The sequence below is a fragment of the Chenopodium album genome, chromosome 3, assembly GCF_948465745.1.
Source record: "Chenopodium album chromosome 3, dcCheAlbu1.1, whole genome shotgun sequence".
In the NCBI taxonomy this organism is placed as follows: Eukaryota; Viridiplantae; Streptophyta; class Magnoliopsida; order Caryophyllales; family Amaranthaceae; genus Chenopodium; species Chenopodium album.
The window spans coordinates 44,991,069-45,063,157 of NC_137836.1; the positions used below are offsets into that span (position 1 = coordinate 44,991,069).

At 43.1% G+C, this 72,089-nt stretch overlaps 2 protein-coding genes and 1 non-coding gene across 3 annotated transcripts; all 3 read right to left on the reverse strand.

Annotated features, from left to right (window-relative positions):
- Nucleotides 1-19,611: 19,611 nt before the first annotated feature.
- Nucleotides 19,612-19,717, reverse strand: LOC145625768 (small nucleolar RNA R71). Its single transcript, XR_014110672.1, has one exon. It is a non-coding gene; the product is annotated as a small nucleolar RNA R71 (small nucleolar RNA).
- Nucleotides 19,718-39,870: 20,153 nt separating this feature from the next.
- Nucleotides 39,871-41,829, reverse strand: LOC145625071 (uncharacterized). The gene has a single exon (XM_081678152.1). The coding sequence runs from the start codon at nt 41,827-41,829 to the stop codon at nt 39,871-39,873; it is 1,959 nt and encodes a 652-aa protein (XP_081534278.1).
- Nucleotides 41,830-43,196: 1,367 nt separating this feature from the next.
- Nucleotides 43,197-44,303, reverse strand: LOC145625072 (uncharacterized). The gene has a single exon (XM_081678154.1). The coding sequence runs from the start codon at nt 44,301-44,303 to the stop codon at nt 43,197-43,199; it is 1,107 nt and encodes a 368-aa protein (XP_081534280.1).
- Between the last annotated feature and the right edge of the window lie 27,786 nt (nt 44,304-72,089).

Here is a 72,089-nt window from a genome sequence, read left to right on the forward strand (position 1 = left end):
TACGATCTGAATAAAGTAGAGGCCTATTATTAGGGCAGGTTCAATCTCTTTTAGGTTTGATTTGTACCTTCATCCCCTAACCCTATTTGGTTCAAGACCTTATGGAGTTGACGATCTCTTGGATCGTTAAGGGGTGTAACCTTCACCCTGTGAACGATTTACAAGTTCCTAAAACTTGTTGGCGACTCTTTTGCTCTATCTTCTATCCCTTTGGACGCCACCGTACTTTAGTGTATGATCAGAGTGGGGTTCAAGCTAAGGGATTAACGCTTGAAATATTCCCTACAGTTTTTTGGCGACTCCACTGGGGAAGATTTCTATTTTAATTCCTGAATTTGTTTCGGCAATGATTTAGAATGAGTGGATGAGACTCGAAACGTTCTAAGTATTTCATGTGCGTAATTTTGATTAACATTATTGTCATATGCATAAAAAAGATTTCATTGGAAAGACCATCCGTAATGAGTTAAAAACATAGGATTTTACACGTAGGAAATTTGAGAAATATCTTTCACAACTAGGACCGAAATAACACTGCACGAAACTGGAAAATTTTATCGAGCACAGAAAGTTGCTGAGGCATGTAGGAATTAGCGTCAGTGAACGGAAGCTGGCGCCAGACATTTAACCGTAGCGCCAGACGACAGCCATGTCCCCAGGCGCTACAGCTAAATCCTGGCGCCAACCTCTGTTTGATGGCGCCAAATTCTTCCAATACCGAGCCAGAAATATGCGTTCTATTTTCGACCAGTTTTTCGTATTGTTTGCTCGATCCTACTTCCTTATTGAGTTTTTCTCACTTTTCTGAAACCCATATGTGTTCTACATATGGACATAATCCTCTGGAAATTCATGCTCCATCTACCTGATTGAACGCTCTGAGCAACAAAGGATACATCCGAGAATGTTGAATTCACCAAACCATGGAAGCGAGTTTTTCTAAAACTCGCGGTGTCCCATCCACTCGCGCCAACCCTTCACGGTTAGGCTTCCGCGCGGTGCATCCGGACAATTAACCATGGGCCCTCTATTGACTAAACCATATCCCGAACTTTAGAGAACTAGAGCCATGGTTAGGCTGCAAACTCATTGCATCATATTGTGCCTACTTGACTAATTGTGCATTATTTTTTGTGCATATATATGTTTTCTTAACCGTTTGTTTGACTTGTGTTGAGATTTAATAAATCAATGACTTAATGAACTTTGCCTAATTAATTAATTAATTTGAGTAAATAAAGTCTAATATTTTAATCCGAATTGACCTAGTACGACTTTAGGCATACCCCTGTTGATTAATAACACCGAAAACAGTTCCAGATTGAAGCTCCAGCAATGGCGCCAAAGTCTGGACTGTAGCGCTACTCTGTGGAGTGTGGCGCCTGGCGACAGTTCTATCGTCTGGCGCTACACTACAAAGAGAGGCGCCAGTCCTGTCATTTTGACGACAGTTCGGATTATTGATCGAGTCATCACCTAGTGTCTAATTAACCGGTTTACTAATTAATTCGGTTAAATTTTACTGTCAATAATACCTTGTTAAGTCATTAATTGAGTCTAGTCACATAGTCTAGCCACACGGTCATGACACGAGTCTTAACATGTCACCTACACTTACTATTCTTAGCACACACTTCGAGTATATGTCACCATGACCATGTCTTAGGTTCATGCATGAGTCGGTTTTTTTCGTCAGTTGAGTTGGGGGTACATTCTATTCCTAATTCTTTATATCCCTCAATCTACATAATTTTTCTTCACATTATATTCCAATCTTTCTTCACTTCCTCCATCCATTGCATGTTGAATAAAGTTTGAGTCAAATAATTAACAATGAATATCCCCAAATTCCTTTTCCACAGTACTTGGTCGAGGAGAGAAGGGCGATTAATCAAGGACAACACCTTTGTTCAGGTCTCTCTTTTTGATAAACTGATTCGTCAAAAGAGGAAGGCTAAAAAGATAATGGCAAGTTAAGAAGAGGCCAATGAACTTAGGAATCAATTGAATGACATGACTGAGGTGTTAAAGGCTTTAACCCTCAAAATTGATGACCCGGTGAAGCAACAACAAATGAACCTCATGCAAGAAAGTTTGAGAAAGCTATCTAGTGACTATAAATTTCAGGGCATGAGTTCACAAGGGGTCTTGCTGGACAAGGAACTTCTTTCGCATAAGTTCAACGCCACTGCCATCCCAAAATTCAAGGCGACAGATAACCCTTACTTCCATCTAAGAGCTTTTGAAACTATAATGAACATTAAGGGTATCGATAAGAAGGTTTTCCCCTCTCTGTTCTCACTATCTCTTGAGACTGTTTGCCAGCAATGGTTCTTTTCTCTCGAGAAAGAAAAAACCTCTTCTTGGGAGTCCATAGAAAACGCTTTCATAGATAGATATAAGTGCAACATCCAAGACGAAACAGACCACAGACAACTTGAGATGTTAAAACAAAAAGAAAACGAAGGGTTCACTTCTTTCTTCAACAAATGGAGGGAAACTTCTGCTAATATGGTCAAAACTCCCACTGAAAAAGAATTTGTGAGGATGTTTATCAAGAATCTCCAAGGGAAGTATTCAAAGCACTTAAAATACCAACACAACTTGAATACTTTCAAGGTTGTCTATAATATAGGCATTGACATTGAAGATGACCTTCTGAAGGATAATAGTGCGAGAGCAAAGAAGAACGACCATCCTTCTTCTTCCTCTCCCATTAATGAGGTACATGCCATGAACGCCTCTAAATCACGAATCCAAAGGTCAAAAAGGGTGTTCACTCCACTTGGTATGAGTTATGAAATAGCTTTCGAGAAGCTACAACATAAAGGACTAGTCATGCCCATAGGGCCTATCAAAGATCCAGTTCCAGAAGCCAAGCCACCCAAGTGGGATCCTAATAAGCACTGCAAATATCACCAAGGGAAGGGTCACGACACTGAGGAGTGTTGGAAACTCAAAGAAGCTATTCAAGATCTGATCGATAACAATGAAACTTCCGAAATTCTAGCCATCGAAGAAGATCAAACATCCTTCAATCCATCACTTCTATCACACCTGCAGGAGAACCCATGATCGAGACAACTTATATAACCTCTCTCGATGAAGTGGCCATGATTGAGGAGGATGAAAGTCTTTTCTTAGATAATACCAAGGAAGACTCGTTAAATCTGAAAGAGGACGTTCGAAAACTGCAAGATGTCATTGACATGCTCTTGAATGTGGTAGAAGGACTAGCAAATCGGGTGATGATCATCGAACAAAATTCTCGCCAAGGGTTTAATGAAGAACTCGATGCTCCTAAGCCACGGGCAAAACGGACCATTGAAGAATACACACCAATAGGAATTACTAACAATGAAGCTTTTGATGCCTTCGTGATCAAGGTCATATTCACTCCATTGGTCCCAGTCAAGACCCTCCATCTGAAAAACGTTTTCCCAATTGGGATCCAAATTCCTATTGTCGATACCATAGAGGTCACGGTCACACTACCGAAAAGTGTCTCGCCCTCAAGGATCGTGTTCAAGACTTCATTGATTCAAATCTCTTTCATGTTCCTCCGCGCGACAAGAAGGCCAAGAATAGTAATGATAGTAACAGTGGCTGTAAAGGGAAGAAGAACGACTATCCTTCTTCTTCCGAAAACACCTACTCTAGTAACAGTGTTGGTACTTTCGACCTTAATGAGATCTTAGCCATGGATAATCGAGGATTTAGAAAGCAACAAAAAAGGGATTTTACCCCTATTGGAATTAGCTACGATGATGCTTTCGATCGACTCCATGCCAAGGGAATCATTACTCCTATTGGACCTCTTTAAGATCCCCCACTTGAGAAGAGATTGCCTAGTTGGAATCCAAATGTGCGCTGCAAGTACCATCAAGGTAGGGGTCATGCTACTGAGAGCTGTTGGAAGCTAAAGGAGGCTATCCAACATTTGATTGATAATAACAAACTTCCCATACCTCCAGTTAACAAGAAGAGCGAGTGATGATAAAGCAAACAATACAAGACATAAGGTGAGCTTCAAACGACGAGATTTCATGACATCTTTTTTCTTTTTCTTTATTTATCCTTTCCCCAATAAGTCTAGCATAGGCACCTTTCTTCTCCCTTAGATTAATTTTGTAGATTCTTTCTTTTTCCCTTTTTAATAAAATGAGCATTTATTCTCTTACATATGATCATTTCATTATATTGCAAAAAAAAAAAAAAAGAAAAAAAAAAAAAAGAAATCCATGTCGAACTAAACACAAGGTATACCAATGATTTAAGGCACCCCTTGTAGCCACATCATATTGCCTTTCACCTTTCTAATTTACAATCCTTTCTTCATAAACCACTTTGAGCCTCGTCTAATGATAGACCTTTCATTTTCCAACCCATATCTACCTAACCTTGGGATGGGACAGTGTGCAACTTATGCAATTCTAAAAGCTTGAGTGATTTCAAAAGATCAAAATAAATAGAAAGCAATAGCAAAAAGGTAAAAAACAAAAAAAAATTAAATAAAAGTGTACAAAAGGGTAAGTGTTCCAATGTCTTTGACATGAAAATGTCTTCGATATGAACACGTCTCATATTGCGTCTCTTATCGAGTGCTCGGTACCGTGCCTGATAAACATGAATGCCAAGTGAGTGATAGACCGCATGATCGGGATTGCCCACACTCATAAAAATAAAAATAATTGCTAAAGAAAAAAAAAAGAGAGCTAAAAAAGAGAAGCAAGCCTCAAGCATAAAAATATAAAGACTCAAAAGCAAGGTTGCAAACCTTGGGGGCTTATCTAGGGTCTTGAGCCTTTATCCCTTTCTTCTATAACCTTTAGCATAACCACGTTACAACCCTTAAAAAGACCTTTTTAAGGTATACACACACTTGTGCGAGGTTCGGCTAGAGCTAAATTCGGCCTGATTCCTAACAGATACGTAGGCAACCTCACATTGAGGTGCGGCCGTAATAAAAATGCATTCATATTCACATTCACAATTGATCATATCAAGGGATCTCCTATGCTCATCCCTATTTATTTAGAGCTAGACTTGGGGCTTGATCCCTACATCATTAGCCTACCTAGCCTAAGAGCCACCATAATTTGACTCTTCTAAAAATAATATTTTCTCCACACACTTGGTACGCCAGTTAACCCCTATATGCAATTTGACATGATTAAGTAGTCGGTTTGATTACAGTCGCAATAAGTGATCGACCTGACGAAATATCGTCTCACTTAGCTTAAAGCGCCTAAGCGTTGGCTTATCACGGACATAATGGTTCACAAGCAGCAAACCGCCGACGTACTGGCATAGCGGAAGCAAAGTTCAAGCGAGCTTTAGATATCGGCAAGTGTTGGTCTTCGGAAATTTTTCTTCAGAATATTATCGCAACAAACGTTCAAGTATCGAAGCTCTTTTGTTCAGAGACGCGTGAACATATTATTCGAAGCTCTTTTGTTCAGAGACATGTGGACATATTATTTGAAGCTCTTTTGTTCAGAGACGCGTGGACATATTATTCAAGCTCTTTTGTTCAGAGACGCGAGGACATATTTTTCAAGCTCTATCGTCCAGAGACGCGTGGACATATTATCGAAGCTCTTTGCTCCAGAGACGTGTGGGCATCCTATTTTCAAGCTCTTTTGTTCAGAGACGCGTGAACATTTCCATCAAGCTCTTTTGCTCTAGAGACGCGTGGGCATATCATCAAAGCTCTTTTGTTCAGAGAAGCGTGGACATTTCTTTCAAGCTCTTTTTCTTAAAGACGCGTGGGCATCCTATTATCAAGCTCTTCAGAAGTTCATATTAAAAAAATAAAGAAGCTCTATTGTTCAGAGACGCGTGGACATATCCAAAAAAAAGAATCTCTTTGTTCAGAGGCGCATGAACATATCCAAAAGAAGCTCTTTGTTCATAGATGGGTGAACATCAAAACAGCAGGATGGCGTTCCCTAGATTGTGGAGAATTGTCAAAAAAACAACTAAGGATTGTTTCAAGCGAAGAAATCTTCGATAGTATTCCCTTGGACGTGGAATATTATCAAAGCGGGAGAGGATTGTTCCGAGCGAAGCAATCTTCGATGGTATTCCCTTGGACGTGGAATATTATCAAAGCGGAGAAGGATCGTTTCAAGCGAAGCAGTCTTCAATATTGGAAACAGTTACAAGTGTAGCGGTTTTCAAGCAGGATGGCATTCTCTTGGCAGGAGGTCATCAAAAAACCAGTAAAGCAGCAGCAAATCGGTTACTTTCAGAGACGTGTGCTCGACGGTGCAAGATACACGTTTCTTAACTCTTTTATCTGTTCAACTAACGCTAGTTTGCAGGTATCGGCGTTACAAGAGTGATTTAAAATCGCAGAACGTTCCGAATCATTCTCTGTCCCTATCGATACTTTGACTTTTGTTTTCGAAACTTGCGTTTCTCCAAACTCAGTCAAAGTGGGGGCTTCTGGAGTCACCCATTTGTGTCTCCCCAAAACCAAACCCGGTGATGAGTACCTTTCACGTCGAATCATAATTGAATTAAGTGAAAGTGTGGAAAGTTTAGTGCTGCTGATAGTTTTAATTTCTTTTCTCTTCACTCTATTTTTGAAAACTTATTTTAAGAAAACAGCCAATCCAGTTTGGTTGGTCCATGATATGGGTCCGATAGTAGTGTAGTTGGATGGGGCTTGAAAAGAGCTTTCCAACGATATATTATAAGCCCAATTCCGATGAATATTGAGGAAGTTATGGCCAATTTATTGAATTGGACCCGGTTTGAGCCTTATATGCGGCCCAATGATCTAGGGGAGGGCCTAATATAGATTTATCATTCCTAATGCAATTAGGAATGGTTTTAGTCTTCTAGATTTTTCTAGAAGGTTCTTTTAATTCCTAATTCAATCAGCATTGATAAATTGACTTTTGTTGACTTTTCAGAGTTTTAATTAAAATCAGAGAACATTTTTGAGGGAAATACGATTTTATCCTCCTGTACGGCAATTTTTATCTGATTTTAAGAAAACGCGTGAATTTCTGAATCAGCGCCAAACGCCAGCTGTAGCGCCTGGCGCTAATGTTGGCGTCTTGCGCCAATAGCCAGCGTTGGCGCTAATACAATTTTATTTGCGTCAGAACTCTGTTTTGATATTTTATCTTTTGGCTGATTTTCCCTATAAATAACGTCGTAAAAACTTCGTTTTTAATCCTCAATTTTCATCAGTTTTTCATCGACAATCATCAATTCTTATTCTTTCTATTTTTTACCAATTCATCCACAATCACCTACAATCACCGATTCCCTCTATTTTCACCAACTCTCATCAAGTTTTTCTTGATCACTCTCTCTCTTTTTCTCTCTTTCTAAACTAGCTTCTCTCAAATACAAAATTCCGCATACATTAGCACTAGACACACCTAGCCAAGTTCGAAGTTGCCTTCGCCCTAGACGTGAAAGATTTAATTTCTGAGGGTTTGGTCCCAATTCTCTCTTTCAATTATTTAATTTAATTGTTGTTTATTATTTTCCTTGAAGTTACTAACGCGTGTATTTTTTTATTAGAAAGAGGTACGAGGCATCAAAGTAAGTATTTTGATGGTTTTTATTGATGTTATGATGTAGAAATCATGTTTAGGTTGTTATTATGATATTCCAAGTATCATGTCTAGGGTAATTTTAATATCAAGTATGATTGTTATAATGCCTTTTATGTTCTTCCTAATATTTATGATTGTTAGTATCATGTTAGGGTTAAATATTTGATTTTTAATGTTTAGTGAAATGCTAGGGTTTGTTATTAATCTTGTTAGTATCATGCCTAGGATCTTGCTAATATTATGCTTTAACATTATTATGATTATGATTATCATGATTGTTATTATGATTATAATAATTATTTTTATTATTATGTTGCTTGATATTTATTTTTATTGCTTGATCACGCCTTTTATGCATGTTTAAAGGGAATTTGTACTTGTAATCACGCTTAATAAGATAGTTAATAATCTTGTTTAGGGTTAATATGATTATAATTCAAGTGATCGCCAATAATATATTTATTTGTGCATTAATATTCAACCAACATAGATAAACAGGTTTAGGGTTAATCCTATTGATTGTATGTTAGTCAAAAAGCGCACATGAATACGATCTGAATAAAGTAGAGGCCTATTATTAGGGCAGGTTTAATCTCTTTAAGGTTTGATTTGTACCTTCATCCCCGAACCCTATTTGGTTCAAAACCTTATAGAGTTGACGATCTCTTGGATCGTTAAGGGGTGTAACCTTTACCCTGTGAACGGTTTACAAGTTTCTAAAACTAATTGGCGACTCTTTTGCTCTATCTTCTTTCCCTTTGGACGCCACCGTACTTTAGTGTATGATCACAGTGGGGTTCAAGCTAAGGGATTAACGCTTGAAATATTCCCTACAGGGTGTCTTCCTACGCTTGTAAAAAAAGAAGTTATCAAAATAGGTCTTTTACTACAACATTGGTAATATAACGAAATTCATTACGCTAGAGGGTTACAAATCACCTGTAAATCTGGATATTCATGCGTTGTTGGATTATCAAGCTCCCTCGAGTCCGCATGTGTAGGAGTAGGAACCTGTAATAGTTCATCAATCATGCCACCTCAAATCTCACGTAACTCAATATTTTAAAACTTTTAATACTATTGAAACTACCTCAGGTAGCACATCTTCTCCATGTATCTCATCTCCTCCATATCTATCACCTTCTCCTTGTCCTTGTGGGTGATAACATGAGTCAACCGGTGTAATCGCGGGGAACGGAAAACCTAGTAAGTTCATCTGCTTTGCCCAAGCATTTATTTCACCTACTAACTCGTTGGGTACTTGTTCCTTAATTGATGCCACCTTGTCATCCAACTCATCCGATGAGTTAACACTTGCTCGAGATCAACCCGATTTTGTGTATTCTGGACCCATCACTTTTTTCCATCCTAGCAATGACCCTCCCAAACATACTACTCGTCGTGGATGGTATGGATTTCCCAAAGCCAAGGTGAGAGTGTCATTCTCCACACTTGGGATCAATTTTCCCTCTACTAGTTCTTGAGTGTACTCAAGCTGTAGCAAAAGGAAAAAGGATGTCAATAATACAGTTAATGGTTTGTATAGTGATTTTGATGCAAAAGCAACTTAAAATTCAACAGTTCATAGGTAACTTACAATTTTATCTGCCATTTTTTTTGGTTTTCGGTCCCGATGACCCATTTTCCAGTTTCCTTATCAAATGTATGGAGAGAACAAAAGAAATCACCGGCACGACTCACCAAAGTAGTGACCGTGGAACTAGAGGGTTCTTTCGATGGCACTAGAAGCGATTTAGGGTATAAACCCTTTTTTATCCACTCAGGTGCGGCGCCGGCCTCTGTTCGCTGGCGCGAAGTTCTTCCAATACTGAGCCAAAAATATGCGTTCTAATTTTGACCAGTTTTTAGCATTGTTTGCTCGATCCTACTTCCTGATTGAGTTTTTCTCACTTTTCTAAAACCCAAATGTGCTCTACATATGGACATAACCCTCTGGGAATTCATGCTCCATCTACTTGATTGAACGCTCTGTGCAACAAAGGGTCACTAGTAGAAAAAGTGTTATTTGTAACCGGCAAAATTGACTTTTTGTAACTGGCATTGTTGGTTGCGAATGCCACCATTACAACTAGTGAAAAGTATTCATAACCGGCTAATGTTAGTTACAAATAATGTACTATTCGTAACTGGCTTAACCTAACGCCAGTTACAAAAAGTCTGTTTTCCAAGTTAGAAAGCATACTATTTGTAACTGGCATTAAGTTACGCCGGTTACAATTAGGGTATTATTAGTAACTGGCAAATCTTAACGCCGGTTACGAATAGCATTGGAAAAATGTAAACTAATAATCCCACCTTTACTCCATCTTCCATAAACAATCCCACCTTTTGAAATTCCAGAAACAATCCCACCTTTGACGGGGGTCTTCCACTAACAATCCATAACCGGTTAAATTATTTTGGTAACCGGTTTTACTAGGTTATGAGACACGTGTGGACTTTTAGTTGGTTTATTCTATTTTTTATAATTAAAAAAATAATTAAAAAAAAAAAAAACAAAACCCCTAACCCCCGCCATTGTTATCGGGGCTAGCCCCACCCCCGCCCCTCCATATCACTGTCGCAGCCGCCTCCCTTCCTCGGCAACCCAACCTAGGCGTCCGACTTAATCTCAACTTCTCAATGATCTCTTTGTATCTTCTTCTTCTCCTTCACTAACTTGAGGAAGGTGGCTGGGGTCGAGTTTTTCGAGGCTAGGGTTTGGGTTTTCAGAGATGGGTCGGGTTTTTAGGGGCTGGGGATGGAGTTTTCAGGCTTCAAAGCCCAAAATCGACCCTTGATATTTCTTTTAAATTATTTTTGGGGATAATTTAGGGGCTGAATTGTGGGTGTGAATTGATGTTGCAGCTATTGAATTGGAGGTCCGGCGGTTGTAAGTGGGCTGCATTGGTGGCGCGTTGATGCGGCGTTGTGAGGTGGGTTAGGCGGTGGTTTACTGGCTGTTGCAGAAGCTGGTTGCTTGTTGTGATCTTCTGTTGCGAATTTGTTGTGAGAAAGGTGCGTGAGTCGTGGCTGGTGCGATGGTTGTTGGCTGCAGTAGTAGCGCGGCTGCTTTCGGTTACCGCTGGTGGTGAAGTGGGAGAAGGGCAGCAGCATGTTGTTGGTGCTAGGTGAGGTGTCAATGTGGTGAGCAGGTAGGCTGGTATGGTGAGTGAAGGAGCTGCGTGGGTGGAATGGTGGTGGACTGGTGGTCCAAGGAGAAAGACTAAGAAAAAAAATTATTAACCTGTTTAAGAGGTTGTAGGTCAAAAGGATCATTAGTTGAAGACCCCTGTCAAAGGTGGGATTGTTTCTGAAATTTCAAAAGGTGGGATTATTTATGGAAGACGGGGTAAAGGTGGGATTATTAGTTTACAATTTTCCTAAAATAAAAAAGGTTTGGGCTAAAATTAAATAATAAGTTTGGGCTGAAATTAAAACTATGCTTTTACCAAACATCAAGACTAATCCATGGACTGTTCAAAAATATGAATTTAACCAAATACGATTTTTTAAGCACTCTCGGGATTAAATACTGAACCCGACCAATAGTGGTGGTGAAAGGTTGTTCATCATCGGGTTTGGTTTTGGGGAGACATTTTTAGGTGTCTTCAGGGTGGAACACCAAAAAAAATTATCTTTCATTTTTTAGTGTAAGTTTAGAAATTCTTGATAAAATCATGGTAAATAAGTGTAATTTATGAATATATATGATCGCGGGTTAGGTAGGCCGTTAAGCTACTACCAAATTAATCATTTATAATACCTAAACCTACACTAAACTAGTTAGTGGCAAGTAAAGGGTCGAACCATTAGGGAAGCACGCTAATTCAACATCAAATATCACTAAAACTACAAATAAGCAAGAAAATGATGATTAAAATCAATAGAAAATGACGCTACCCATACGGGGGTGTCCAATATGATTAGAAAGAGGAGAATAATGGTGATTATCATGAAACATATACCAAAGAACACAAGATTCTACCTAAACAATTCATTCTCATGCAATAGTCTAGGCAAATCAATGAAAGAGGTCTACACTAATAAGGATCATTCTCATGCATCCTATTAGTTACAATCAAATCAAAAGAATAAAGAAGCACAATCCATAAAAACTCCACTTTAATAACTCATTCTCATGCAATCATTAAAATAGAGGTGATCCTAATCTAGTTCAAATCACTTTCATGCATTTAAACTAGAAAACATCAAATAGAGTGCAACAATAATCCCAAGCTAATAAAAATCATGTCTTTCATCAATATATGGCATAAGTTCAATCAAACCATCATCATTCATCCAATATCAACTCATATCTTCCACCCCCTTTCCCTAGCCAAAATTTTAGCCTAGAGAAGGGAGATTAAACACAATATCAAAACTAGAAATAAACTCAAAACAAAACATGATTAAAATCAATGAAATCAATAACAACTAGATGAAATAATTATATTAACAAGAATAAACAACAATAAAACAAATAAATAAAACTAAAGGAAAGGAGAAGAGATTACTAAAGAAAGGATTTATGAAAGATGAAAACTTGAATTTTTGCTTGATTGAAAATTAAACTTGAGCAAAGTTGAATCTTGGAAGAAAATTGAGCAATAATATATTTTCTCTCTCTAAAAATTATCTCATCTAACCCTAAGAGAGAGAAACTCTCCTCCACTAATTAAGAAAAATAAAATAAAAGAGCCTCCTTTTAATTCCCCCAAAAAATGGGTATTTTTACTTTGCTAAATAAAAGAAAAAGAAAAGAGAACCAAAAGAAAGGAAAATAAAAATAAAGAAAAGAAAAGGAAATAGAAAAAGAATTAAAATAAATAAAGAAAATAAAACCCAATCTCCTCCAAACCGTCAGCCTCCTCATCTTCTTCTATTTCAATTTGGCTGCTCTTGAATCATCATCACCACCGTTTGATCGTCTTCATCAATTATCACCAACCATTTTCATCTTCAATCATCACCGCTCATCATCATCATCAATCATTAAGCTTGAAATCAGACCGTTCGATATTAATGAGCACCTCCATTCACGTGCAAGTCACGTGAGAATTGACAAAGATAAGACCCACAACGGAGCGGCTGCGCAAGCCAAATCGGAGCGTCCGCTTCGTAAGAAAGAGCGCCCGTTCTAGTGGGTGTCGAAATTGGGGCTGATTTGGAGTGAATTTGCGGGCTTCTCATTCGGGCTTTGAGGTGGCTGACGGTGGTTCTGGTGCTGCAATTGTTGCGCGGAGAGGTGCATTGTGGTGGCAGCTCAATTGCGGCTGTGAGGGAGCAATTGGAATGCGGGTTGGTTGGTGGTTGTTGGGGGTCAATTGTGGCGGGTTGCTGCTGGTGCTGGTGAATCCGGCTGTTGCTCGGGCTTTATGGTGGCTGTGGGGTTGTGTGAGGTGGATGAAATGGGGGTCTGATGGTGTGTGTTTGTTGCTATGGCGTGTTTTTTTGTTGTTGCTGTTGGTGTTGGGTGGATGTGGTTGGGATGGTGGTGCGCTGTTGAATGTGGTTTGCGTGAGGTTGGAGTGTAGGGCAGCGTTGCTGCTGTAATTGGGATTGTTTTGGCGGTTTTGGCGGCTGTGGAGGCTGAGATTTTACCAAAAACAATGTAAAATAAAATGCTAAACTAAAATAAATAAGAAAAAGAGAAAAGCTAGAAATTTATTATGTAACAAGAACTAAAAACTTACAATATAAACATAGAAAATAAGAGAATTTACATAAATTAAGAAAATAAGCTAGAAACTATTAAAAACTACTAAAATACATAAAATAGAGATCAAATAAGGAAAATAAGAAAAAGAGAGAAATAAAGCGTAAAACTAGGGAAATTATTAGAAACTAAACCGGAAAATAAGCATAAAAATACCCTAAAAGTGACATAAAAGTCACTTATCAATATATCATTTTACTTTCCTGTTTTAGCTTACATAGCCCTTAAGGCTACTGATTTGGGGTATTTAATACCCCCAAGTGGACCAATAAGAGAGTGACACGTTTCGCTCTAGTAGACGTCCAAAAGACCCTCCAGATGCGTGACACGTGTCACTTAGATATCCCTCCCTTGAAATGGTGACCTTCAAGGCCCAAACTTCGAGGGCGCTGCAAAACGGCACTGCCCTAATCCCTAGGTCATCAAAACCTAGGGTAGGGCACACTTTCCAAGGTTCCTATAAATAGGGACGTTCCCCTCATTTATAGGGACACGTTACAATTCCAATCATTATTGAGATGTCGTTCCCAAGAAACAGACATCACCTGAGTTTGGAATCCGAGCAGATAACTTAATTTTCGCACGTTTTATTCCGAATCCATACTAACTTAATCTTCGGAGGCGGACCATCGACCGTTCGGTGCTTCGTTTGTTTTGCAGGTACAGGCGTCCTTGCTGAATCCAGTCTTGAGCTGTAACTCTCCCAAGGGACACAAAAAAACCCTGAAACATTTGGCGCCGTCTGTGGGGAGAGTACCTCTAAGATGGCTTCACAAGAGCAACCTGTGCCACCTCTAGAGACCAACCGGCCTCTAGAAGAAATAGTGGTCCAGACGGACCATGACTCAGGCGGATGATCCCTCCCAGGCGGCAGATCAGCCCCATTCACCCGCGATGAGCTCATGAAGTTCATGAGCAGCCTCAAGGGTGAAATTAAGGGTCTAATCAACAAGCGGACGACTTCTCCTACAATGGAACAATCTCCCACCAAGCCTGCTCAATCTGGAAAGCAAAAGTCGGTCCGGGACCGACAGCCGACTCCTCATACTTCTCCAAAGGAGAAGGCTCGACCTCAGTTTGACCTTTCAAGACTCCGTTTCCCAAAAACAGTGACAAGAAAAGCCATCCGAGCAACAAATCCTTGCATGATGCTCGTCAGTACATCGACCAGCTAAGGACTCGGCAGCTATCAGAGTCGGCTTCTACGTTTACTTATCACGATAGCTTTCAAAATACCTCTGTGAGGAATTCTCCTTCAGGACTGGGGACCCCAACAAGCGGCCCCCTTGTATATTCTGGGCCCCATATTATCAATTCAGCGTAGTATATGGCACAACCACTATACCGGCCGCCTGTTTTGCCCTACATCCAGCCTGCCTTCTTCGGAGGATAGGCGGCATACAGCTACTGCCTTTGGACTAGCAGCTTCTATTGGGGTTTGGTGAGTCCGACTCACCGCGGAAACAACCCCGACCCAAGGAACCACTCGTAATTAATAAAACCATAAAGCATAAATAAATAAACACAAGAAAAGGAAGAACGAATCATACCCTTGAAGCGAGCTTCGCCCTCTCAAAACGGGCTCTTACTTGAAAGCCTTGAGCACCGCAAATGCCGTGCCTCCAACGGTATCCACCCACACAGGACGAACACGACTTTTTAGGTCCGCTACCTTGGAGTTAGAAAGGTCCGACCAAAACCCAAGTGTTAATGGAGTTTAAGAATTTTTCCAAAATATGGAATGCTCTTTCTAACTCCCACTCAAGCCCTTTACTCCAAATCCCAAGGTTGGTATTTATAGAAGAAAGTATGAGTGGGAGTTTCTATCCCATCAATGTGGGATCATGAAATTCCACAAATTAATTTAAAGCTAAATTAAATTAAAATTGCAAATTAATAATAAATCTACAAGTGGCATTACCATGTGAAATGTATTGGTGAGGACCACATGGAGAGTAGGGGACCTTACTTGCTCCCCACTCAATACTCTCCTTGTGCCACATGTTCTTACCCACTTGCTCCCATATTCCTCAAGCTTCCCCATAGTGACCGGCCCTATGGCCCAGCCACGAGCCCAGCCTGAGCCCATCCCCGCACCAAGATGCGGGCTGCTGCTGTGCGCGCAAGCCACGCACTTGGTGCGGGCTTGCTGCTGAGCGTGGCTGCTAGTGCGTGCGCTGCTAGCACGCCTAGCTGCTGCACGCACCACGTGTACGCGACTGCTAGCTGCTGCTGTGCGTGGCTGCTAGCATGGTGCGCTAGCACGCACCTAGCCAGCCATGCTAGGCTCGGCTTGGTGCGCTTGCAAGCCACCTATGCTTGGACATTTTTGCCCCTAGCATTCGGATGCTCGGGGCACTCCGATGCTAGGGGTATTTTGGGAATATGGTCGATTTATTATTATTTTGCGCGTCTCGTCTTTTTATTATTTTTGACTCGACTTTCGACGACCGGTTTCGAAGCTCCAAGCTCGAATTACCGACGTCTAAATATTTAACTAATTTCTTCCGAATTAATTCGTCGAGTCGGTTCGTATATTTTTCTTGGATGTGACCCGAAGGGTTCAGTCAAGATTAAGATGTAATATTAATTATTTTAATATTACTGATCGGAAGCGGCCTCCACCCTGGCATTCCGATCACTTGACCTTACTGAATGTATTAGCTTTCTAATAATTCTGAACCCGCTATCAGAATAATACACTTGTTCGAAGGACTCCATTCCTTTCAATCTCCCACTTGTCCTTCCGGACAAGTGTGCATTTAGTGTATAGCCCCTTTCCTATGTCTCTTCATGTCTCTTCATGAACTATAGAGTAAGATTACTCGTCATCTATGTTACGTCCAGAAGTGTTTCTCGAAATCCGAGTTTGACTGTCAATAAGCAGATGATTTCTAAAATCCATCTGAGCACGGCCATGCATTTTCACAGTCTCGCTCTTTGAGAGGCCTTGTAAACAACAAGACATGTTCCCTATTGTTAGTAGGGGGACATTTCCAGTCTTGTGATGTAGCTTCTCTTACTAAGAGGACCTAGCCGCCCGATATCTGTCGTTATAATCCTCAGTTACGGCAGACGTTTGGCGGATACCAAAGTGGACTAGTACTCAAACAAGAGACCTCCCACTACTTATGGTCAATGAAAAGAGTTCCGATAGTAATAATGAGAAAAATACTTATGACGATTTTAAATCTCTTAAAGTATTCTCATAGGTCGATCCAGTATGGTTCTAAACCAATACCTGTGCAAATGATTTATATCCTCATAGCACAAGAAATGGTGCTATAAATCATACTACACACTAATCTCTAATGGTCATTAATCGTCCACAAAAAATATGACCTTGATTAGGCATAATTTTTTATTAAAATATTCAATGTTCACTTAATAGGTGTTTCTTTATCCAAGCCATTGACTTGATACCCTATTTTGAATATTTATTAAAATCGAATGGACTCATTATTTAATTCTAAACCACAATTAAATAGAGACGTAGAGAATTAAATTGCATGAAAATTTTTAATTACTCCAAAAACTGAATGGTTCATCATAGTGCTTTACATTAACATTGTCCAAAATTTAATTAAAACACTATAATATGGAAATCAAAGCCAGTTTGCGACATGCTTGATTCCCATTGCCTCAATGTGTTTGTTGTGCTTCACTTGAGACAAGGGTTTAGTAAGTGGATCGGCTACATTGTCATCCGTTCCCACTTTGCAAATTCTGATTTCACCCTCTGTCTTCCATTCTCGAATCATATGAAATCGCCTCTTGACATGTTTGACCTCCTAATGTTCTCGTGGCTCTCTAGCCTGAGCAATAGCTCCATTGTTGTCACAATGGAGGTCTATTGGACCCTTGATGGAGGGTACAATAACAAGTTCATCAATAAACTTGCGAATCCAAACTGCCTCCTTGGCTGCCTCAGACGCTGCCAAGTACTCGGCTTCAGTTGTAGAATCAGCGGTTGTGATTTGCTTTGCACTCTTCCAACTAAACGCTCCTCCATTGAGACACAATATGTATCCGGATTGTGACTTGGAGTCGTTGATGAGTGGCATTTAAGCCACTCTTATTTTATCCTTTTTCTCTAAGGATTCTCCCCTCATTTGCACTTGTTTGGCCCTTTTTCTAAGCATTTTTACTTAGTTTTTCTTCCTCTTTTCTCTCTCCTTTATCTTCCCTTTTCTTAGTCTTCTCGCTTTGTTCTTATTGTGATTTTCATGCTTATGCTTTGTAGGAACCATCGGGATTTTCAAGAGGAGGAAGCTAAGCTCAAGGGAAGCTGGAGGAAGCATGATTCAGAAGAGGTTCAGCCAAACCTCCTGAAGGTGTGGCCGAACCTGCTCAGTGGTTCGGCCGAACGTTGACGCAGGGGCAAGATGAAAATTGGCAGTTTTGCAGGAGTGGCCGAACCACAGGAGTTCGACCAGACCAGGATCAGGGAGGTTCGACCGAACCTACCCATGGTTCGGCCGAACCTACCCTGTAGTCCGGCCGAACCTACCCTGTAGTCCGGCCAAACCTTCCCATTTGTTCGGTCGGACCTCTCCTTTTATCAGCTGGCTTTGTACGGACTATATAAGTCCCATCTTAGAACGTTTTGAAGATTAGATTAACTTAGTTTTAATTTTTCTACATTTTAGCTTAATCTAGAGAGAGAAACACTATTAGTCTTCATTGGTAGAGAGAGAAAGTGTGGTTTTCTTCATTGATGAACTTGGATTTTGAAGAAGGAGTTTTGTTCAATCCTTTGTAGACCTTCATCTTCAATTAATGAGAAATCTCTTACTCTTTCTCTTTACCTTTGTTTTTGATTTTGCTTATTTGCTTTGAATTTTCTTCTTTGCTTATTAATCATGTTGATGCTTATTTATTTGATGATTGATATTGTTTTCAATATGATTTGTGAGTAGTCACCTAGCCAAGGGTGTGGGGATGGTGTAGTTGCTAATTGTTCATGCTTATAATGTTGGGGTTATGTTAATGGTGATTAAAGTCTTTGCATGCTTGATATTCTTTGGTTTTTCTTGCAAGTGTACATTGTTAGTTGATCAAAGATGAGTCTTTACTAACAAGTAACAGAAGTTGACTTAGTTGAGATTCATTACTATCGATAATTCTTTGTTTGCACCTTCTAATATATGGTTCTAAGGTGGAAACATAGAGGCTATGTTAGGAGAAACCAATTAACCCCGGAAGGCGGTTAGATTGGACCCCTTTACTTCGGTATTCATGCATGTTTAGTTTACAATTGATTTGCTACTTTGTTATTGCATGATCAAGCGTCAACTTCACCTACCCATTTCCCTTGGTGCCTAGCTATATTAATTTTAATTCATTTAGTTCTTAGTTTAACCTTCTAGTTATTCACACTTCTTATTCCAAATAGCTTAGACCCTAGGTAATGAATGCAGTGCTTAAGCATTTCTCCCTGTGGTTCGACCCCTCTATTTACCCTATACACGTATTAGGTCAGTAGAGCGTTATAAATTCATTTGATTAAGGTGTAGTCGCTCAACGACACGATTATTGCCTTGTCAAATTGGCGCCGTTGCCGGGGAGACGGTTTCCATTGCTATTTCATTGCTTGTTTGAGACTATCTCATCTTTATTTGCTAGTGTTTGCTACTTTTGTTACTTGTCAGTGCTTACGTTCTTCTTAGCTTTGTTGTATGAACAGAGGACGAACCCGCTCAAGATCTTTGATTCCAATCGATCAAGATCTAGAGAGGTCTTTGTCCCTACTTCGAAGAGAAGCAAGAGCAAGGAGTAGAAATTCCTACACTCCAACGAGAGGAGTAAGAGAATTAGAAGATACTCCACCCTCTTCACCCTCAAGTGAAGAATTAGATATCCCTAAATCATCTTCGAGTTCAGAAATCAACCCTTTCTCAACCTATAAGTTTGAGAGTAAAGAAGGTTCTAAAATGGGAGAGAATACGCCTTTGAGTCGTCTTGGGGCCCCCGAAGCTTTTAGAGCGCAAAGTGGGATCCTAACTCCTACTACTCAAGCCAACAATTTCGAGATCAAGCCTAATTTGATTGCCTTGATTGAGAGGAAACAATTCTCGGGTGGAAAGTTTGAGAGCCCTCATGAGCACCTAAAAGAGTTTGAGAAATACTATGACACAATAAAGACCAATGGAGTGACTCAAGAATATATTCGCCTCAAAAATTTTCCATTTTCTCTAATTGGGAGAGGTCTAGAATGGCTAGAGAAGGAGGTGCCCCCTAATTCTCTCACGACATGGGACCAAGTGACTACGGCTTTCTTGAGGAGGTTTTATAACCATAGGAAGACCGCCGAGGCTCAGTCTTTGATTGAAGGTTTTCGCCAAAAGAGTGGTGAGTCTCTAAGTGCGGCATGGGAACGATACAAAGAGCTTCAACGTCAATGCCCACACCATGGGATACCCAAGTATCAACTCATTCACACTTTCTATGGAGGTCTCACACCTCAAGGAAGAACAAGTCTAGACGCCGCGGCCGGTGGTCCAATCATGAACAAAGGAGAGCATGAAGTGGAGTGTATTATAGAGGAGGCCGCAAAGCACTATGATGATTGGTACGAAGGAGAAAGGGATGCTACTTCTAGCAAGGGTGTTTATGCATTGGAGCAAGCCAACGCAATCAACAACCTTTCTACCCAAATCTCCAAAATGACCAAGCAAATGGATGAATTAATGAAAGAAAGGTCCAACCCTCATGGTAATACCTCCCCTTCAACCAAGGGAGGCAATGGTATGGATACTTCCTCCCCCTCTTCTTACAATACAATGCCCCAAGGATGCATGTTTTGTTCTAATTGTGAAACCTATGATTATGATACCTCTCATTGTGTATATGCTTGTGAAGTTCAACCCCCTTCTCAAGAACATGATGGTAATATGGAAAATGTCAATGCTATGAATTTTGCTCCTAGAATGGGAAATGTAGGAAACTTGAGGCCAAACTCCAATCAAATGGGGAATTGGAATCAAGGTGGGAACCGTGGTTGGAACCAAAGTGGTGGTGGTTATGATAACCAATACCATGATGGGGGATGCCCTTCCAATTTCAATGGAAGAGCCTACTCTAACCAAATGGGGTATGGTAATCAAAACCAACAACCTAATTCCCGATACCATGACCATCAAAATCAAAATTTTGGTGACCAAGGTAACATGGGAAATAATCAACAAAGCAATGTTCCTAACCAAGGCACCGGAGGCAATAAGGGCCAATTTGTTTCTAACTATGCCCAAACTAATAGGCCTCCGGGTTTCCATCAACCCCAACTTCCTCCACCTCAACAACCTCTTCAACTTGAAGCCCCTCCAATAGATCCCGTGATGGCTAAATTAGATGCTCTTTTAAAAATGCGTGAGGAGGATCAAAAGAAACATGAAGAGGCCCAAAAACGAACCAATGCTCATATGAAAATGCTTGAGACCCAAATTGCTTAACTTGCATCTAATTCATCCCCTTCTTCATCTTCTTCTTCTTCTTCTCACATCCCAAGTCAAGGAGTCAACCCAAAACCTTTGTATGCCGTGACAACAATGAGTGGGAGGGTAGTAGGGAGTGACCCTTTAATTGAGGAAGAACCCCAAGAAGAGGTGGAGTTAGAGAATGAGGGTGAAAAACCCAATGAGCCATTGAGTGTTGAGAAGGAAAAACATGTTGAGGTGCCCAAGGAAAAAGAAGCCACCCCCTTGTTCCTAAATCGCCAACCTAGAGAAGAGAAGCTACCCTTTCCACAACGATTTGTGAGAGCTAAACTTGATGCCCAATTTGGGAAGTTTTTGGAAGTCATTAAGAATTTGCATATTTCCGTCCCTTTTGTTGATGCTATGAAGCAAATGCCCCACTATTCCGTCTACCAAAAGCTTAGTGTAGGAACCCTCTCTCCCACTAACATTACTCTCCAACTAGCGGACCGTTCCGTTAAGTTCCCCATGGGCAAAGTTGAGGACATTCCCCTTAAAGTAAGAAAGTTCACATTCCCCGTGGATTTCTATGTGCTAGAGATGGATGAGGATGAGAGGATTCCTATAATTTTGGGTAGGCCATTTCTAGCTACTTCTAGAGCTATCATCGATGTGAAGGAGGGGAAGATATCCTTGAAAATTGACAATGATTCTATTGAGTTTGATTTGAATAATGTCATGCAACAACCCTCCTCAAGTGGTGAATGCTTTAGGGTAGATGTTCTTGATACGGTTCTTGATGAATTTTCTCGCTCCCAGTTGCATGCTACTAATGATCCTCTTGAAAGTGTGTTGTTGAATGAATCAAAGATAGGTACTCACAAAGAAGACATACAATTATATGAGGATTTGCTTGAGGAAAGCAAGAAGGAGTGCAAGGGCGCGAGCATGGAAGAAGAGGCTCCTTACATTCATGACCTCTTTCATGTTGAAGAAAGAGAAGAGAGCCCCAATGGTAAGGGAGCACCAAAGGTAGACTTGAAACCTCTACCTTTGGGCTTGAGGTATTCATTTCTTGGTCACAATGAGTCTTTCCCCGTGATAGTAAATTCTAACCTAACGGAGGAGCAAACCTCCCTCTTGATCAATGTTTTGAGAAAACACAAGAAAGCTTTGGGTTATACCATTGATGATATCAAAGGTATTAGTCCATCTTTATGTATGCACAAATTTGATCTAGAGGGAGATGCCAAACCTGTTAGGCAAAAGCAAAGAAAGCTTAACCCTTCCATGCAAGAGGTTGTGCGGAAGGAAGTGGCTAAGCTTCTTGATGCGGGAATTATTTACCCAATTGCTCATAGTGATTGGGTATCTCCCGTGCAAGTTGTGCCTAAGAAAGGGGGCATGACGGTAGTGAAAAATGATTATGATAAACTAGTACCCACTAGACTTGTTTCCGGTTGGCGCATGTGTATTGACTATCGCCAACTTAACACAAGTACACGCAAAGATCATTTTCCACTACCGTTCATTGATAAAATGTTGGAAAGGCTTACAAAGCATTCCTTCTATTGTTTCCTTGATGGTTACTCGGGGTTTTTCCAAATCCTGATTGACCCCAAGGATCAAGAGAAGACGACTTTCACATGCCCCTACGGTACTTATGCGTATCGTAGGATGCCTTTCGGGCTTTGTAATGCCCCCGCAAAATTCCAACGTTGCATGATGTCCATTTTTAGTGATATGATTGAGGATGAGATAGAAGTCTTCATGGATGACTTCTCCGTTGGAGGAGCCACCTATGAAGATTTTCTATCTAATTTATCTCGTTGCTTAGAAAGGTGTGAGAGGGCTAACCTCGTGTTGAATTGGGAAAAGTGCCACTTTATGGTGGAAAGTGGGATTGTTCTTGGGCACAAAATTTCCCATGCCGGCATTGAGGTTGATAGAGCCAAGGTTGAGGTCATCGAAAAACTTCCTCCCCCCACCAACGTGAGGGAGGTGTGGTCTTTTCTTGGCCATGCCGGGTTCTACCGGCGCTTTATTAAAGATTTTTCAATGATCGCTAAGCCTCTCACATCCCTATTGCAACAAGATAAGGAGTTTGTGTTTGATGATGCTTGTCATAAGTCCTTTTGTAGGTTGAAAGAAGCCCTTTGCACCGCTCCTATTGTCCAAGGTCCGGATTGGTCTCTTTCATTTGAGCTCATGTGCGATGCAAGCGACAAGGCCATTGGATCGGTTCTTGGACAACGAAAGGATGGAAAACTTCATGTCATACATTATTTGTCTAAAACTCTCAATGATGCCCAACGAAACTACACAACTACCGAGAAGGAGTTCCTAGCGGTTATCCATTCATTCGAGAAGTTTAGAACCTACCTCATTGGTTCTAAGACAATTGTGTATACCGACCACTCGGCTCTCAAATATTTGATAGGGAAGAAGGAAGCTAAACCAAGGTTGTTGAGATGGGTTTTAGTCCTCCAAGACTTTGATTATGAGATGAGAGACAAGAAGGGAGCCGAGAATGTGGTGGCGGATCACCTCTCAAGGTTGGGCGGTGCAAGGTTTGAAAATGATGGCTTGCCAATAGAGGACGCTCTAAGAGATGATGTGCTTTATGTCCTTGAAGTGAAATCAGAGCCGTGGTATGCGGATATTGTTAATTACTTAGCTTGTAGTGCCATACCGCCGGATTTCACTTCGCAACAACGTCGAAAACTCAAGCATGAGGCCAAGAGATACATTTGGGATGATCCCATTTTATTGAAAAGAGGGGTCGATGGTTTGTTGAGGAGATGTGTCCCCAACGACGAGGTTCAAAGTGTTCTCCATATGTGCCACTCTTCTCCTTGTGGTGGGCATATGAGTGCTCAAAAGACCGCCTTAAAGGTCCTTCAATCTATGCTCTTTTGGCCTTCTCTATTCAAGGATGCGTGGATAATTGTCAAAACTTGTGATAGATGTCAGCGGATGAGGAATATTTCTAGAAGGGATGAAATGCCGCAAAACCCCATCCTTGAGCTTGAAGTTTTTGATGTGTGGGCTATAGACTTCATGGGCCCTTTCATTTCTTCACATGGGAACAAGTATATTTTTGTCGCCGTTGACTATGTGTCTAAGTGGGCGGAGGCCGTGGCTTCTCCAACGAAGGTGGTGGTCAATCTTTTCAAGAAAGTGATCTTCCCGAGATTTGGTGTTCCAAGAGCAATAATTAGTGATGGGGGATCGCATTTCAAGCACTACACCTTCGTTCGACTACTTGATAAGTATGGGGTGTCTCACAAGCGAGGGCTTGCTTACCACCCTCAAACGAGTGGTCAAGCGGAGGTCACCAATAGAGAGCTCAAGGTGATTTTGGAGAAGACGGTTGCTAGGACAAGGAAGGATTGGTCCTCCAAACTTATTGATTCACTATGGGCTTATAGGACCGCCTTCAAAACTCCAATAGGGACCACTCCCTACAAGCTTGTTTATGGGAAAAATTGTCATTTGCCCGTGGAGATGGAGCATCGAACGCATTAGGCAATCAAGCAAATCAACTTTGATCTCCATAGTGCGGGTGAGCAAAGGCTTCTAGAGCTACATGAGTTAGAGGAGTTGAGGATGAATGCCTACGATAGCGCAAGCATGTATAAGGCGCAAACTAAGGCTTGGCACGATGCTCAAATTGTTAAGAAGGAATTCGTCAAAGGCCAAAAAGTCCTCCTATTCAACTCCCGCTTGAAGCTTTTCCCGGGCAAACTTAGGTCAAGGTGGAGTGGGCCGTACATTGTCACGGAAGTGTTTCCATATGGAGCCTACGAAATCTCCCAAGATGACCACTCTCCTTTCAAAGTCAACAGTCACCGTCTCAAGCCCTATTATGAAGGATTCCCAAGTGATGAACCGATTTCTGTGACACTTCTTGATGTGCATCGTCAATTCAACCCTCCTTGATCAACTCAAAGAACGTCGAGCTAACGACGTTAACCAAAAGCGCTTCCGAGAGGCAACCCAAGTTTCTAACCCTTTTATACTTTTTCTTTTCATGTTGCTTCTATTTTTCCATCTACAACTTTGGATTGTTGGGATTTTTGAGTTTTGATTGTGCTTGGGTTTTTGATATTTTTTGCATCTGGCATGATTGTATGGTGTTTAGATGTGTGTTAAGGACTATTTTTACTTGCGTGATTCTTTTTGGGAGTTTGGCCGAACCACTTTATGTTCGGCCACTACAGCATTTTCAAGGATTTATGGCAGCATTCTGCCAAAAATAAAAATATTGCATTCTAGCAGAAGGTTCGACCGAACCCCTGGGAGGTTCGACCGAACTTTTACTGTAGTGCGGCCGAACTTTACTGGGTTCAGTCACTCCTTAATTTTTAGAACATTTCAGCAACTTTCTGCCAGAATTTGCAAATTTGAAGTTCTAGCAGAGGTTCGACCGAACCCATGGATGGTTCGACCGAACTTAAACTGTAGTGCGGCCGAACTTTCTTGGGTTCGGTCACTCCTCTCTTTTTACGATTTTGCTGGAACTTTCGGCCCGAAAGTTGATTTTTGGCAATGGTTCGACCGAACCAAAGGGGAGTTCGACCGAACTTACACTGTGGTTCGACCGAACATACCCTTGGTTCGGCCGAACCTCTCTTCAGATTTGAAAAAAAAAAAAACTGCTGCCATATGTTCTATTTTGCTGTATTTTCGTGACCACAACTCCCATTTTCGTCACCTACTTCTTTCTTCTCCTTCTCACTCTAAACCTCTATTACACCTCCCCTTACAACCTCAAATATCCATCAAAATCACTCCAATCTTCACCCTTTCTTACTTATTTTCCATCCTTTACTCAATTTCTACAATCTCCACCAAAAACTCCTCACAAAAAACCCATCTTTCCATTTTCCCCAATTTCAAGGGTTTAAGTGCTTTGGTGTTTTTGGGTTTTTACTTCCTTCCAATCAATTGTGGTATGTTTATCCTAGCTTTTGCAAGTTTATTTCTTTAATTTCTTATAGTTTTACCATGTTCTACATATTTAAGTGTGAATTATGGTATTCTTGAAATTGTTAGTAATAACTTGTTTGATTCATGTGGTTCTTTGGATTGACTTGTTGCAATTGATTGGTTGTTGATAGTATAACATGTTGTTATGATGATTATGCATGTTTGCCTTGGTTTTATTTTGATCTTAATGTCTTTGATTGTTGATTTCATACTAGGGTGTTCATGTTACCATTTTATGATTGAGAAATGCATGAGTTGGATGCTGTTGGAGATTGTTATTCATTGTTTTGGTTTGATTTTGATGGTTTGATGAAAGGATATCATGAAAATTAGGGGACATCATGCCAAATTTCACCTAGACCTTGTTAGGACTAATATAGGAATGACATAGGAATTCTTATTCAAACCTTGGTTCAAATGTATTCATGCATGCCTTGAATTGTATACTCTCATGCATACACTTTTACCTTGGCTAAGTACTTGGCTTCTTATGTCATTTCTTATCAATTTGTTCTAATGATATGCTCTTGGTGAATTTGTAGAATCAAGATGTTCGGCAAGGGAAAAGGAAAGTCAAAGAGGAAGAGGGTGGGAGAATCGTTAGGACCGCAATTCCCACCTCCTCCCGGCATCAATGATCATGGCATTATTGCTTCGGACGAGTAATTTTTGCCCATATATGAATCACTCGTCAAGCGTCCGATTAGGTCTACAAGGTTCTTTTGCCCTCAAACTTTGAGGAAGCTGTGAATATTGGATGAGGTGACAAGGTTGGCTCAAAACTTTGGATGGGGTGACTTCATTCACCTCCACGCTCACACTTACGAGCGTGTGACTTTGGAATTCCTTGCCTCTCTTCGCAAGGAAGTTTTTGAGCTGGAAGATGTCGATGAGGATCCTCAACTCATGATTCACTTCAGAATGTTCAACGAGGATCACTCTCTAACGGAAAGTGATCTAAATGAGATCTTCTTTTGGCACGCCACCGGCCTTGATCACCCGTCTGAAATGACCTCCTCCCATCGCATTCCTTACAACGAGCAAGAGTGGTGGAGGAGTATCACAAACAAGGATAGGTTCCAAACCAATACCTCAAAGGTCAACAACATCATTCATATAGCCTTGAGGTATTTTGTACGGCTTCTCCAATATGTCGTGTTCTTCAAAGCCAACCTCGGCTCCATGGTAAAAGACGAGGTTGCTTGCCTATTCTTGGCCGATAATCCTCAACGGCTCAAATTTCAATGCTCCTCCACCTTCATCCAACGGCTCTTGGATACTAGGGACAACCGTCTCGGTGATGAGATATTTATGGGTGGCATGATTACTATCATTGCTCTTTCTTTGAAGAATGGAGCATACAAAGATCAAATTGAATTGCTCCCACCCGTGCACCAAACCCGAGAAGAGCTCACCGACGAGTTCCCTCCCTATGCTCTTTCCATAAGCGCCCTCCGTCACAGTCGCTTCCTCAACTACACTAATAGCAAGCGCCGTTTCATCCTCTTGGTCGATAGGGAGATCGAATAGTGTGTCCTCCCGGACCCCGACCTCACTACGGTGGACCACTCCGCTCCTCTCAAATGGAAGATCCCTCAGCAAAATATCCCCAATGAGCTGAGGCGAACTAGAGCCCGGGGTGGAGTTCCTCAACCTCCACCGGTGCTCCATCAAGAGCAAATCATTCCCCCCCTTAGCGGGGGAGGTGAGGCATCTTCTTCTTCTTCCATTCCTCCTTTTGATTTCAATGCCCTTCGTAGTACCCTCGATGATATCCGTCGAGACAATCAAGCTTCCATTGAGCAATGGGGGTACTACGCGAGGGCAAATTATGACAATCTTGTGCAAGCGGGCATTCAAGCGCCCTATGTGAACTACCCTTACCACCCTCCTCAAGAGGGTCCGGTCAATCATTGGGGACCCTATGACCCTCAACACCCCACCCCCCCTTGCTACGCCTATTGGGAAGGTCCCATCGACCCTACCCAACGCGTTGGCACCCCCCATACGACCCCTATCGTCCGGGTGGGTGTGATCCGACTTCTGACCCGGCATCCACATCCACCCCTGCTCCTTTTGATGGTGGTTGGGGTGCCCAAGGGTGGCCCTATGAGCACTTTAACCAACCCTTTCACCCTTTCACGGACACTCCCGGGTTTGATCCTAACAACCCCCCTCAACCTAGGGGGCGAGGAGATGATAACCAGTGATGAGAGATCTTTTCCCTCCCCCCCCGATCTTCTCACTTGTCACTTTTGCTCGGGACGAGAAAACGAATAGTGTGGGGGAGGATGTCCTTTTGGTTGGTTGAAGTGTACATAGGAAGGTAGAGTGGTAGGGTAGTTGCTTGCACATAAGGAGGATAGTGAGGATAGTGGCCTTGTGGTATTGATGTGGCGTTGTGACGGTGGTGATGATGTTGGTGATGTTGTGATGGTGATGTGATGAGATGGTGATGTTGTGATGATATTGATGTGGTGATGTGATGATGATGATGATGTTTTATGATTATTTTTGCTGATTTCTGATGATTTTCTTTGATGATTCCTGAGTTTTTGTAGGTGGAGATGCTCCCGAAAAAAACAAATCCAAATTTCCTGAAAATCCAAATCCCCTTAATCCAAACTTTGTAGATAGCTTTTTATTTATTTTTTTCTTCTTTTTGTTTATTTCTTTAGTCTTTTTCTTTGTTTTCTAACCTTTTCTTGTTTTGTTGTAGTTTCTTTTGTTTGGCTCATCTTTATTGAAGCTTGAAGCGGAGATGTAGGACGTTAAGGAGCAACACTAGCTCCCTTGGTGAGATTGGATATATTACCTTGTCTTATATTTCAAGCGGCATTCGGTGAGACCTTTCCTCTCTTTCTTTTTCTTTTTCTTTGAGTGCTTAGTTTAGGTCTAGTTTAGGAAGAGTTGAATGGTTCGAGGTTGATTGATTTTGGTTCCAAGGAACCTAGGATCGTTGATGTTAATATCAACGATCACTTGTATGTCGATTGGGATTTATTTGATTTACATGCCTCGATTGTGAACCTTTTTAATTTCTTCCTCCTTTTTGTGTGTTTTTCTTGTTCTCTTTTGTGTAACAAGCATGACTATGGCAAGTTGAAATATTTTTGATGTGGATTTGCTCATTCATTTGGATTCGAGAATTTGCGTGCCTTTTTGATGACATGACTTTGAATGCTTACCTTCCTAGTTGATGAGGGTTTAAACGGTTTAAGAATGCTTAAGGTTGAATTAGACACATTATAAGCTAAGGTAGCCCGGTTTAGAACTCTTGATGACGTTTGAACCCCCTAGTTCACGGGAAAGTGGTAAGATGGTGTTGCTCTCCGTAGTGAATAGGATTCCCTTGGTTGGTATTTGCTTATTTTTTATCCCGTGTGAGCGTCATTTGTTCTAGCCTTCATCATTCTTGTGAGCGGCGCTTTGGATCCTTAACTATGCATGTCTTAATCTTTGTGTTGGTATTTAGCTCCTGAGATCGTGACCAAACAACTTTAAAGGAGGAAGAGAGCATTTCTTCTCATTTTTCTTTGTTTTCTGTGTGTTTTGTTACAAATTTTGTTTTCATTTTTACATCCACCCACTTGCTAACCAATTTGGGCCTCATTCCCCTTTCTTGATCTAGCCATATTACAAACCTATCGGCCTATGTTCTACCAACCCTTGTAGTTAGTGAAGCATTGGCTTTTGAGGTTCGAATTCGAGAGTGTTGGTTTTAGGGCAAGAAAGTTGTGAATATTGGTTCAAGTGAGATTTTGAAAGTTGTTAATGAAAGAAAATATTTGCAAAAAGTTTGTGAGGAAGGATGCAACGTACGAAGTCCAAAAGAAAAAAAAGAGGAAAAAAAAGAAAAAAAAGGGAGAATATAAAAAAAAAAAAAAAAAAAAAAAAGAAAAGTTGAAGAAAAAAAAAAGAAAAGAAAGAGAAAATGATGAGAGAAATGAGGTAATGTTGTGAAATTTTGTATTGAAGGTTGTAATTTGAATTTAGGTTCAATTCTTAGGTTGTTCTTGAGAGATGGCCACTCTTTTGCTTCACTTAGGATTTGCCACCAAAATTTTCAAATTAATTCCCAACCTTAACCCCTAGCCATGACATTACAACCCAAGTTAAGACCCTTGGACTTGGAGAAGTGCGGTCAAGAACGGTGGAGGGAGATAGATTTCAACCCTATGGAAAGAGTGTGCATAGTTGAGATGTCGGGATAACCTTATGACTCCACATAAATATTCTTTTTCCGGTTCCCTCGAGGAATCATTAGGAGCTAACTTGGGGATGATTTGAACCTAGTGGAGAGAACGCGGACCGTCTTGGTTGGAGCTAGGGCAGAGGATGAAATCATTAGTTCTCTACGCTTAGCTTAGGTTTGTCTCCTTCAACCATGAGCATCATAGAACGTGTTCCCCCTCTTTGAGTTGAGAAAAGTAAGCATTCTTTGATTCATGTCCCTATGTTAGAGTCCATTTGGAGCATTTCCCATCGTGAGCTTGATTGATTTTCTTAACCCTTGTCATATTATGCTTGTTGTGTGTGTTGTCTTTTTGTTTTAGTATTCCTTGCTTGAGGACAAGCAAAAGGCAAGTGTGGGGGATTTTGATGAGTGGCATTTATGCCACTCTTTTATCCTTTTTCTCTAAGGATTCTCCCCTCATTTGCACTTGTTTGGCCCTTTTTCTAAGCATTTTTACTTAGTTTTGCTTCCTCTTTTCTCTCTCCTTTATCTTCCCTTTTCTTAGTCTTCTCGCTTTGTTCTTATTGTGATTTTCATGCTTATGCTTTGTAGGAACCATCGGGATTTTCAAGAGGAGGAAGCTAAGCTCAAGGGAAGCTGGAGGAATCATGATTCAGAAGAGGTTCGGCCGAACCTCCTGAAGGTGTGGCCGAACCTGCTCAGTGGTTCGGCCGAACCTTGGTTCGGCCACACCTTCAGGAGGTTCGGCCGAACCTCTTCTGAATCATGCTTCCTCCAGATTCCCTTGAGCTTAGCTTCCTCCTCTTGAAAATCCCGATGGTTCCTACAAAGCATAAGCATGAAAATCACAATAAGAACAAAGCGAGAAGACTAAGAAAAGGGAAGATAAAGGAGAGAGAAAAGAGGAAGCAAAACTAAGTAAAAATGCTTAGAAAAAGGGCCAAACAAGTGCAAATGATGGGAGAATCCTTAGAGAAAAAGGATAAAAGAGTGGCATAAATGCCACTCATCAGTCGTCTCTGTCTGTCTGGAAGCTTGCGTCGGTATATCCCTCAACAACCAATTCATCTTTACCGCCATAGACCAGGAATTTATCCTTGTTCCTTTTCAGGTACTTCATAATATTCTTGGCCGCAGTCCAATGCGCCTCTCCTGGGTCTGATTGGTATCGGCTCGTAGCACTCAAGGTATACGATACATCCGGCCTAGTACATATCATGGCATACATGATCGATCCAATAAGCGAAGCATATGGAATACGACTCATCCTTTCTCGCTCATCAGGTGTCTTTGGGCACTGCTTCTTGCTTAAGGTTATGCCATGTGACATGGGTAGGTGCCCTCTCTTGGCTCCTTCCATTTGGAATCGAGCTAGTACCTTATCGATGTAAGTACTTTGACTCATTCCTATCATCCTCTTTGATCTATCCCTATAGATCTTGATGCCTAGTATGTACTGAGCCTCTCCCAAGTCTTTCATTGAAAAACATTTCCCGAGCTAAGCCTTTACAGACTCTAACAACGGAATGCTATTTCCAATGAGCAAAATGTCATCGACATATAAGACTAGGACGACGATGTCACTCCCACTGACCTTCTTGTAAACACAAGACTCATCTGGATTCTTGATAAAACCAAACTACTGATGGCTTCATAAAATCGCAGATTCCAACTTTTGCTTTCTTGCTTTAATCCATAAATGGACTTCTTAAGCTTGCATACGTTCTTAGGATTGTTCTGGTCGACAAAACCTTCAGGCTGTGTCATGTACACAGTTTCTTCCAAAATTCCATTGACGAAGGCGGTTTTGACGTCCATCTGCCATATTTCATAATTGTAATATGCAGCAATCGCTAGAAGAATTCGAACGGACTTAAGCATAGCTACTAGAGAAAAGGTTTCATCATCATCAACGCCGTGAATTTGCCTGTAACCTTTTGCTACCAGCCTTGCTTTGTAAATGAATACATTTCCATCTTTGTCGGTTTTCATCTTGAAAATCCATTTACATCCGATAGGTGTGTAACCTAAGGGAAAAACCAACCAAGTCCCATACTTGATTTTCAAACATGGAGTCCATTTCGGATTTCATGGCCTCTTGCCATTTCGTAGAGTCGGGGCTTGTCATAGCTTGCTTGTAGGTTGCCGGCTCATCTCCATCCACTACTAGGATTTCCTGATCTTCGGTTAATACAACACCGAGATATTTGTCAGGTTGAGATCTTGGCCGAGTTGACCTACGTAGGGTAATGGAATGAGCATTTGCATTGTCAGTTTGACTTTGCATATTTTGACTTTGACCAATGTCAACAGATGCTTCGTGAACACTTTGATTGTCAACTTGTCCTTGTTGCTCGTCCTCTCAAACTTCGTCGAGTTCGATTTTCCTCCCACTTGTCATTTTGGAGAGATGCTCCTTCTCCAAAAAGACACCATCACGAGCAATAAACACTTTGTTCTCGGATTTGTTGTAGGAGTAATACCCTTTGGTTTCTTTTGGATAACCCACAAAGTAAACCATGTCAGATTTCAGATGAAGTTTGTTAGAAATGATTTCTTGACATATGCTTCGCATCCCCAAATCTTGAGAAAAGACAACCTTGGAGGTTTATTTGTCCATAATTCATATGGAGTCTTTTCCACTGCCTTTGATGGAGCACGATTCATTGTAAGTGCTGCATTTAAAAGTGCATGTCCCCAGAAAGAGATTGGAAGTTCAATAAGACCCATAGTCGATCGAACCATGTCTAACACGGTTCGATTCCTCCTTTCAGATACTCCATTCCATTGAGGAGTTCCCGGAGGTGTCAACTCTGAAAGTATTCCATGTTCTTTAAGATGGTCATCGAATTCTTGGCTCAAATATTCGCCACCTCAATCCGATCGAAGCGCTTTGATTTTCTTGCCGAGTTGGTTTTCAACTTCGTTATGAAATTCCTTGAATTTATCAAACGATTCAGATTTGTGCGACATTAGATAGACATAACCATATCTACTATAGTCGTCCGTGAAGGTTATGAAATACCGATAACCACTCCTTGCGGGTGTACTCATTGGCCCACATACATCGGTGTGTATTAGTCCCAACAAGTCACCGACCCTTTCTCCCATCTTGGAGAATGGTTGCTTTATCATCTTGCCTAATAAACATCCTTCGCAATTCTCAAAGGCTTCTAAATCAAATGAGTCAAGAATACCTTCTTGAAGAAGCTTCTTGATGCGTTAAATGTTAATGTGGCCAAGACGATAGTGCCACAAGCAAGTTTGACTAGACGGTGTAGTCTTAGCTTTCTTTGCATTGGTATCAAACATTTTGTCTAAAAACACGTGAAAGTGTCATTCCATAAATATATTCAAGACATCAAAACAAAAGTCTTGGTTGATGAAAACGACGTCCAACGTCGGAAAATACATCAAAAGTATGGTGCATATAACTAAATAAGTTCTAATTCTTTAGACAAAACATGAGATTACAAGTTTTCATGTATAGATCACCTTCATCCTACTTGTGTACTCATTTCCACATGAAAAAGCACCGCTCACTTGGTTCCTGAAAAAGGAGTGTATTGTGAGTCAATTTTCCAGTATCTAATACCTTTTAAAATTGCTTATATTCAAGTGTTTAAGATGATACCTGAGGTTGAGGTTACTTTTCCTTTCACCTCATCATCCAGATACTTGCTGCATTCTCTTTTGTAGTGTCCGGGGTTACCACAATAGAAGAAACACATCTTCCTCTTGTCTTTGAACTCCTTCTTCCTTGGTGTAAGGGCAAAGTTAGCCTTCTTGCAAGAATAGGTATTTTGGAGCTCTTGGATGACTTCCCTTAAGGACAGTGTATCCCTATTGGCGGTGAGACGCATTTTAAGCCCCACATATCCCGAGTGAAGAGAGCTAAGAAGCATGTGAGCCGCTTGCTCGTCTTCCACTGGTTTGCCAATTAGCTCCAGATGGTTGAATAGCCTTGTCATGTTAATTACATGAGCTTCAAGTGGCATTCCAGGCCTAAGTCTCGCATTGTAGACTTTTCCCCACACCTCTTGTCTTTCTTTCAAGAGACAACCATCTTGCGGTGGCTTGATCCTCATTTTGGAGAGTGACCTAGTCACATCCTCCACGTGACCATCATAATTGCCCCTAGCACTTTTGGTGACCCTCAAATTGACTACATCCTCAAGAGCTTTGAGCATCATGTCCGGAAAATAGCCGGAGAAAATCTCCTTCCATTGAACCGGGATGGAGTTTGCCATGAGTTTTGAAACTCTCTTGCAATTCATGCTCCATTCTTCATGAGCTTCATCACTCATGATCCCTTTCGAGTAGAAACTGGGGATCGGAGTGTCCAAGATATGCTCTAGGTAGCAATTTCTGAGTGTCTTTCGGAGTTCATCTTCCCATTCCTTAAAGTTCACCAAATTGAGCAAAAATGGTAACTTTTCGGGAAGTTCCGGGTACATAAGGTTGTTGTCATTAGTTGAAGAGATGATTCTACAATTGAAAGAATTTTAATGAAAAACCATTTAAAATTATTTAAATAAGATTGAATTTTATTCATGAAAATTTTCAATACTTATTTAGCGTCTTATTTACATGTAAAATTGTCCCTATTTTGTGAAAATAAGGCGATTCCAAGATCCGAAGAAACAAAGAGTGGTTAAGCATGCTTTTGCTTGTCTTAACACTCAATCTTCTAGGGTAAGCATTGCCTTTCTAATGGCTCTAAGCCACTCTTGGTTAGGCAATCGTCGCATCTAATGCATCTTTGACGATGTATCTCTTTTGCCACGGTATGTGAGGACTCCTCACTCATATCGATGAGTTAAACCAAAACCAACGTGTACACCCGGTGTGCCTTATGAGCCTTGGAGAAGTGATGGCACCTCGCTTTGGCGTAGCCTACCATCACCCTCGTTCGGTTGGTAAGTGTTGTTTTGGAAAGGCAAGTTTGACTCAATATTATTAGGGACCTAGGATTTCTATGTTGGTTGATTTAAGTGAACTTAACTAATCATCGCAACATAAAGAAAACCTAAACATGCATCTAACGAATAATTCATATGTATATATAAGCATAAAATATAAAGCGAAATTATAGATGCATATTGGCAACTAGCATGACCCCTTAAATTCTTCAAATCTTCAAAAGGTCTTCATTTGCAATTCAAGGCTTTGTCTTCCAAGATACGCCGTCTTCAAGACTTAACCAAACTATGCAAATACTAGTGTCTACGACTAGGAATAATCTAAAATATTAAGGTACAAAAATACTTAACGGTGCGTAGACCGTATTTTGATTTACAAAAATACATAACGACACGTAGTCCGTATTTTCTCCCACTAGTTGCCATTTCATAAAACCTGTGAGAGAGAATATATATTCCATTCATCCATTCACTATTTGTGAATGGCCCATGCAATTTACAATATCAAACAAGTAAAATGCATTTAAACAACGCGCACACTAGTAACTAATCTAGGTGGTTAATCCGTTTAGACGCGCATAATTAAAACTAGTCAAAGTTGTTTAACCGATTATGTAATTTGACGTCATTAATTAATTGAAGCTCCCACTAAATTCCGCATTTCCCTTAATTAATCCAATTAATTAAGTTGGTAGCACCAAAACTTGTGAAAATAAAATTTTGCTAATGCCGCTCAAAACCGAGGCCTAGCCTCCCAAAATTTTAATTAAAATAAACAAAATTAATTAATATAAATAAAACGGCAAAATAAGCAATATTAAGCCAACCGCATTTCAAGTGGCTTTCGCTTTAAGCGTTTTGCCCAGGAAACTCGAATAATCGCGGCTCATGCAAACCAAGCATACTACGGCTATTCACCTCACCGCACCAAGCATATGCACACACAAAAAACTCCGCACACACGGCCCGTGTGCTGCTGCCGCGCGTGTGGCCACACGCAAGGCGGGGCAGCCACCTTGGCAGCCACATGCGGGCTGCTATGCAGCCCGGCTTGCCAAGGGTGGTTCTTTGCCTCGTTTTGCGTGCCATGGCCTCGGGATTTGATCCCATTTCACGAGACATAATTAATTAATTCTAAATTAATTTTAGAACTAACTTAATGAGCAAAAAATAAAAAAAAATTTAAACAAGTCTAACTTAAAACAATTTCAAAGTGCAAATAACCAAAATAATTCCAAGAACCATTCTTAATTAAATTGGTTTAGCTTGGTGCAATAACAAAGTTGAGGCAATTTCTCATTTTTAATTTAATCAATTTAAATTAAACTTGAGAATTTGACAAAGTAAGGGGAAGTTGGAAAAATATGAACTTTAATGTTCAAATGAAAATTCCAACATCTAAATTTTGTGAATCCTTGAAAATTATATCTTCCAACATGAAGATAACCAAATTTCTATCACAAAAATTGAAACTTTATGTTTCCAATCAACTCAAAATGATTAAAACAACAAAGTTTAACACAAAATAACATGGAATTTAGTGGTTTTTAAAGTTTCAATTGTTTTGGTCAAAAAACTGACTACCAGGTTCGACCTAGGTTGCGATAATTACAGCTAGATTAAGATGGCGAAATATACTAACATAAATTAATGGAAGAGAAAAAGGAAGAAGAAGAGGAGAAGACACAAGGAATGATGACGCATAAAACCCCAAGAATAAGGGTAAAAACTGCGGGTGGCTATGAGTCCACCGATCTACTAGGTATTTAGGTGAAACAGGTTACAACACAGATTACAAATTATAGAAATAGTCATTGTATTCTTTTATAATACTTAGCAGTAAGGCTCTTATATTTTTTCATGCCTTGCACAACGATTGAGCTTGCCTATTTATACTAGAGAAGCACTCGAAAAGATCTTCAACGGCTCTCTCCCACAATCCCTAGGAATCCGGAGCTAATGCCTCAAGCCATTCCTACTTTTTCTCCACGTCTCCAGGTCTGGTACTCCCACGTTTGAATCAGTCTTTCTCAACGGCTTGACTGCTAGTACTGATCCCGAATTCTTTGGATAGCATTTTATACTTTCCCCTACTAGAAGATTCCTTGGAATATTCTTTAAGAGTATGCTCTGTTGTCTGGTCTCAGCTTAACAGCTACCTTTGACATGTACGTTGCTAACCTGCAACCTGTAACCTGTCTACCTGTTGATGATCATAGGAATTTAGGGTGGAAATTCTAGCACAACAGTTTGCCCCAGCTTGTCTCTTAGATGTTCAAGTGACTTCTACGAGGCAAGCTTTAGAAATTCCGTTAAAAAAGACAAGTATTTCAAAAATGCAATTTCTTATAGATAAATTCGAATTTGCTGCGAAGATAAACATTCTAGAAAAGATAACTTATGGCCGTTAGAAACAATTAAATGCGGTATAAATAGATAAGCAGTAAACCCTTTCAACTACTCCCCCCTTTTTTGCGATAAACATTGTTCCAGAAAATCTAGGGTTTTCCAATCTGGGAAAATTGGGGAAACAAGATTGACGAAGACAAGACGCAATTTAAGTTGGGACTTCGCTGTTGTGGAGTCAAGCTTTGCTAATTCCTTTTACTTTGGTAAGTAATTTGTTTCTCGTTTCTTGATTTCATTGTTTTCTTTGTTTTGTTTTGCGAAAATTGCTTTCAATTATGGTAAAAATCAAACATGTTGCTAAGAAGAAATGCCATAGACATTTAACTAGGAACTTGAGAGTGAGCCAAAGTAAGATGGGGAGAGCAGATGAAGACAAGGTTAGCAAAGTTACGGAGGCTGATTTGGCAGAGCTGAAAGCATCGGCTGGGTTCCCTGAATCTGTTGTGCTGATTGTGCCTGGACCAGATGACAGGCCACAGCTCTGCAGCAACGATAACATTGTGTTCTATGAGTACCCCTTTAAGCATGGTTTTACTTATCCCTTCTCTCATTTGGCTAGGCAAATTCTAGAAACTTTTGACTTGAGTCCAGGGCAGCTTATGCCTGTTGTCTGGAACTTGATTAGTATCGTTAATGAGGCTACGACTAATTGGGAGACAAAAGTAAATGCAGCTGACTTTGTTAGGTGTTACGAGCTGAGGAAAAAGGACCTTGATAGGGTTACGATTTATAGGAGGGCTTCTTACAACCCTCCCCCTTTCCTGGGATATGAGACCCCTGACAGGTCGTGGAAATCGAGGTTCTTTTTGTGTTGAAGGATTCCTTGGGGGGTGGATTAGGAGTGGCTGGCATAAAGGTAAAGATTTGCTCTTTGGTGTGGTAGGTTCTGGAATAAGGTATATTAACTAAGTGTTTTGAACTTTGTGTACCTTTTACAAATCAGCGCTTGGATGCTATTAAGCCAGAGGACGGTTCAGAATTGGTTGTGAAGGCATTGTATCAAATTCCTGGGAAAGTTACAGGCGATCTCCCTACTCCCTCCGCTACTACTGCTAGTGCTACTATGTCTTCAGGTATAGTTTTTGTGTTTGTTGGTTTGCTTGGAATATGGTTCTTGTGTACTGTGTTTATGGGGTGGTGTTGGTTTGGTTGTACCAGGGAAGAGTGTCATCATGTCTCGTGAAGAGGAACTGCAACGTCTCAAAAGGAAGAGAGGTGACAGCTCAGCAGGTGGCTCGATTGATACTACTACTCATCGAGTTGAAAATAGCCCTTCTAGGACTCTTTCTAACAGAGAAGAGGTTAGGATTCCTCGCACTAGGTCTAGTGTTCCTGTTGAGGCTGTGATTATCCCGGATACCCACGATGTCAGCTTCCCTCCTTACTTTTTGGCCGGGGAAGGCACGAGTAATGGGATCTGGCCAGAGGCTCAAAAGCTCCTGTTTCCAGCAGCTGCTAAGCGCTTAGCAAGTTTGGATGGTTCTTTGGCTCTAGCAGATGGGGAACAACTGATTCTACAGGTATGGTCTGAACTAGCTCTGTCTAATCAGTTTCTAGATGGGTACATATTGACTAGATGCTTGGTTGGTGTAACAGGGTTTCCAAAATATTTTGTATTCTAAGTCCCAGCTTGATGGCTTGGAGAGGAAGCTGCTAGAGTCTGACAAAGCTAAAAAGACGTTGCAACTTCAGGTAGAAGCGACTAAGAAGAAGGTGGAGGATGCCAACCTGCAGCTAGATGGGTAAGCAGAAACATTTTGAGGAGGAGATGAAGAAGAAAGAGGATGCTTTACAAGCTAAGGGTGAGGAGCTGAGTAAGAAGGACAAGGAGGAGGCAGATCTCTATAAGAAGTTGGTTGACCTAGAGGATGAGAACAAGAATATTGAGGCTGAGGTTACTCTGAGGATCAAGGCCTATATGGCGAATAGCTTTTTGCTGAAGAAGTTTGAAGGGGACGCAGGTGTGAAGAGACTTCGACAGCTTGTCGATGACTATCTAATAGTTGGCTATATCAGGGATCTGGCATCTGGCAAAGCTGACCCTGGGGAACCTGAGGCCACGAAGTCTACTGCTGAGTCTTCTCCAGGTCACCAGCTTGAGTCCCCACCTAGGAGGATTGAGGAGGATGTGCAGCTACCTGATGCCTGATCTATGATGCTTTTGTTTCTTTAGACTCTTGATATCGGTTGTTAAAATAATGTTTTGCTCTTTTTGGACTTTGTTTTACCTCGCTTATGGGAGCGAGGGTTTGAACTTTGCACTTTCTGCTGTTTGAACATTGCATATGAATTTCTCTTGAGTAACTGTTTAATACCTTAGATTTCTTTGTCTTACGTATGTGCTTTGTCTTAGATCTTTGTTTCTGTGAACCTGCGGTGTCTGGTGCTTAGACCCTTAGCTGCTTTGCTCATTGAATGTTTTTGCTCCTTGTTACGTCCTGCTGCTTTTCAGGTTGTCTCTGGTTATCCTCTTTTGGTCCTTTTATTCTGCAAAACAACGGGTTAGAGTTGGTCGTTGGTGTTGCCACCAACGGCCCTCCAAAGCTTAATTTAGCACTGCTGACTTAGAAAATGGATATGCAAAAAATATATATATTTTTTTTTTAAAGTGATAGAGTTTCAGATGTGCTTCGTTTCAGCTTCTGGGTACCAGCTTACCATTCGTTGTAGCTAACCTGTAGGCCCCTTTGCCTATGACTTCTACAATTTGGTATGGGCCTTCCCAGGTTGCCCCCAACTTACCTGCGTTGAGCTCTTGGGTATTTTGGAAAACTTTCCTTAGAATCCAATCCCCGACTTTGAACATTCTGGCTCTGACGTTTCTATTGAAGCTTCTAGCTACCATTTGCTGATAGGTGGCTATCCTTATACGAGCTAGGTCCCTTCGTTCTTCTATGGTGTCTAGGTCGTTCGATAGCTCTTTGTCGTTGCGCTCTGGCGTCATCAAGCCGTATCTGGCTGTTGGGGTGGTAACTTTTGTAGGTAGTACAGCTTCGCATCCGTATAATAGTGATAAAGGCTTCTGACCTGTGGCGGTTCTTGGTGTGGTTCTATTGGCCCATAGGATTCTTGGAAGCTCTTCTGCCCACCTACCTTTCTTATCCTTTAGCTTCTTTTTTAGGGACCCAATAATGACTTTGTTACTGGATTCGGCTTGTCCATTTGCTTGAGGATATCTGGGTGTAGAGGTGACTAGTGTGATGTTCCATTTGTCGTAGAAGTTTCTAGTTGGGGCACTTATGAACTGGGACCCGTTGTCACATACTATTTCAGATGGTACTTCGAACCTGCAGATTATATTAGTCCAGATAAAGTTGATAACTTCTTTGTCTCTAACCTGTTGAAACGCGTCAGCTTCAATCCACTTAGAAAAGTAATCTGTTAGAGCCAACATATAGACCTTCTGACCTGGGGCGGCAGGTAATTTACCTACTATGTCCATGCCCCATCTCATGAAAGGCCATGGTGTCAAAGTGGGATGCAAAGGCATAGAGGGTTTGTGAGTAATACCTGAGTGTCGCTGACAGCTATCACATTTTCGTACGTACCTGTGAGCATCCTCTCGCAAAGTTGGCCAGTAGTACCCGTAGGCGAGTATTCTGTTGGCTAAGGTTCTTCCAGCTGAATGGGCTCCACACTCTCCATCATGAAAGTCTTTAAGGGTCTGTTCATATCCTTCTTCTTTTATGCAGCGTTGCAAGATGCCTCTGGTAGAATTTTTGAATAGTACACCTTGGATGATCGTGTATCTGCTGGCTTTAAATCTGAGTGCCTTTGCTTCTGCTTTGTTTTCTGGTAATGTGCCGTGCTCTAGGTAATCAGATATAGGTTGTGTCCAGCTGGTCAGGTTGGTCACAGGTGCAACGAGGTTAGGTTTTTCAGGTTCAATTTTGACAGGTTGGTTCGGTTTAGGAATGGATGTTTCTGGATTGTCTGGTTCGGGTTTCACAGGTTTTGGGACACTAGGTTTAGATGGGCGGTTGGTTATATTAACGGCGGGAGCTAGCAGGTGGATCAAGGGGATAGAGGAGAATTTGGATTTTCTTTGGGCTGATCCTAGGTAGGCTAAGGCGTCTGCTTGTGTGTTTTTGTATCTGGGTATTTGTTTTATGGTGAAGGTTGTGAATTTGGTTGCTAAGGATTTGGCGAAGTCTAGGTATAGAACCATTTTGGAATCTTTGGCCGTAAATTCTCCGTTCATTTGACTTGCTACTAGGAGGGAATCGCAAAAAACCTGCAAGTTAGTAATACCCAGGTCTGTTGCGAGATTCATACCTGCAATCAAAGCTTCGTATTCTGCCTCGTTGTTAGTAGCTTTGAAATCACAGCAAATAGCTTGTACCGTCATGTCCCCCTGTGGCGACTTCAGCACAACACCTAGACCTGCACCTCGAAAGTTAGATGAACCATCAACATAGAGTATCCAGGTACCTAGGTTAAGGATTTGGTTGATCTGTTCAGATTCCAAGGCTTCTTGTTGTTCGAGATCAAGGCTGAAGTCAGCCACAAAGTCGGCCAGTGCTTGGGATTTGATAGCTGCTCTTGGCTCGTATGTAATACCAAATCCACTGAGCTCAATTGCCCATTTGCTCATTCGACCTGTTAACTCCGGTCTGCGCAAAACAGCCTTCACAGGATAGTTAGTTTTTACCACTATTGGGTGAGTTTCGAAATAATGGCGAAGTTTTCTGCTAGCTACGATTAGTGCTAAAACCAGTTTTTCAAGAGAGGAGTATCTGGTTTCAGCACTGAGGAGAGTTTTGCTCACATAATAAACAGGTAACTGGTGACTTTCAGCCTCCCTTGCTAAGACAGCACTAACAGCTTGGGTGCTGACTGCGAGGTAAAGCTGCAAAGGCTCTCCTTCAGCAGGTTGAGATAATAAAGGTGGCTTCATTAAATAGTGTTTGAGGTCTTGCAGGGCCTTTTCGTGATCATCAGACCAATTAAAACCTTTATTTTTCTTTAGGACGTTGTAAAATAGGTGGCACTTATCTGAAGATCTCCAAATAAACCTATTTAATGCAGCTACTCTACCTGTTAATTTTTGTACCTCTTTCAAGTTTCTAGGTGATTGAATATCGATTACAGCGCGTACCTGGTCTGGGCTAGCTTCGATTCCTCGCTGAGTGACTATGTAGCCCCGAAACTTACCTGCAGCTACTCCGAACGAACATTTGGACGGGTTCAGCTTCATTTCATACTTCCGGAGAATGCTGAATGTTTCTTCTAAATGGGTCACATGATCAGCTGCTTTCTTGGACTTTACCAACATATCATCGATGTATACCTCCATGGCGTCCCCCAGCTGATCCTTGAACATTTTGTTGACTAGCCGTTGATAGGTTGAACCTGCGTTCTTCAAGCCGAACGGCATTACCTTGTAGCAGTAGATTCCTTTATCTGTCATGAAAGTCGTCTTCCATTGGTCATCTAGGTGCATTAAGATCTAGTTGTAGCCGGAATACGCGTCCATGAAAGTCAAGAGCTCGTGGCCAGGGAGAGGGAACGGGTCTTTGGGGCACGCCTTGTTCAGGTTTGTGAAGTCGATACAGACTCTCCAGGTTCCATTCTTCTTGCTGACGACAACCACGTTAGCTAGCCAATCTGGGTATTTCACTTCCCTTATTTTCCTGGTATATCTAATAGCTTCTGGACTTCCTCATTGATGATCTGATTGCGCTCTGGCGCAAATTTCCTCCTTTTTTGCTTCACTGGCCTTACATTGGGGTCCACGTTCAGCTTATGAGTGATGGTTTCAGGATTGGTTCCCGTCATGTCCTGGTGCGACCATGCAAAGCAATCTGAATTTTCTCTGAGGCACTTGATGATAGCTTCTTTCTCATCCGTTGTCAATGCAGCTCCCATTTTGACCTTTTGCTCCGGCTTTGATTCATCCAGCACGACGTCATCTAATTGTAGCTCGTCTGGGCGCTTGGGTGCTGGATTTTTCTGTAATTGCTAGATGGCGGGGCCATGGGGTTTTAGGGCGAGCTGGTAGCATTCCCGCGCTTTCTTTTTGTCTCCTTCAACTACTGCCACTCCCCACGGGCTTGGAAATTTGAGCAGCTGGTGATAGGTAGATGGGATAGCTTTCATTTTATGAATCCATGGGGTTCCTACTATAACATTATAAGCGGTTTTGCAGTCTATCACGTAGAACTTGTGCATCATGTTGATTCCTTTGAGCAGCGTAGGCAGCTGGATTTCTCCTAGGGAATTCATAGGTTCACCATTGAACCCGACCAGGACCGTAGACCTTTTGGTGATGTCGGACTCTTTGAAGCCGGCTTGATCTGCATCTTTGAAAATTATGTTGGCCGAGCTTCCGTTATCTACTAGTACTCTTTTCATCTTGCAATGACCCACATGGAGGGAGATTACCAAGTAATCATGATGCTCGGGCTCGTTAAACCTACTCTCATCGAATAGTATTGCCATATCATCCAGCTTTTTTTCTTCACTGCTTGGATAGGTTTGGGGGATGCTGGATGCTGAGGTGCCAACTCTTGTTATACGCTTTGCATTGGAGTAGGTCAGACCGCTGATGTTAGATCCTCCTACTATTGCTTGAATTACAACACCCGGGGTAGGCGAAGCCGGCGGACCTGGCAGTGCTTCCCGCTTAATTTCAGGTCCTTTTCCCTTCTTTCTAAGGAGGTCTTTCATATAGCCTCTTTTGAGCAGCCAGGCTACTTCTCTTTTAAGACTGTTACATTCGTCAGTCCTATGCCCATGGTCTCCATGGTACTCACACCACCTTGATTTATCCTTTTGGTGGTCAGGCTTGTCGCTCTTCCTAGGCCACCTTACCGGTTGCCTAATTTCTTTGAGTGCGTTTACCACTCCTACTATCTCGGTATTGAAACCATAAGAGCTGATATCTGGATGGTACTCTATAGCTGGCTGGTTGGAGCTTTCACCTGCTTTTGGCTCGGATATGCTGTTGACGTTATTGCGCCTTGGTTGCCAGTTATTCTGTCGGGTGCCGGAGTTTTGATTGTTGGAGGATTGATTCTCCGGGTAAACCAGACGGTCTCCTTTCGACCCAGCTCCTGGCATGCTCATCTTCTTCTACGCGGACTTCAACCGTTGCTCTTGTCCTAACTTCTTCAAATGAAGAGCAAGGATATCTTGTCAGCTCATAATACAACCTGGATCTGTAATTGAGACCTTTGCGAAAGGCTTCGATAGCAGTTGAGTGGTCATAATTTTTGATGCTGACCATTTATCGATTGAACTTGTCCCAGTATTGTCGGGTTGTCTCGTTCTGCTTCTGAACGACCCGATACAGGTCACTGCTCTGCTTATATAGCTCTCGGCTGGTAGCGAATTGCTGATAGAATTTGTTCACCAGGCTGGAGAAGCCGGCGATGGTACCTGGCTTGAGGTTGATAAGCCATTGAAGTGCAGGTCCTGATAGAGTAGCGCTAAAGGACTTACACATAGTGGGCTCAATTAGTTCCCACGGAATTGACAATTGCCACATCTTTTGTTTGTACTGGGCCACATGATCTTGGGGATCAGTGGTTCCGTCGTACATCTTTTGGAAGGAGGGGATTCTTAGCTTTGCGGGAATACGCACTTTAGCAATCTCCTCTACAAATGGGGATTCAGCGAACCCAACACGAGATTCATAGGCTACAGGTTTAGGAGCACCTGGTAAGCGGGTCAGGAGTTTCATCATTTTCCGGTTTTGAGCCTTAATAACGGCGACTTCCCTGGCCATAGGGTTGGGATTCCCACCAGAATGTTCCTCATCATCACGAGATCCTTCTCCTGTATCTTCGCCTTCAGATTCATCAGAGGAGACCAGGGTGAACTGGGGTAAGTCATCGATCTTAACCCTTTTCTTCTTGTTACTCCTGACGGATTCCAGCTCTTTGGATAGGTTTTCCAAGGATGCTTCAGATTCAGCTTTGAGTCTTGCTAAAGTTGCTTGAGATTCCTCTTCAAGCTTCTGGCTCCGCTCTATGGAGGCTTTCAGCTCTTCTCGCAATTGCTCGATTAATGCATTTGGATCAGGATCTTCTCCCATTGTGAAAGATGGGCCAAATTATCTAACTGTAACCCCACAGACGGCGCCAAACTATTTTGGTCAAAAAACTGACTACCAGGTTCGACCAAGGTTGCGATAATTACAGCTAGATTAAGATGTCGAAATATACTAACAGAAATTAATGGAAGAGAAAAAGGAAGAAGAAGAGGAGAAGACACAAGGAATGATGACGCAGAAAACCCCAAGAATAAGGGTAAAAACTGCGGGTGGCTATGAGTCCACCAATCAACTAGGTATTTAGGTGAAATAGGTTACAACACAGATTACAAATTATAGAAATAGTAATTGTATTCTTTTATAATGCTTAGCAGTAAGGCTCTTATATTTTTTCGTGCCTTGCACAATGATTGAGCTTGCCTATTTATACTAGAGAAGCACTCGAAAAGATCTTCAACGGCTCTCTCCCACAATCCCTAGGAATCTGGAGCTAATGCCTCAAGCCGTTCCTACTTTTTCTCCACGTCTCCAGGTCTGGTACTCCCACGTTTGAATCAGTCTTTCTCAACGGCTTGACTGCTAGTAGTGATCCCGAATTCTTTGGATAGCATTTTATACTTTCCCCTACTAGAAGATTCCTTGGAATATTCTTTAAGAGTATGCTCTTTTGTCTGGTCTCAGCTTAACAGCTACCTTTGACCTGTACGCTGCTAACCTGCAACCTGTAACTTGTCTACTTGTTGATCATAGGAATTTAGGGTGAAAATTCTAGCACAACATCAATCACTTATCACAAATAAAGAATGAATCTTTAACACTTAGGAAGCCTCAAAACAAAAAATTTCACACTAAAAAGCAATTAGTTTGCAATTATGTGAAAATAAATCAACCTTTAAGCATCAAATACTACCAAGTAAGTGTGCTTTAAGGGGACTTAAAAAAGCAGAAAATAATGCAAATAATCAACCATATAATCAACTAGTTATGCCATTAATTTCAAGGTTAGAAAAGACTTAAAATTTTTCGTCAAAAACTAAAAATCCCTCGAAAAAGGCATTTCTGGTCAGAATTTGGCTAAAATCACAGCCCCTTTGGGTTTTGGGGTAAAAACCTTTCTAGAACACCTTTTCCACCCAAAATTCACTATTTTTGGGCGAAAATATGGGTTCTAGGCCAAATTCGACGTTAAAAACGGGATTAAAATAAATAAAACCGAGCTACTAATCTAATTAGCAACTTAAACCAGAAAAATAAGCCAAAATAAACCTTGAAAAACATGATTATAAAAATAAACGAGCGGGGCTCCGATACCGCTGTTGGGGTTAGGTGAGTCCGACTCACCGCGGAAACAATCCCGACCCAAGGAACCACTCGTAATTAATAAAACCATAAAGCATAAATAAATAAACACAAGAAAAGGAAAAAAGAATCATACCCTTGAAGCGAGTTTCGCCCTCTCAAAACGGGCTCTCACTTGAAAGCCTTGAGCACCGCAAATGCCGTGCCTCCAACGGTATCCACCCACAAAGGACGAACACGACATTTTAGGTCCGCTACCTTGGAGTTAGCAAGGTCCGACCAAAACCCAAGTGTTAATGGAGTTTGAGAGTTTTTCCAAAATATGGAATGCTCTTTCTAACTCCCACTCAAGCCCTTTACTCCAAATCCCAAGGTTGGTATTTATAGAGGAAAGTATGAGTGGGAATTTCTATCCCATCAATGTGGGATCATGAAATTCCACAAATTAATTTAAATATAAATTAAATTAAAATTGCAAACTAATAATAAATCTACAAGTGGCATTACCATGTGAAATGGGTTGGTGAGGACCACATGGAGAGTAAGGGACCATACTTGCTCCCCACTCAATACTCTCCTTGTGCCACATGTTCTTACCCACTTGCTCCCATATTCCTCAAGCTTCCCCACAGTGACCGGCCCTATGGCCCAGCCACAAGCCCAGCCCGAGCCCAGCCCCGCACCAAGATGCGGGCTGCTGCTGTGCGCGCAAGCCACGCACTTGGTGCGGGCTTGCTGCTAGCACGCCTAGCTTGCGGCAGTTAGCTGCTGCACGCACCACGTGCACGCGGCTGCTAGCTACTGCTGTGCGTGGCTGCTAGCACGGTGCGCTAGCACGCACCTAGCCAGCCATGCTAGGCTCGGCTTGGTGCGCTTGCTAGCCACCTATGCTTTGACATTTTTGCCCTAGCATTCGGATGCTCGGGGCACTCCGATGCTAGGGGTATTTTGGGAATATGGTCGATTTATTATTATTTTGCGCGTCTCGTCTTTTTATTATTTTTGACTCGACTTCCGACGATCGGTTTCGACGCTCCAAGCTCGAATTACCGACGTCTAAATATTTAACACTCGGGCGACGAATTAATTTCTTCCGAATTAATTCGTCGAGTCGGTTTGTATATGCATTCCGATCACTTGACCTTACTGAATGTATTAGCTTTCTAATAATTCTAAACCCGCTATCAGAATAATACACTTGTTCGAAGGACACCATTCCTTTCAGCTTCAGCTACAAAACTTTGGGGAACAACCCTCTGCATTCTCTCGGGAAATAGCCGAGGCTGAACAGCCGGCCAAGGTTAAAAATATAATGCTTGGGACCTATGATGGTACCTCTAACCCAGAACACCACCTCTTGGCATACACCCACCTCATGTACCTACAGGGGTTGGATGATGTCGCCTGGTGTCGATGCTTTCCAGCCACCCTAAAGGGCATAACATAGTAGTGGTTCGGCAATTTGCTGGCTAGTTGCATTAACAGCTTCAAGACGCTTGCGTTCTTGTTTTCTTCTAACTTCTCTATTAACATCCTTGTAAAGAAAACGAGCCTTGATCTTGGCTATGAGCATCAGGGAGATAGAGAAGGATGCGATCATACGTCAGGCGGTTCAATCTGGTGAGAATCCAGATCCAAGGACTATCTAAGAAAGGGGCTTATACAGACTTCTTTAAAGGTCTGAAGGTCGGGTCGACTTTCAAGTTCGAACTCGTCCACAAGAAACTCTTCACCCTCCAAGGAGCCCTGATGGAGGCGGACGCCTACATACAGGCGACCGAGCTCTACTCCTCTAATAAACATTCAGACTCCAAGAAGTCTGACCGACAGAAGGTGAGTTGGCCTACTCAGCCGTCTCTAAAACCAGGAGAGAGAAAAAAGAAAAAACATATCTGGGCGGTTAATAACTCTAATTAGCTGGCCTAGAAGAAAAAGAAAGAGTGGAATCCGTGCGTTCCAAGGTACGAGTTCCACAAGGACAGCTACTCCATCCTCATGGAGATTAAGGATCGACTGACTCTTGAGAAGCCGACTCCTATGAGAGGATCCGCTGAAAATTGAAACAAGAACAAGCACTGTCACTATCATGAGGATGTCGGCCAAGATACAAACGTTTGCTTCAGCCTCAATCGGACGCTTGATTGTCTGGCTGACAAAGGAGCGCTGAAATCCTATGTGAAGTCCAAAGTGACTTCAAAATCGAATCCGGGGTGGTCAAGCAAAAAGACTCCCCAGCCTGCTATCATCTCTAAAACTGATGAGGATCTGATCTATACGATAGCAGGCGGATTCGCCGGAGGTGGCCCAACAATCCGGGGCAACAAGGATCATCTGAGAAAGATGGTCAATTCTGTTGATGAGGGACAGGCGGCCATCACATCCGCCTTCCCCGAAGTCATCATCACCGAAAAGGACAGAGGCAAAGTCCGTCGGCTGCATGATGACCATGTGGTCATATAATGTAAAGTCGCCAACCAGTTGGTTGGTCGTATCTTGATTGACACGGGAAGCTCCTCAGACATCATCAGCCGCAACCGTCTATCCAATCTCAAATACAAACTAGCACAACTGTCTCCTATCCCATTGTGGGTTTTGGGGTAGGAGTTATGCATCCAGTCGGACGCATTGATTTGCCCATACGACTGGGGCAAAAAAGGTAGCGGTCGGCATATGACCATCCGATTCCTGGTGGTCGAAGAGCTGACCGCCTACAATCTTATCCTTGGCCGACCCACTCTTAATGAGTGCAAGGCTGTCAGCATTCCTGCTCTTATGAGAAGGATGATGGAACTGTTGGCTCCCTAAATGGGGACCAGAAGACGGCCTGAGATTGCTATCTCTCAGACGTCAAGCCTGCGGCAGCTACAGTCGGTCAGGGAAAAGAGCCAATAGACATTGATGATTTCAAGGATGATCATCTAACCCCACCAGCCGCCAAGAAAAGAAAGCATGATCTGCTGATGGTGGTAAAAAAAAGAAAAGTAATAACAATAATTGACCAGGGAACGGTCAGATGACCTTCTTTCCCAGCCGGCTGGTGAAAACATTAATATTCCTCTGGATGACAGTCGGCCAGAGCGACTTGTTAAGGTGGGGACGATAGCTTTTGCTAAGTTAGGTGCAAGTTTGCACCAATTGCTGAAAGAATTCAAAGAAATCTTTGTCTTTGAAGTGGAAGAGATGCCAGGCATCAGCCCGGATCTTACTGTCCACAAACTCGCTGTGGATCCTAAAAATAAGCCCATTCGGCAAACGAAAAGAAACCATGGCGAGGAGAAGTCAGGTGGCAGCCGCCGAAGTAAAAAAGTTTTTAGACGCTAGGTTCATTCGGCCATGTAACTTCCCTGATTGGGTTGCAAATATTGTGCTTGTAAAGAAGCCGAATGGTACTTGGCGCATGTGTGTGGATTACACTGACTTAAATAGATCATGTCCGAAGGATAGCTATCCACTTCCAAAGATCGACATTCTGGTCAACTCAACAGCCAGACATGCCCTGATGAGCTTCATGGATGCCTATTCAGACTTCAATCAGATTCCCCTGTGGAAAAAAGATCAAGAAAAGACGGCATTCGTCACTGATCAGGGGCTATTATGTTATAATGTGATGCCGTTCAGTTTAAAGAATGCGCCTACTACTTTCCAACGCATGATTAATACAATTTTCATTAATCAAATTGGGAGGAATGTAGAGGCGTAAATTGATGATATGATAGTCAAATCAAAACTGCAGGCGGATCGCCTTGCTGACCTCCGAGAAACATTTGCCACACTCAGGCGGCGCAAGGTCATGCTTAATCCAAAAAAGTGTGTCTTTGGTGTTGAGTCTGGGAAGTTTCTCGGATTCCTAATTGTCCAAAGAGGGATAGAGGCCAACCCTGAAAAAATACAGGCGGTAATCGACATGAAATCGCCCCGTACTGTGAAGGAAGTCCAAAAATTAACCGGTTGTCTAGCAGCTCTAGGAAGATTTCTCAGTCGGTTAGGCGACAAGTGCCTCTACTTCTTCTAGGCGATCAGGAAGAAGACTAGATTTGAATGGGGGGATGATGCTGAGGCGGTCTTCCAAAATCTGAAAACACATCTGCACTCTTTGCCAAGGTTGGTCAGCCCCTTGCCTAAAGAGACGCTCTATATGTATCTGGCTATCTCGGATCATTCCCTCTGTGTCGTTCTCATAGCTGAAAGAGATGGCATCCAGCTCCCGGTCTAATTCATTAGCCATGTTCTTAGAAACGCAGAACTTCGGTACCCCGTGGTCAAAAAATTTGATCTCGTCCTTTACATGGCTGTCAAGAAGTTGAAACCTTACTTCTTGGCACATCAGGTCACGATCTACACTGGCCAACCGATCAAGCGGCCAATGACGACCCTGGAATCTTCTGGCTGAATGCTCAAATGAACTATTGAGTTGAAGGGACTGGAAATCACTTCCAAACCAAGGAAGGCAATAAAGGGGCAAGCATTTGCCGACTTTATTATTTAAATGACAAGGCCGACTAAGCCAGACAATATCAATGAACGGCTGTGGTGTCACTTTCAAACCAAGGAAAGTGTATGTGGACGAGAGTTCCACGATGAACGGCTTTGGTGCAGGCGTAATTTGTCAATCTCCTGAGGGGGGCTAATATGAATATGCACTACGGTTCAATTTCCAAGCCTCAAACAATGAGGCCGAGTATGAAGCCCTACTAGCCGGCATCCGGATGTGCAAGGCGGCAGGAGCCACAAAAATTGATGCCTGCTCTGACTCCTAATTGGTCGTTAGCTAATACAATATGGTGTCTATGAGGCCACCCATCCGGTTATGATCAAATACTTATAGGCGGTTAAAGATGAAGCTGGGACACTTGAAGACTTCAATCTAAGTCAAGTACCAAGATCAGCAAACAATTAAACGGATGCTTTGTCAAAACTGGCGTCGTCCGCCTCCTGTGAAACGCCTCGGTCAGTCTTCTTGGAAGTCATGGAAAAAAGAAGTATATCTGATGAAGACCCCATTGGAGTACTTGACCGAAGCTCTACCTGGATGGAAAACATCCAGGCATATCTAAAAGACAGCACCCTCCTAGATTTTCCTTAGGAGGCGGTCGTGCTTAAAAAACGGGCTTCAAGCTTTGAAATGAGACAAGGAGAGCTCTTTAAAACAGGTTTCTTGAAACCTCTTTTGAAGTGTGTGACCCCAGAAAAGGGGCAAGAAGTTCTTGAAGAATTTCATGTCGAATACTGTGCCTCTCATGTAGGCGGCAGATCCTTAGCTGCCAGGGCCAGGCGGCATTACTTTTGGCCTACTCTTGAGGCGGATGTTATGGAGATGGTTAAAAAATACGACTAGTGTCAAAATTTTGGCAAGCTAATCCATCGTCCGGCCACCGACCTAACGGAAATCCATAGCCCTGTACCGTTTTCTAAATGGGGCATGGACATCATGGGCCCATATACGGCTGCTCCAGGCGACAAGCGCTACATCTTAGTTGCTGTGGACTACTTTACCAAGTCGGTAGAGGTGGAGGCAGTAAAAAACATCAAGAAAAAGGACGTCATTTCCTTCATCTTGAAGAATATCTTTACCCGTTTTAGGGTGCCTATGTCTATGGTTTTTGACAATGGTCCTCAGTTTGAGACCCCTCAATTAAAGACTTGGCTGGGAGATCAGGGGATCTCCAATTATTTCGCATCAGTCGGCCGACCCCAAGCAAACGACCAAGTCAAAGCCTTCAACAAGTTAATCTCAAACAGCATAAAAAAGAAAATTGAAAGAGCTGGCGACCTATGGGAGGATGAATTACCACACGTCCTATGAGTCATCAGAACAACAGCAAAAGGAGCAACTGGAGAAACCCCATTTCTCATGATGTATGGGGCAGAAGTTGTCTTGCCTATTGAACACTATGAGTCTACTCTTCGGATTATGCTATATGATGAAGAGGCAAACTGGGAGGCCATGCGCCTGGCATTGGACTCACTCCTAGAGCGCAGGGGCAATGCCGCCTTGCGCCATGAGATCTACCGCCTGAGAATGACTCGGGCGTACAACAAAAGAGTACACAAGCGCCCTTTAAAAGTTTGGGACTTTGTGTTACGGAAAATGGAGGCAATCGGTTGGGCGAATGAGAAAGGGAATCTAACCCCAAATTGCGAAGGCCCCTACCGAATATATGAAGAAGTAAGAGGCGGCACCTACCGCCTAGAAACACTAGACGACAGGAAGCTACCTAGAACCTGAACTTAAAGAAGTATTACTTCTAAAATTTTGTAATTTTTTTGACCTGTTAATGAAATTTTGCCTTCATTTTATACTTGTCTTTATTAAATTTATTTTGAGTACCGACTGCACGAAGTGCAGAAGGATCATGCTCAAAACAATGAAGGATGCCGCCAGCACGATGTGTCGACGGATCATACTTACCCTTTATATTTCCGGCTGCACAATGTGCAGACGGACCAATTTATAACTAATGACGATGCTTAAACATCGCTTGCACAATGTGCAGACGGACAACGTCGAGATTTTATGAGCTACCGCCTGCACAATGTGCAGACGGCCTAGTACGGTTTAAAACTTAAAATTGTTAAGGGATCGTCTGCCCCAACAGCAGACACCAAATATCCTTAAGCTAAGTTAATAAATTAGCAGCTATTTATTCTTTATTCAACTTTTAAGCTAAGTCAATGACTTAGTGGCTATTTATTCGTTAAAAGAGGCCAATAACCGGATGAACACTATTTAAACTACCGTCTACTCCAACATGAGTACGACTGTCTGCTCCAACATGAGTCGGACAACCGGCGACGTCTATTCGGGCGAATTTGTCGAGGAGAAGCATCTCCCATTTGCGTGGCACATTGCTCTACGAATACAACAAGCGGCCCTACCGAATGCGCTAAGGCAGCGCTCGCAGTCGTTTGATTTAATCTGATTTGAAATCTAGAAAGCGTTGAGTTTTCCGACTGTTCTAGCACGGGCGAAAAACGGATACTGCTTCATTTTGGAGGCTAACTTTCCGCCTGCTTTTGCTCTGGGGCAAGGCAGTCGGACAATCCCTTTTTCAATAAACATGCTAATTCAAAAAAGTTATTGCCTTTTCTATATTTCACGAGGTCTTTGGCCGGATGCATTCAAGAAACTGTTTGCTCTACATGGCCGTCTGTCGCTTGGTTTGGGGCAATCATCATAGTGATTGATAGACTTAGAAACCATTCATACTCTATAAAGTATCACAAATTTCTATGTCAATCAATCCACTCAACCGAAACCAACCGACATCCGGCCAGGGGCAAGAACATTCACATACTATACAAGTTAAAATACTTAGCCAAAAATTCTATGCATAAAAATTAAAAGCTTTAAAATTCTTTAAAGCACAAACACCAATACGAATAAAGTCGGTCAAACGACCGGATGCTTCTTAAATAAATAAAACAGCTGTCAAAATAGACAACTAAGAATGTTTGTTGGAAAAGCCAGAAATTGTCAAATCACCTGACCCCTTGGTTGGTAAAATATATGATTACTCGGCACACAGGCCGTAAAATCAAAATACTTGGCCATTCGGCCGCAAAAACATATACTTAAAACCTTAAGTAGTAAGGGAGAGGTTCTCATTGTCGGCAGCCGCCTCCTTGTTTCCACCCGTCGGCTGCTCCTCATTCTCTTCATCCTCCTCTTCCTTCTCCTGCTCATCCTTGGAGGACTCTCTCGAGGAGTCGGATTCCCAAGCAGCGGCCTTGGCCGCCTCCTCCTCAGCCTACTGAAGGAGGTTGGCGTTGAAATCATCGCTGGCTTGATCAAACTTGGTTTTCCAAGTATCATAGTGAACGTCCGGCTGTGCCGCTTGCCATGTCATCTGCGTGATGGCTTCGTTGTCTTCCATCATCTGCTTGACAAGGGCCTCCTTCTCCTCCTCATTACGATCCTTGTACTTGGCTCGGAGCTGCCTCTCCTGGTTGGCCAAGTGCTGCTCCAGGCGGCCCTCCCGCTGCTTCGCCCTCTCGGCATCCTGCTTGGCCTCATCCAAGGGCTCAAGCTTCTCCTTAAGGCTCTTGATTTCAGCCTTAAGCTCGTTGATCCTTGTCCGAGCCGCCTCCAAGTCCCGCTTCACCTGCAGGTTGGCACCCGCCTGGGAATACATCATATCAAGTGTCAATAACTCATTTTGAGAAATTTCAAATTGAGCTCTGTCTAAAGCGGAGGCGGCCCGGGCATTAGCAGCCGTTACCTCTTTTGACTTCTCCAAGATTGGCTTTTTAAGCCCTTGTATGCGCAGCATGGCCTACATTCGGTCAAGGGGGGGGGGAATGGTTAGCATATTGCGGATATAAGTACAACTTTCACTAAAATTTATTAAGTTCTTGTCTCGCAGAGGATCCCTAAGATGTCATCCAAGTTGAGGGTGCCGACCCTGTTTTGGGGGTTTTGTCCCTTGGGAGAGTTACAACACTTAGACTGGATTCAACAAAGGACGCCTTTACCTGCAAAGCAAACGGACCGCCGGATGGTCGGGGGTCCGCCTCCGAAGATTAAGTTAGTAAGCGTTCGGTAATAAAACGTGCGGAAATAAAGTTATCGGCTATGATTCCAAGCTCAGGTAAGGTGTGATAAGTGACGTATTGTCTCGTATTGCGTATATATTCTCTGTCTTGTCATAAATGTAAGAATGTCCCTATTTATAGGGTCCTTTTGAAAAGTTTGCCCCTCCTAGGATCTGGTGACCTAGGAATTAGGTCACGCTGTTTTGCGGCGCCTCGGGATTTGGACCTTTGAAGGCCACCATCCCAGGGGCAATGCCTGAGTGATACGTGTCACTGAGCCCAAAAGGTTTTTGGGCACCTTTTGGGTGACACGTGTCGCCATCTAGATGGTCCATGCTGGATCATCAGTCTGCGCAGGACAGAGGAGTGTCCGCCCTCCACGTGTCATCATTCCATAGGTCTAAATGGCACCTCTTTGGAGGACACGTGGCGCTTTCTGACTGGGCCACCTGGCCGGGTATAAAATACCCAAATCATTTGCCCCTCACAGGGGTAGCGTGCATTGCACGTGACACCTGTGACAGGTGTCAGTATCTGAAGGGTCAGATTCAAAAAGTTACTGTTGGAGGGAAAATTTTTAGGGTTTTACCCCCTATAAATAGTGAGGTTTGACCCCCCCTCCCCCTTAGATTCACACCTTTGCAAATCTTTGGAGAATCTTGGGCTTTTTGACTTAAAGAATCTCAAAATTCCCTAAGCGTTTTCACTTTTCAAGCATCCGCACTCGGCCAACTGTCCGACCGTTCTTCAGTCAACCAAGCGTCTTTCACCCTTCTTCTAAAGGTAATGCCTGTTTTTTTTTCTTTTACTCTTCATTTTTTCTTTGTTTTCGAAAAAATGGTTACCCAATCGCATGCAGCACGGCATAGGATAGTGATCAGCCGGTCACCGGGGACGGCTAAATCTAGAACTAGCAGTGCCGAATGCTTGGCCAAGGACCCTGCTTTGCGAACTTCTACGAATCCGACCGTTTCCGTGTCTGTGCAGGACACTATGGCCAAAACCAAAAGAACAGCAAGACAATGTAGCTCCGATGGAATTTTCTACCATTCGGATGGGTCGACTGTTTATTCAGACGGCTCAATAAGGGTGCCTCGAAGTGAGCTGTCGGAACATCCTGACAGCCCTTCTTATCTTCCTCCAACCCCCACCTATTACCATTCGCCCACATATAGTGGAACTCCCAGTGATGGAATCCTGGAGGAGGCGGATGAACAATATCAACCCGGACCTTCTGGATAGGCGCCGGAAGAGAGTCGGCGGTCCCCTAGCTCTGATGAGAGCTCTAATAACGAGTCGGCCTCGTCATCTTCTTCATAGAACGCCTCCATAACTTCAGAGGAGGCAAGAACGAAAATAGATTCTGCCAGGAAGTCCCTGGCAGTGGATAAGGGGGAGAGTTGGGCCGAGCCGAGCGCTTCCAGGCGCTTGGAGAGAGCCCCCTACTATCATCCTGTTCCGCCCAGCAGGCGGAGCTCCATGGCATCCGGCCTTGCCAATTTTAGGCGCAAGGTCGTTCTAGGCTATGGTTATACTTTGTCGGTCCCTAACGAGGGCGACACCATTACCTGGCCGAGCCTGGCCAGCTATTAGGACAGAGCATTCGGCTGCTATGAAGCAGCCTTCCAAGCTGGCCTCCGCTTCACTCTCCATCCAGCTGTGGAGAGGATCTTGGATGGATACCAACTGGGTATCTGGCAACTTGTACCCAACTCCTGGATTAATATTCTAGGGTACGTTGCCGCCTGTGAGATGCTGCAGGTGGAGGCGAGCTTTGAAGCATTCGCCCACATGCACTATCTGAGCAGGGCGCCTGCTAGGGGCGGTGAGGGCTGGTACACCTTGACCACTTGCAAGGGGTACATGATGGCTGTTGGCAAAGAGAACAAGTGGAAAGGTTGGAGGACTAAGTTTTACATAGTCAAGTCTTCCGACAGCCGCCTGAACCAAAATTATAACAGGTGGAATAAGAATCCACCTCTCCTAGCAGGCAGGAGTGCATTGCCGCCTCTTCCTAGGCGGGCAAAGGAGGAGATCATGGACCAGAGGTAGTTTACCGTGTCCGTGTGGACGAATGATGAGGGGGACAAGGAGGTCACTCCCCAATGCTATCTCCCTTTGTACAAATGGTTTGAAGAGGGAACGTTCTTAGTCGCCTGTGGGCTAAGCTCTGAAATGCCAAGAGGTAGTCGGTCGTTTGTTTTATATGCAATTTCATTTTGCTTTTCAATACTTTGTTTGATGGTGCTAACACTTGTTCATTTTTGCAGACAAGGCAATGGAGAAGCTCTCGGCCACAAGGAAGCCAGTTGTATCTGCTGCTCGATACAGATCGAATGTCCTAAACAGGGCAGAGGCATCCACCCACACCAAAGTGGATGAACAGAAAACTGGCGGCACCCCCAAGGTGGGAAATTGTTATACTTATCATTTCCGACCAATGTTAAATTTGTCCGAATGATTTCTAACTTGTTTTATCTTGTGTTGATGTAGGGTGCCCCTACCAAATCTCCCTCAAAAACATCCGACCCTAAGATCCAAAAGACAAGGGCGGGTGATGTGAGCGCATCCGGCAAGGGCGGCCGGAAGCACATTGCTCACAAGCCCAAGAAAGGCCCAGACGCCTCTTCTCTCGAAGCTGATAGGGAGATCAGCAAACCGGATGTCCAGAGGACATCGAAGGGTGGCTTCAAGCAACCCACCACTGCTGTCGGCTCAGCAGGAGAGAGGAGGAGTTTGGGGAAAGAGGAGGAACCAAAGGACGACGGTAAAAACCATTCGCCTTTCTTGTTCTTCCATTTAGATATACTTGTGTTATTTTTCTAACTCTCTTTCCTTCTCAGTCCCTGTGCAGAGGCCGACTGTAATCCAGATGGCCAAGTTCATGCTGACGGCGGTTGATCCTGACGACAAGGCGTCTGTCAGAGGAGTCGGCACTCTGGACTTGGATGGCATCTTGGGAAACCTCTGCGAGGTATGAGTCTTAACTTAAGCAATTCAATTCTTCTTTTTTTTTTTTTTTTTTTTTTTTGCTCAAGTCTTTATCCGCCTGGTTTTAACCATTCGACTCTTTTTGCATGCCATGCTGCGCATCCAAGGGCTCAGGCAACCTCTCAAGGAGAAGTCCAAAGAGGTAACAGTCGCTAAAGCTCGGGCCGAGTCCGCCTTGGATCGAGCTCAATTTAATATTGCTCAAAATGAGTTTCTAACGCTTGATATGATGTATTCACAGGCGGAAGCTAACATGCAGGTGAAGAAGGACCTGGACTCGGCCCGCCTGCGCATCACTTCCCTTAAGAAAGAAATCTCAAATCTTAAGGAGAAGCTCGAGCCTCTTCAGGATGCCAAGGAAGAGGCCGAGAGAGCCAAGCAGAAGGTGGGCCGCCTGGAGCAGTGCCTCACCAACCAGGAGCATCAACTGAAGACCAAGTTTGAGTCCGTGGCTGAACAAGAGAGAGAGGCTCTTCTCTCTTGTTAAGCAAATGATGAGCGACTATGATGCCATCATGCGGGATACTTGGGCGGCTGTGCAGCCGGACTCGGACTATCAGACTTGGAAATCCAAGTTTGATGAAGCCAACAAAGCATTCGACGCTCGCCTTCTTGAAGAGGCTGAGAATGCAGCTAAGGATGCTGCTGAGGCCGAGGAAAGCTCTAGGTCCGACTCTTCTGGGGAGTCGTCCTCTGGTGGAGAGGAGGAAGATCAGGTGGAGGGACGAGAGGAAAATAATGAAGAGCAGCCGAAGAATAACAGGCCGGCTGCCAATGAAGAGGCTCTCCCCTGATCACTTAAGCTTTTTATCGTTTCTGCGGCCGAATGGTCATGTACTTGCTTTTCCGGCCTGCGTGCCGAGTATTGATGTATCTTTACCGACCAAGGGGTCGGATACTTTGACAATTTCTCTGGCTATGCCAGAAACAATCTTAACCAGTCGTCTGTTGGCGATTGGTCTTTTTAATTTAAATCATTCGACCATTTGGCTGAGTTTATTCATACTGTTGTCCTTTGCATTTTTGAATTTTTCATTGCATGTTTTTGGCTAAGTATTATAACCTGTATACCATGCGAATGGTCTTGCCCCTGGACGGATGTCGAGTGGTTTCGGTTTATTGGATTGATTGACTTAGAAATTATTGATACTTAGAAGAGTATTCATGGTTTCTAAGTCAATCAATCACTATGGTGATTGCCCCAAACCACTCGGCAGACGTCCATCCAGAATTGGCAACTTAAGGTTTCATTCGACCATTGGCTCAAACAAAACTCAAATTTCCAACTTAGCAAATTTTGCTAGGAAAACTTCTGCCAGTTTTGCCCCGTGAGCTAAAAACAGGCGCATCCGGCCATATGCCTCTTTGAGATAAGATAAGTTTATACCTTAGCAAATGTTCTTTAAAAAGAATTGTCCGCCTGTCTTGCCCTAAAAGCAAAGAACAGGCATCATCTGGTCAAAAGCCTCATTAGGTGCTTAAGTAGTTAACTTAACTCGTATATTAACAAGAATGTTCCGCCTGCTTTGCCCCTTGGCAAAAACAGGCGCATCCGGCTTAATGCCTTATTATCCTCTACTTATGAAACAGTGGCCATTTTCGAGCTGTGCTAGAACAGTTAGAAATTTCAGGCCTGTTAAATTTCACTTTCGATTAAAACAAATGACTGCAAATACTGCCTTAGCATTCGGTAGGGCCGCTTGTTATATTTGTAGAGCAATGTGCCACCCAAATGGGAAATGCTTCTCCTCGACGAATTCGCCCGAATGGACGTCGCCGGTTATCTGACTCATGTTGGAGCAGACGGTCATACTCATGTTGGAGCAGACTGTGACCATTCGGTCTCTTTTTGTTTTTTAATATCCGGCCATCGGCCTCATCATTATTTTATCTGGCCTTAGGCCTCTTAAATGGTTGAGTAAATATTTGTTAAGTGTCGATATTAACTTAATGAATTTTGTAGGAACGACCGCTCTAAAGCAATCGGCTCCTTCAGAAGAATTGGGGCGTCTGTTGTTGGGGCAGACGCTTTCCAAACGCATTGGCCGTTTGTATTTTGTACAGGCGGCACTAAGAAACTTAAATAAAAAGACAAGTTGGGAAATGAAGGCATATTCTCATTAACAAAACTTGAGATAACAAAATTGAGGTTTTTACATTCGTACTTAGAAGTAGTACTTTTTCAAGTTGTCTACATTCCAAGTTCTAGGCAGCTGCCTGCCGTCTGGGTCTTCCAAGCGGTAGGTTTCGTCTCTTACTTCCTCATAGATTCGGTAGGGGCCTTCACAATTTGGGGTTAGCTTTCCCTGTTCATTCGCCCTACCGACTGCCTCCATTTTTCGTAACACACCCCACTTTGAGAGGATGCTTGTGTACTTTCTTGTTGTAAGCTCGTGTCATTCCCAGACGGTAGATTTCATGGCGTAAGGCAGAATTGCCCCTACGCTCTGGAAGTGAGTCCAATGCCAGCCGCATGGCCTCCCAATTAGGTTCCTCGTCATATAACATGACTCGAAGAGTCGGCTCATAGTGTTCAATGGGCAGGACAGCTTCTGCACCATACACCATGAGAAACGGGGTTTCTCCAGTTGCCCCTTTAGCAGTCGTTCTGATGGACCAGAGGACGTGTGGTAATTCATCCGCCCAGAGACCACCAGCCCGTTCAATTTTCTTTTTAATCCCGTGTGAGATTAACTTGTTGAAGGCTTCGACCTGGCCGTTTGTTTGAGGTCGGCCGACTAATGCAAAGAAGCTTGAGACCCCTTGGTCTCCCAGCCAAGTCTTGAGTTGAGGCGTCTCAAATTGAGGACCATTGTCAAAAACCATATAGACATGGGCACCCCGAAACGAGTGATTATGTTCCTCCAGATGAAGGAAATGACGTCTTTAGTCTTGATGTTTTTGACTGCCTCCGCCTCTACCCACTTGGTAAAGTAATCCACAGCTACCAGTATATAGCGCTTGCCGCCTGGTGCAGTTGTATATGGCCCCAGAATGTCCATGCCCCATTTGGCAAAAGGTATTGGGCTGTGGATGGCCGTCAGGTCTGTAGCCGGACGATGGATGAGCTTGCCAAATTTTTGGCACTTGTCACATTTTTTTACCATTTCCATTGCATCCGACTCCAGAGTTGGCCAGAAGTAAAGCCGCCTGGCCTTGGCAGCGAGGGATTTTCCGCCTATATGGGAGGCGCAGAAGAGTTCCTTACCCTTCTCAGGGGTAACACACTTCAACAGGGGTTTCAAAAAACCAGCCCTGAAGAGTTCTCCTTGTCGCAACTCGAAGTTAGCCCCTCGTTTTTTCAGAACAGCCGCCTCCTGTGGTGAGTGAGGGAGCGTGCCGTCTGCAAGATAGGCCCGGATGCTGTCCATCCAAGTTGAGCTTCGGTCAAGAATTCCAATGGGGTCTTCCTCAGATATACTTCTTCTTTCCATGACCTCCCAGAAAACTGACCGAGGCGTTTCACAGGAGGCGAATGATGCCAGCTTGGACAGAGCATCCGCCTGATTGTTTGAAGACCTGGGCACTTGAGTTAGATGGAATTCTTCAAGTGTCCCAACTTCACTCTTGACCGCCTGCAAATATTTTATCATGGCCGGATGAGTGGCCTCGTACGTTCCATTAACCTGGAGTACGACCAGTTGAGAATCAGAGCAGGCGGCTATCTTCTTTGCCCCTGCCGCCTTGCAGTACCGAATGCCGGCCAGCAGGGCCTCATACTCGACCTCATTGTTAGAGACCTGGAACTTGAACCGTAGTGCGTATTCGTACTTATCTCCTTCAGGAGACTGACAGATAATCCCTGCACCACAGCCGTTCACAGTGGAGCTCCCATCCACATACACTTTCCAAACCCGGTCTGTATTGTCCGGTACAACCGGCCTTGTCATTTCGACAATAAAGTTAGCGAATGCTTGTCCCTGTATTTCCTTCCTTGGTTCGTAAGTGATTTCTAGTCCTTGCATTTCAATCGCCCATTTGAGCATTCGTCCAGAAGACTCCAAGGTTGTGAGTGGCCGTTTGATCGGTTGGTCAGTATAGACTTCTACCGCATGCGCCAAGAAGTAGGGTTTAAGCTTCTTGATGGCCATGTAAAGGGCAAGGCCGAATTTCTCAACCATGGGGTACCGAAGCTCCGCGTTTCTCATAACATAGCTAATGAAATACACCGGGAGCTGGATGTCGTCTCTTTCAGCTAAGAGAACGGCACTGAGGGCATGATCAGAGACGGCTAAGTACATGAAGAGCTTCTCTTTGGGCAAAGGGCTGACAAGCCTCGGCAAAGAGTGCAGATGAGTTTTCAGCTTTTGAAAGGCCGCCTCTGCATCATCCCCCCATTCAAAGTTTGTCTTCTTTTTTATTGCCTGGAAAAAGTAGAGGCACTTGTCGCCTGACCGACTGAGGAATCTCCCCAAGGCCGCCAGACAACCTGTAAGTTTTTGCACTTCCTTCACAGTACGGGGCGACTGCATGTCGATTACCGCCTGTATTTTCTCAGGGTTGGCCTCTATTCCTCTTTGGTCAATAAAAAATCCGAGAAACTTCCCAGACTCAACACCAAAGACACACTTTTTTGGGTTTAGCATGACCTTGTGCCGCCTGAGTGTGGCGAATGTTTCTCGGAGATCAGCAAGATGATCCGCCTGTTTTTTGGATTTGACTATCATGTCATCAATGTACGCCTCTACATTCCTTCCGATTTGATTAATGAAGATCGTATTAATCATTCGTTGGAAAGTAGCAGGCGCATTCTTCAAACCAAACGGCATCACCGTGTAACAGAACAACCCCTGATCAGTGACGAATGCCGTCTTTTCTTGATCTTTTTTCCACAGGGGGATCTGATGGAAACCTGAATAGGCGTCCATAAAACTCATTAGGGCATGTCCGGCTGTTGAGACGACCAGACTGTCGATCTTAGGCAATGGATAGCTATCCTTTGGACATTCCTTGTTGAGGTCTGTGTAGTCAACACACATCTGCCATGTTCCATTCGGCTTTTTTACTAACACAACGTTAGCTACCCACTCAGGGAAATTGCACGGCCGAATGAACTTGGCATCTAACAGCTTTTTTACTTCGACAGCTGCCGCCTGACTTCTTTCTTCGCCGTGGTTTCTTTTCTTTTGCTGGATGGGCTTCTTTATAGGATCCACGACGAGTTTGTGGACAGCAAGATCCCGGCTGATGCCTGGCATCTCCTCCACTTCAAAGGCAAAGATGTCTTTGAATTCCCTCAACAACTGATGAAGGCTTTCACCCAGCTTTGCAAAGGCCATCGTCCCCACCTTAACAGTTCGCTCTGGACGGCTGTCGTCCAGAGGGATATCAATGTGTTCACCAGCAGGCTGGGGACGGAGATCATCCGACCGTTCCCCGGTCAATGATTGCTATTGTTTTTCTTTTTTGACCACCACCAGCTGATCAGTCTTTCTTTTCTTTTCGGCTGGTGGGGCCGACTGTTCTTTCTCGACATCGTCGAGGTCGATTGTTTGCTTGCCCCGACCGGATGCTACGGTCGCGGGCTTGACGTCCGAGAGGTAACATTCTCGAGCCGTCTTTTGGTCCCCATTAAGGGAGCCGACTGTTCCATCATCCTTCTCATACTTGAGTAGCATGAGAGCAGGGATGATGACGACCTTACACTCATTAAGAGTGGGACGGCCAAAGATGAGGTTGTAAGCCGTGAGCTCTTCAACCACTAGGAAACGGATGGTCATGTGTCGATCGTCTCCCCTGCTTCCCAGGCGGACAGGTAGGTCAATTCGTCCGACTGGATGCACAAGTCCTCCCCCAAACCCAACAAGGGTGTGGGTGACCTCCATCATGCTATCCGGTTTGTACTTGAGATTGGATAAGCATTTGAGGCTGATGAGGTCAGAGGAGCTTCCTGTGTCGATCAGAATTCGGCCAACCAACTGGTTGGCGACCTTGCACTCAATGACAACAGGGTCATCATGCGGCCGACGGACTTTGCCTCTGTCCTGCTCGGTGATGACAACTTTAGGGAAGGTGGATGCGCCTGCTGCATCCCCTTCCTCAATAGAGTTGATCATCTTTCTCAGATGGTCCTTGGTACCCCGAATGGTCGGGCCACCACCGGCAAATCCGCCTACTATGGTGTATACCGGATCTTCATCAGTTTCGGCACTCACAGCAGGCTGGGGAGTCTTTTTCTTGGACTACCCCGGATTTGCCTTTGAAGTCACTTTGGACTTCACATAGGACTTCAGCTGTCCTTTGTCGGCCAGACGGTCGAGCTCCCGCTTGAGACTGAAGCAGTCGTTCGTGTCATGGCCAACATCCTCATGGAAATGGCAATGCTTGTTTTTGTTCCGATTTTCAGCGGAACCTTTCATAGGAGTCGGCTTTTCAAGAGTCAGCCGATCCTTAATCTCCAAGAGGATGGAGCAGCAGTCCTTGTGGAATTCGTACCTTAGGACGTACGGTTTCCACTCCTTTTTCTTCTTCTGGGTCGGTTGATCAGAGTTATCAATGGCCCAGACTTTCTTTTTCTTTTTGCTCTCTTCTGACTTAGGAGCCGGCTGAGCAGGCCGACTCTCTTTTTGCCGGTCGGACTTCTTATGGTCCGACTGCTTATTGGAGGAGCAGAGTTCGGTCGCCTGTATATAGGCTTCCGCCTCTCGCAAGGCTCCTTACAGAGTAAAGATTTGTTTGCGGACAAGTTCGTACTTAAAAGTAGACTCGTCCTTCAGACCCTTAAAGAAGTCTGTGAAAGCGACCTCATCAGACAGCCCATGAATATGGATTCGGACCAGATTGAACCGCCTGACGTAGGAACGCAAGCCTTCTCTATCTCCCTGCTGTACATTGCCCAAGTCAAGACTTGTCTTTTTGGCAGGGATGTTCATAGAGAAGTTTAAAGCAAACAAGAACGCAAGCGTCTTGAAGCTATTTATGCAGCCAGCCGGCAGATTGCCAAACCACTGCTGGGCTATGCCCTTCAAGGTGGCTGGAAAGCAACGACACCATGCGGCATCATCCAACCCCTGTAAATACATGAGGTGGGTGTATGCTAGCAGGTGGTCTTCTGGGTTGGAGGTCCCGTCAAAGGCTCCAACCAGAACGTTTTTAACTTTAGCCGGCTATACGGCTTCAGCTATTTCCCTGGAGAAAGCAGAGGGTTGATCTCCAAGGTGTTGCAGCCTAAGCTGCCAGTCCATCGGCTGATAGCCGTATGCCGCCTGTCCTCCATAGAGGGCAGGTTGCATGTAAGGTAAAACTGGCGCCTGGTACAATGGTTGTGCCATGTACTGGGCTGACTGAATCATATGAGGACCAGACTGAACCCGTTGGCTGCTTGCTGGAGTCTCATGTACAATCTGAGAACACCTCATAGAGGTATTCCGAAAGCTATCAGGATAAGTCGACGTTGAAGCCGACTTTGATAGCTGGGTTCTCTTCTCCTCAATATATTGCCGAGCGTCAGAGAACGTCTTCTTGCTACCATGCGGCTGTATATGCCGGATGGGTTTTCTTATGCTCGTTTCTGGGAAACGGAGCCGAGTAAGGTCAAATCGAGGCCGGGCCTTCTCCTTAGGGGCAGGATGAGGAGTTGGCTGACGGTCCTTGACCGACTTCTGTTTGCCAGCTTGGGCTGGTTTCTTGGCCGACTGCTCCTTTTTAGGAGCAGGCGACTTCTTTGAGGCGAGTTGTTTGATTTCACCCCTGAGGCTGCTCAGGAGTGTCATTAGTTCATCCCGAGTGACGGGAGTTGATCCTGCCGCCTGGGAAGGATCAATCGGCCGCCCCGAGGGCTTCTTTGGCAGACCAGCAGTTTTGCTTGGCCCTGCCTGGTCATGGTGACGCTCCCGCCTCTCCTTACTGCGGATGCGTTTAGAGATGAGGGATCCATTTGGATCCACATAGGTTTCGACTTCAGCGTCGTCACCTAAGTCATGATCCGTTTGGACCAATACGTCTTCTTGAGGCCGATCGGCCTCTGGGTTCGGTACAGGTACTTGTGAAGCCATTTCAGAGGTACTCTCCCCACAGACGGCGCCAAATGTTTTGGGGGTTTTTGTCCCTTGGGAGAGTTACAACACTGAGACTGGATTCAACAAAGGACGCCTGTACCTGCAAAGCAAACGGACCGCCGGATGGTCGGGGGTCCGTCTCCGAAGATTAAGTTAGTAAGCGTTCGGTAATAAAACATGCGGAAATAAAGTTATCTGCTCGGATTCCAAGCTCAGGTAAGGTGTGATAAGTGACGTATTGTCTTGTATTGCGTATATATTCTCTGTCTTGTTATAAATGTAATAATTTCCCTATTTATAGGGTCCTTTTGAAAAGTGTGCCCCTCCTAGGATCTGGTGACCTAGGAATTAGGTCACGCCGTTTTGCGGCGCCTCGGGATTTGGGCCTTTGAAGGCCGCCATCCCAGGGGCAATGCCTGAGTGACACGTGTCACTGAGCCCAAAAGGTTTTTGGGCACCTTTTGGGTGACACGTGTCGCCATCTAGATGGTCCATGCTGGATCATCAGTCTACGCAGGACAGAGGAGTGTCCGCCCTCCACGTGTCATCATTCCATAGGTCCAAATGGCACCTCTTTGGAGGACACGTGGCGCTTTCTGATTGGGCCACCTGGCCGGGTATAAAATACCCAAATCAGACACCTCGGACAGACGCCATGTCCTCTAGGTCAAGCGCCCGCAGCATCTCCTTGGCCATTTGAACAACAGTCGGCCTCTGAACAGGAGCTGCGAAGATCAAAATAATATAGGTTAAGAGCGGGCCGAATGGTCTACATCTATGTAAAAATCATAAAGGGGAAGTAGCCTTACCCTCCAGCGGCTCCTTATCCCCCTTGACGGGCTTCTTCCTGTCTCCTGCTAAACCGACAACATAGTTGAGTGGCTTGCCACTCTTCGATACCCTTTGGGCATCCAGCTTGTTGATCTCCTTATCAGCTTTGAGACGGGAGGCGTCACCTCCCTTCATTGGTTTGTGGGCAACATGCTTTCGGTTCTTGCCGGAAGCGCCCGCAACTCTAACCTTAAGTTTCTGCACCTTAGGGTTGGATGGTTTGGAGGGATAAGGCTTAGTGGAACCACCTTGTACCAAATACAGAATAGTCAGAAAACATGCGGGCTGGAATAAAATCTTGTTAAAAAAAGACAAGTGTGATAAACCTTTACCTTTGGGGTACTACCTATTTTTTGTTCTTCGTTTGTCCGTTTGAGAACGTTCAAATAGTACATGGCTGCAGAGGCTGCAGCCAGCTTCTCAGAGGCCGATAGCTTCTCCATAGATTTGTCTGCACAAAGAAACAAGAGTTAGAAATCTGCAAGCAAATATTGAAAAAAGCTAAAGCATTAAAAATTTCAAACGGCCGACTACCTCTCGGCATCTCAGTACTCAGGCCGCAAGCGGCCAAGTACACCCCGTCCGAGAGCCACTCGTAACGAGGAATGTAACTCTGGGGGGTGACTTCTTTCTCCCCCATTTGTTCATTTCGGACAACTGGAACAGACCCTTATCAAAGATCTCCTCTTAGGCTCGCCTAGGGAGAGGCGACCGGGCTTTCCTTCCATCCAGGAGGGAGGATCCTTATTCCACCTGTTATATTTTGTGTTCAGCAGACGGTCGGGGGGGGGGGGGGGGGGGTGGACAATATAAAACTTTGTCCTCCAGTCCTTCCACTTGGACACCTTCCCGATTTCCATCATGTACCCCTTGCCAATGGTCAAGGTGTATCAGCCTTCGTCGCCTGTTTTCGGCGCTCGGCTATGATAATGCATGTGGGCGAACGCCTCAAAGCTGGGATCCACCTCCAGCATTTCATATGCGGCAACGTACCCAATTATATTAATTTAAGAGTTTGGGGCCAGTTGCTAGATACCCAGTTAGTATCCATCCAAGACTCTCTCCACTTCCGGATGGAGAGGGAAGCGCAAACCCGCCTGAATGGTTGCCTCATAGCAACCAAAACTCTCGTCATGGTAGCTGGCCATTCTGGGCCAGGTGACCGTATCTACAAGATCCGGCACAAAGAGAAGGAAACCATGTCCCATAACAAGCTTAGATGTGAACTTGGCCAAGTCTTTCTTCATTATTTTCTGTCTGCCCTCGAGAATATGTTGATAATAGGGAGCACGCTCCCGACGGTGAGTAGCAAGCGGCTCGACCCAGCTCTCACCTTTTTCCACGGACAAGGACTCCCTTGCCTTGCTTATCTTAGCTGTTGCCTCCTCCGAGTCAACGGAGGCACTAATAGAAGATGACGAGGCCGAGTCGTCATCAAAGCTCTCGCTAGAGCTGAAGGATTGTCGGCTGCTGCCAGTAGGGTCCTACCTCAGTCTCTCCTCTGGCGCCTGTCAAGAAGGCCCAGGTGCCGATTGGTTCTCAGCCTCCCACAATATTGTGTTGTTGAGAGTGCCGCTGGAGGTTTGGAAATGGTAATAAGTAGGAGTTGGAGGGGGGTCAGAAGAAGGGCTTGGAGGATGATCTCGAAGCTGATTGACAGGCGCCCTAATGGAGCCGTCTGAATATATGGTGGACCTGTCTTAATGGTAGGAAGAACCATCCGAATTATATTGTTTGGTCGTTCTCTTAGTACCGGCCATAGTGTCCTGCACAGACACAGAAACGGTCGTATTCGGGGAAGTTCGCAAAGAAGGGTCCATGAATAAGCATTTGGCACCGCTAATTCTAGACTCAGCCGTCCCCGGTGACCGGCTGAGCACTACCCTAGTCCATGTCGTGTGCGTTTGGGAAACCATTTTAAAAAACAAAGCAAGAAAAAAGTAAAAAAGATGGTCAAGGAAAAGAGTTTTGATACCAATAATGAGAAATATAATTATGATGATTTTGAATCTCTTAAAGTATTCTCATAGGTCGATCCAGTATGGTTCTAAACCAATACTTGTGCAAATGATTTACGTCCTTATATCACAAGAAACGGTGCTGTAAATCATACTACACACTAATCTATATTGGTCATTAATCGTCCACCATATAAATGACCTTGCTTAGGGATAATTTTCAATTAAAATATTAAGTGTTCACTTAATAGGTGTTTCTTTATCCAAGACATTGTCTTGATACCCTATTTTGAATATTCTTTAAAATCGAATGGACTCATTATTTAATTCTAAACCACAATTAAATAGTTTTGTGGAATATTTAGAAAAAATTTATTCCACTATAAAACTTCACAATGTTTTATCTTATGATAATTGGTTTTCCAAAATGTTTTAAGAGTAGTAGTTTTCATAAAACATTTATTGAAATCACACCCATTGATGAGCGTCATTTATGGCGCTCAAAAGAATAAGATTTAGGTCCTTTTTCTATATTTTCTTTCTTTATTTTCCTCTTATTTTCTTAGTTTTACTTGTTTTTCTATTTTAATAACTCAATTTGGATTTTGATTTGTTTTTTCCGAGTTTTTCATGATTTTACTCCTTAATTCATAGATTTAGTTTTATTTCTTTTATTTCTATTTTATTTATTTCCATTTTATTTATTTTATTTTATTTGTCTCCTTTTTCGGTTGTTCGTGTAGGAGATTGCTTGGGACAAGGACACGATTCAAATTGTCATATTCTGAGTTTCAATGTTCAAGCTTGATGTTTCGAGGTCTTAGATTCAAATTCAATGATGTGTTGCAATGATGTCAAGCCAACAAGTCTCATCACCAAGCAAGCAGCCATTGACAGCCGCGGGCGCGGGCTCAATTGCACCAAAACATCCAAAACAGTAAGGAACTCCCCGTGGTCTGGCCGCGGGCTCACCGCGGGCGCGGACCCAAGCCCGCGGGCGGGGCCGTCGTGCCCTGCTCTAACGTAGCTCCCCTGTTCGCGCTTCCCCTGCTCCTGCATTTTAACATTCACTATTCACCACAAATCAGCCTAAAACCACCCGCAATAACCACCCTCCAATCACCACCAATATCCCGCTACAATCAGCCACCTTCCAGCCGCAACCAGCCACCCTTATTCCGCCAATAATAGATACGCAGCCGCCATAATCGTAGCCCCAACAGACAACCAATTACTCCAATTAACAGCCACCCTTTGCACCAACTCACGCACCTCCAACTGCCACAACTACCAGCCACCAATCGCAACCTCCCTTGCTTTCCCCTGCTCCAGCCGCAGCGAACCCGCAACCACCAGCCACTTATCGCAGCCTCCCCTGCTTTCCCCTGCTTCAGCCGCAGCAAAACCGCAACCACCACGCATCACCAACAGCAGCAGCCGCGCTCACACCTCACTCAACGCGGCCGCGCTCGCAACCTTCGCGGCCGCGCGTTTATGGGTTTGATTTGTGTTGTGCGAAACATGGGATTATTTCCCATCCTTGAAGAGCAAATTTCGACCATCTGACTTCAATTTGGGGGATATGTTTTATTATTCTTTTTTTTTTTATTTTCTATTTCTATTTCCTTTCCTTTTCTTTTATTATTTTATTTTATTTTATTTTCTTTTATTTTATTTTTTCTTTTCTTTTATTTTTTCTTTTATTTTCTTTTAACCTTGTAATTATAAATACCCATTTTTGGGTTAGATTTAAACAAGTAGAATTAGAATTAGAATTGGACCATATTTTCTTAGCTTAGATTAGGAGTTCCTCTCTCTAGATTAGGAGTGTTTTAGAGAGAGAAAGTGAAGGATTTCAATGGTAATTGAGAGATTGAAGATACAAGAGTGACAATTATGTTCAAGATCTTCTCTATTATCAATGAGCATTCTTAACTCTATCTCACCTTATTGCTTTGTTTAATTTAATGTTTGTTTGGATTGATTTTGATGTTTGATGCTTGATTAGTGTAGTTGTTCTTGATATAATGTTGATTCTTGATTTCCTTTAATTGATTGTTGATAGATGATGATATTTGAGTAGTTGTTGGTTAGGAATTGGGTGAAACTTGTATAATTGATTAATTGTGATTAATTTAGGGATTGTGTTGATTAATTGTTGAGATTAATGTAAGTTTGCATGGTGTAATTCGATTAGGCCTTGAAAATTATGCTAGATTGCATTGTAATTGCTAATAACACGAACAATTGACTTAGCACTAGTAGAAAAATACAAATAGGCACCCCCCTAATGGCACCGGTTTAGGCCAAACCGGTGCCAAAAACCGGCCTAAAAATGAGCAAGTTTTTGAACAAAGAGAAATGGCACCGGTTCAGCTCAAACCGGTGCCAAAAATAAAAAAGGGCACCGGTTTGAACCGGTGCCTAACTGAACCGGTTTTTATTTATTAAAAAAAAAAAAACCCGCCCATTTATATACCCCAAACCCTAAATAATGACCCTATTCTCTCTCTCCTCTCCTCCTCTTTCCTTCTTGCTCAGGCCAATTCACCATCGATCTTGCTTCTTCATTTCTATGTATTTCTGAAACTCCTCCTCCTTTCTATCACTTGAAGACGAAAAAGAAATGGAAGATAACAACAAATCGAAGACCAAAAACCGCGGTTTGATGTTGTTTTCGACTTTGATGTTTTTCGATTTCAATTTCAATTTAGATTTTGATTTTGTTTTTCAAGTTGCATGCGGTTTTGGGGTTTTGATTTCGTGATTTTCAGGTTTTTTTTTCGATTTTCAAGTAATTTCGATGTTTTATTTTCGTTTTTCGATTTTTTTTTTTCAATTTCTGGGTTTTGTTTTTCGATTTTTTTTTTCGATTTCTAGGTTTTGTTTTTCAATTTCTGGATTTTTTTTTTCAATTTCTGGGTTTTGTTTTTCGTGATTTTCTGGGTTTTGTTTTGCAATTTCAAATTTGATTGTGTTGTTTTCGATTTTGATTTTGTTTTTCGATTTCAATTTCAATTTCGATTTTGATTTTGTTTTTCAAGTTGCATGCGGTTTTGGGGTTTTATTTTCGTGATTTTAAGATTTTTTCGATTTTCATTATTTTTTCAATCTCTGGGTTTATTTTATTTTTGTTTTCAAGTTTGTTTTAATCAAATTTTTAATCAATTTCGATTTTGATTTTTTTTTTTCAGATTTTGAATTTTTTTTTTTCGATTACAATTTTTTTTGTTTTCTGGGTTTTTGTTCG

Bases quoted from the DNA above. Each gene is read 5' to 3' on its own strand.
- LOC145625071 (XM_081678152.1), bottom strand. From the start codon at position 41,829: ATGAGCAAATGGGCAATTGAGCTCAGTGGATTTGGTATTACATACGAG.
- LOC145625072 (XM_081678154.1), bottom strand. From the start codon at position 44,303: ATGAGCATGCCAGGAGCTGGGTCGAAAGGAGACCGTCTGGTTTACCCG.